At 38.3% G+C, this 72,089-nt stretch overlaps 1 protein-coding gene across 2 annotated transcripts; it reads left to right on the forward strand.

Moving 5' to 3' along the window:
• The first annotated feature begins 8,235 nt into the window (after positions 1-8,235).
• DSC3 (desmocollin 3) lies at positions 8,236-55,979 on the forward strand. Of its 2 annotated transcripts, XM_008261171.4 has the most exons (17): positions 8,236-8,579; positions 19,111-19,195; positions 19,575-19,774; positions 20,933-21,052; positions 25,940-26,095; positions 27,836-27,980; positions 29,562-29,728; positions 32,168-32,302; positions 32,703-32,888; positions 40,060-40,319; positions 40,430-40,572; positions 41,760-41,984; positions 44,055-44,279; positions 46,558-46,679; positions 51,900-52,154; positions 54,192-54,234; positions 54,313-54,450. In XM_008261171.4, exons 1-16 carry the CDS (start codon positions 8,511-8,513, stop codon positions 54,216-54,218), a joined length of 2,520 nt encoding a protein of 839 aa, XP_008259393.2. In that variant the 5' UTR covers positions 8,236-8,510; the 3' UTR covers positions 54,219-54,234; positions 54,313-54,450. The 2 variants fall into 2 exon arrangements, with proteins under 2 accessions (XP_008259393.2, XP_008259392.2); XM_008261170.4 differs by lacking the exon at positions 54,192-54,234 and having other exon boundaries at positions 54,313-55,979.
• Positions 55,980-72,089: the final 16,110 nt, after the last annotated feature.

Below are 72,089 nucleotides of genomic sequence, written 5' to 3' on the forward strand. Positions count from 1 at the left end.
CACAAAGGTATCTATACCATGTGATAGTTTGCCTTTAAGATGGTGTCCAGTGATCTCTGCCTTCAAGTATTCACACCCGTATGTAATCCTACTTCTTGGTCTCTTGCTTCTAGCCAATAGAATTCAGCAGGGTGATGGGGACTCACCTGCTGATACTGAGTTACAAAAACATGGTGGCTTCTGTTTTGGAGTCTATCTTACTTGCTTGTTCTGAGGGCATGTCAGCAATCCCTGTTGTTTTCTGCCCAAGAGAAGTCCCTGTGATTAGAAACTCATGTCTCCAGCCAACAGTCACCAAGGCCATCAGGCCTGCCAACAGCACATGAGTGAGCTTAAAAATAAATTCTCCGAGAGCTGAGCTTTGAGACAATGATATCACCTGGTAAATATTTTGACTGCAGCCTTTATAAGAGCCTTCGATGCAGAAACAGTTAGCTAAGCCATGCTTGGAAACCACAGTTACTGCAAGACAAGAAGTCTTTAAGTAATTAAATTTTGGAGTAATGCAAAAATGATGTGCAATAGGTAAAAAGTGATACAGCAATAGATAATGAATTCAGTGTGTGATTCCATTTATGTGAAATTCTAGGGAAGCCAAAACTACTGTTTAGTATCAGGAAGCAGCAAACAATGGCTCCCCAGGGTAGGGGTAGATACTAACTGAATTGAAAGAAATTTTCCACATCTTGCTTTGAATGATTTAGCTCAGCCATTTATATTTGTCAAAAGTCATCAAACTATACACTTATAGAGTATGAACTTTACTGTATATAAATTATGATTCAAAGAGAAAATATAAAGGCCAAGAGTACCATTTTTTGACCAACTGACTGAAGTAAATTTGGACCTATTCAGGTGTATAGATCATGCGATTGGATCAAATAGAGAAGAAAACTATTTTCCAAAATTGTCTGCTTTTATGATATGAAAAGATATTTGAAAAATACCTGGACCTAGCCCGAGGCAATCATGTTGAACAAGTTAAAATCTTAAAACTTCATTAAAGTCTCCAAGCAGATGAGGTTAGAGTACCCAAATCTGGCAGACTTGGATCCTTATCATTTTTGGAGCAAGTCTCTTCATTTTACTAATATTATGTGCTTGCCAAAATGAGCCACTTTTACTTTGCCTCAACAATAGTCAAATACAAAGACTCTATTGAGTTAAAGAAACTTGCCCCTGAATTGTTCAAAATTAAGAGCCAAGGAAGGAATAAACCAGAGGCCCTTTAACGATCTTGGTGAAAAATCTATCATATTCTGGGTCAATGGCCATAATACAATGCTTCTTTATTCTGCAAATAGATGGATTGGGAAAAGTGTCCCTGAGAGAGCCTAGAAGATCAAGATTCAGATCTCCTTATTTTCCAGGAATAATTTAGGGGCTGGCAGTTGGCCTAGCAGCTATGGTACTGCGTGGGATGCCCAATTACCATATTGGAATGTCTGGATTCAAGTCCCAGCTCCACTCCTGACTCTAGCTTCCTTACAATTTACATCCTGGGAGGCAACAAGTGATGGCTAACACACTTGGCTCCTTTCCATCCAAATGGGAGACCCAAATAGAGTTCCCGACTCTTAACTTTGGTTTGGCTCAGTCTTGGCTCTCTGGGGACATTTGGATAGTGAACCAAAAGATGGCAATTCTCTGTCTCTCTCTGTCTTTCAAATAAATAAACTAAATCTTAAACATTAAAAAAGAGTAACTCATACATTATAATAATGAAATATGCAAAAATAAGATTTTCTTCATTTCATATCATACTTGTATCAGTTTGCTTGTTCACATGACTTTCCAATATCTGTTGGTTAGAGAAAGCTTGACTTTCCATGTACCAAATGAGGAAGAAGAAGCTGAGACTGATTAACACTGATGTCAATTATCTTGGGGATATTTTGAAAAGGCAGGGCACAATAAAGGAGAAATGGTTTCATAATCATATCCACGGTGATTGTCCATTCATAATTTCTTTTAGTTCACCTGTCCTAGGAACCAGGGATCCCTAATTTTTGCTTGGTAATTTGCAGTAGTACAGCAGTTTAAATCAGATAAGTTAGAAGGTTGAGAAATTGTCTAGATTATATCTAATCACAATTTTATACCATTTTGAGTAAGAAACAAAGACGTTCTTCTGGTTGATGTCAGTCTTTGAGTTTGGAATCATTTATTTTCAGACTTGACTATTACTTTGGGGACTTGGGTACAGGATTTGGCCAGAGAGTCTTCTCATTTGAAAAGTGAAGTATTATAGCTAAGTCCAGGGCTTTTCCTTATTATCATCCACGGAACTTGGAAAGTGGGAGAAGCAGTACATTTTTATTAAACATGCTATAAAATAACCTTTCTGGTACCTTCCACATGCCTTAGAGGAGGATGAACACTCTTTTTTTTTTTTTTTTTTTTTTTTTTTTAATGTTCAGCTAGGACCTCTGTATTAACATTGTTTAGAGCAACGGGAATCTGATACATAAATGCTTACAAGTTAAGACTAGTGCTTATCTGTTAGGGTGGAGTACTGCTTATTAGAATAGTGAAAAATAAATGCAAATATAACACTTGAAAGCAATGCAGGAACAGAACCAATTGTGTGGCTTTGGGTGTGTTCAGTGAACAGTAAACAGTTAATTGGTGGAAGGCCACGCCTTATCTACTGACATAAGGGCTTGGGAAACGGAGCAGGCTGAATAGACAAATCAAGAGGAATACACAATCAACGTACAACTATTAATGAAGAAAACAAGAAATGAACAAATGTTGAGTTAAATAATTTGCTGTCAGTTGAAAGCTGACGGAAGAGCTGCTTCTCTACTCCAGAGCTAGTTGGCAGGCACTGGAACTGGATATGCTTACTTCCTCGGGCTGATATGGAGTGAAGGGCTTCCTAAACTGGGAAAAGAGAAGGCTGATGGAGCAGTGAATCAGGGAATGACGCTGAGATAAATGACACAAGAGATCTGGAAAGCAGCCCACTCACACCTGCAACCTTCATCGTGAACAATGCTCTCTCTGCACATTGAGTTCCTGGGGACATGGGAATGTCCAGGAGGAACTCCAGCCCCTCCCAGTGGAAAGAGATTTTCATTCTGAAGGAAACCTAAGTGGAGAATGAGGGACTGATTCCAAGATGAGCTGGGCTCAAAATTCACCCTGCATCAAGGCTCTGTTACACTGATTTTATTCAGTTACTATAAGAAGTTATCAGTCACACAATGGGGTTTTGTTTTCTGTGTGGAAATTACCATTCCCTCCTGGCCAGTGAGAAATCACAAGGAGACTGCCCCTCCCTGCTTACAAGGACTGTTTGCAGAAGAGGATATTTGTAAAGGAGTCTGACGATTTTAGTGGAAGAAGAGTAAAACCATTGTAATAGTTCATGACTCACTAACTAGTAAAGAGACACCTTTCTGAGCCATACATACCCTGTGTGCATTGGACTATTATCACGGTGTTGCTTAGACTGGATAAATCTATAGAAAGGTCAGACTTTTGTATGCTTGTTGCTGTACTTGTAGTGAAAGGCCACCTCTCTGTGGATAGGAATAAGTTTTCCCCAAAAAGTACTGGATAATCCCGCTGTCAATCATTGTGAGGAAAAATTAATCCTAGGATGAGAAGTAAGGTCTTACTTCAGAATAGCGGGAAGGGGAAACGTCTTTCTTTGGAGGCTTGGGGTCATCTGGTCTAGACGTGAGGTACTCTTTTTTTTTTTTTTTTTAATCTGGAGCATTTCTGTAAGCGTGGAATTAGAGCTTGGAGGTGAGTGCTCCCGATGGGAAATGGAAAGAGCACAGACAGGGCCTCTGGGTGGGCTCCCATACTGGACAGCAATGTGATATTTATAGATCATGCTTGATTGAAACTTTCTGTTATCTCCAAGCCTCCAACAGTCCTTGGCAGTGAATAATTAAGTAAAGGCTGTTCTCGGTGCTGCTCTGGGAAGTTAGTGGAGGGTCTCTAGTCACAGGGTTGCTATTTATCCTAAATAGTAATATTCCGAAAGTGCATCTGAGCTAACATTCCAAGGCAGAATTCATATTGAATCACATAAAGCACTCTTCAAATAAATCTCTCAGTTTTCTTTTCAAATTGCTCATGTTTTGCTTACAAGTCTGACACCACAGAGTTGCCTTGCAAAGTTTTATGGGCTTGAGGAGACCCACACTTGGCATGCCACTATCCCTATAATCCACTGAGATGAGTAGGTGTGTTAGGCCTGCACCTGTTGGAGCCCGGTTGTGTAAGGTGGCCTGGCTCAGTGAGCCAGGGGTCAGCTCCCAGTTCCTAGGATCAACTCCCCTTCCTGTGACCAGGATCCTTCCTGGGGGCAGAGAACTCTTCTTAATTATCTTGTTTGCCTTCTACTGCTAAAAATGTTATAATTCACGTGGCTTTCTTACGTTTTGTTCTTTCATGTAAAACCACTTCTCTTTTTGAACCTTTTTTATTCTTACTCTTATCCTTCAATCCAAGAATATAAATTAAGGGAAATATTAAATTGTTTTGCAATTTTTGTCTGGTTTTCTTTAAGCAGTGACTTCTAATCAAACTTGCAGTTTGAGGGATAGGTTATTAAAAAAGGACATTGATGTTTTGTGAGATCTCATGATAATTTCAAATTCATTTTATTATAGGAAGTATCTAGTTCATATTTTCAATAAATTTTTACCAAACTCCATTTAAATTATAATTTACATATAAAATAGTAGGTAATTTATCTCCAAGTCACATTTATGTAGTGATTACAACAATCTCTAAACATTCTTCTCTAGGGATGGATGTTTGGTCTAGCTGTTAAGTTGGGATCCTGGCTTTAGCTTGGCTTAGCCCTGGCTGTTATGCTATTGTGGATGTTTGGGGAATGAATTAGCAGATGGGTCCATCTCTCTCTCTCTCTCTCTCTCTCTCTCTCTCTCTCCTCCTTTTTAAATAAAACAAACAAAAAACTTAAAAATAATCTTCTCTAAATTTAAACATGCATTGCTTTTCATTAGGACTTGGACTAATGCATTGATGTTGGATAAGTACATGCTATAACAAAATAGGAAATTCCAAAGTAGTTACTAAACACTACATTAAGTGATTATTTAATGTTTACATTGCAGCTAGAATTTTGTGAATTGAAATATCTCCAGTATGCTTTCTTTATAGTCTTTATGAAATGGATTAAAAGAACATTTATTTTGTAGTAGCTATAAATGGAAGCTCAGAGCAATTGTCATACAGTCCATAGGCTTAACAATATCTTTTCCTATGCAGCACAGCCAAAACAACCAGAAGAGAGAGTTTGTAGTCTCAGTTACTTGGAGAATAATTTTAATAAGGTCATACTCTAGTTAATCTGAAGATAAATTTGAAATCATAGAATATTTAGAATAAAGAAAAATAATTCAGATCCATTCATTCTCTAAATATCAAGAAAAAGACATATCAAGGCATGAACAGGTTTCTTATGACTGCAAACTTACTCAAAGTGACACTTATGTGAAAGTAATTCTTTTTACAGACGGAATGAACGAGACTTCATTATTTCAAGATGAAAGTCTATTTCTCAGCATGGTTTTAAAATGCTTCCCATGCCACTTTGTCACTTTTGAAAAATCTGGGTCTGGTCCCTGAGAAAGCCAGGAACCAGGAGCTCCGTCCCAATCTCCCACATGGGTGGCAGGGGCCCAGTTACTTGGGCCATCTTATGCTGCCTTCCTAGGTCCACTATCAGGGAGCTGGATCAGAAGCTGAGTAGCTGGCACACAAATTGGCATTCCCATATGGGATGCCAGCATTGCAGCCAGGGGCTTAACCTGCTGCATCACAACACCTGTTGCATTCTCAAAAATCTCTCCAGAGCTGTTCATGGCCTTTTGTTGCTGCCTGTGCCTTGACCATTCCCCATTACTCTATTCTTAGGTCAAGCATCTTGGATTCTTCACAGGAGATAGATCCTCTCTTCTAGGATTTCTTTTATTATTTTTTTTAAAGACTTGTTTTATTTATTTGAAAGACAGAGTTACAGAGAGAGGTAAAGACAGAGAGAGGTCTTCCATCCACAGTTTCACTCCCCAGATGGCTGCAACTGCTGGAGCTGAACCAATCCGAAGCCAGGAGCCAGGAGCTTCTGGGTCTCCCATAGGGGCGCAGGGGCCCAAGGACCTGGACTTGGGTCATCCTCTGCTGCTTTCCCAGGAGCATTAGCAGGGAGTTGGATCTGAAGTGGAGCAACCAGGACTCCAACCGATGTCCATAAGAGGTGCTGGCACTACAGGCTGGGGCTTTAACCTGCTGCACCACAGTGCCTGCCCCTCCTCTAGGACTTCTTAACACTCAATTCTTTTTTTTTAATAAGATGGTCAAGATACCAAGAATCTTCTTTTTAAAAAATATTTGTATTATTTATTTGAAAGACAGAGTTACAGACAGAGGGAGAGACAGAGTGAAGTCTTCCATCTGCTGATTCACTCTCAAAATGGCCACAATAGCTGGAGCTGAGCCGATCCGAAGTCAGGAGCCAAGAGCTTCTTCCGGGTCTCCTACGCAGGTGCAGGGGCCCAGGGACTTGGGCCATCTTTTGCTGCTTTCCCAGGCACACTAGCAGGGAGCTGGATCAGAAGTGGAGCAACAGGGACTGGAACCAGTGCCCATATGAGATGCTGGCACTTTAGGCCAGGGCTTTAAACAACTGTGCCACAGTGCTGGCCCTAACACTCAGCTCTTAACTGTGATTCTTCAACCCTATGCTCAGAGAGATTGGGAGATAGGTGTTAGCTTCTCCAGTCCTCATCCATGATCCAGGAAAGCAGATTCCACTTTGTTTCTGAAGGCTGTCAAGGGCCGAGAGGATGCTCTGAGACCCCTTCCCTGAGATCATGTGCAAAGGTTTGGAGTCTGGAGAGTTTGGAGTCTGGAGAGTTTTCTCCTAGAACATAGGGCTCTTCCACACAGCCTTCCACAAAGGGGTACCTTGGGTATCTCAGAGGTAGGACTGGGAAGCTGAGAGTATCTGAACACTGATACTGAGGCCGAGCTTCAGGAAAGCCCCAAGTGTTAGACTTGACAGGCAGAGTGGACAGTGAGAGAGAGAGACAGAGAGAAAGGTCTTCCTTTGCCATTGGTTCACCCTCCAATGGCCGGCGCGGCCGGCGCACGGCGCTAATCCGAAGGCAGGAGCCAGGTACTTCTCCTAGTCTCCCATGGGGTGCAGGGCCCAAGGACTTGGGCCATCCTCCACTGCACTCCCTGGCCACAGCAGAGAGCTGGCCTGGAAGAGGGGTAACCGGGATAGAATCCGGCGCACCGACCGGGACTAGAACCCAGTGTGCCGGCGCCGCTAGGTGGAGGATTAGCCTATTGAGCCGCGGCGCCGGCCAGATTTTCCTTTGACTACAAATTGAGAAATATTGGGGCCAGCGCCGTGGCTCACTTGGTTAATCCTCCACCTGTGGCACCAAGTTCTAGTCCCGGTTGCTCCTCTTCCATTCCAGCTCTCTGCTTTGGCCCAGGAGGGCAGTGGAGGATGGCCCAAGTGCTTGGGCCCTGCATCCGCATTGGAGACCAGGAGGAAGCACCTGGCTCCTGACTTCTGACCGGCATAGCGCCGGCCGTAGCGGCCATTTGGGGGTGAACCAACAGAAGGAAGACCTTTCTCACTCTCTCTCTCACTGTCTATGACTCTACCTGTCAAATAAATTAAAAAAAAATTGAGAAATATTATCTTAGTACAATTACCATGTGAGTATTAAACCAATTAATTTATATTCAGGAACAAATTCTTGGAAGACTTATGTAATGCCACCAAATCAGCATTAAATACAGCTCTGGGGTTAATCACTCGATTAGGAGTGTATAAAAGGGTCAGATCGGAATTATTTTGCATGGCTTTAATTTGTAGCCCACCAAATGTCAGTTTATTCCTGCCGCGGGATACTTTTCCTTCTGTGGTCATATTAGTCAAAGCTGGAGAGAATGTATGTATTTTGTTTCAACCTAAATACATCGTCCAGAATTCGTTCAGGAGTGGAAGGGAGGTTCCTCTGATCCAATCACGAGGCTGTTCCTGGCACCCAGGAGGGCGCCTGTTGGGGCAGGGAACGCTGCGGGCGGGTTTGGGTTCTGCGGTGGGAATGCGCCGAGCAGCGTCAGCGATGGGGACGCCGCGGGAAGATCCGGCCGCGCCGCCTCTGGGCAGGCGAGGGGCGTGGGAGAGCGCGCGGGGAGGGTGGGCCCGGGACCGCTTTCCCCTGAGCAAGAGCCCGGGCAGCCGCCAGGGAGCGAGGGGCAGGCTCAGGCAGCTCCCCAGGCGCTGCAGCGGTGATAAAACTTGAGAAAGAACAAGGAGGGGCGGCTCGGCGGCTCCTGGGTCCAATCCAGTGTCAGGAGCGAGCAGGCTCGCGGGCAGGCAAGCCAGAGAGGTTCAGGCAACGTCAAGGCAAACAGCAGAGAGAGCAGCACCTGCCGCACCTCTCGCGGTCGGTCTCCTCTCCGAACGCCCGCGTTCTCCATCTCCTGCCCGCGCCCCGATGGCCGCCGCCGGGCCGCGGAGCCCCCTGCGCGGAGCCTTCTGCAGGCAGCTGCTGCTGCCCCTCTTGGTGAGCCAGGGAGCGCGACTGCGGGAGCTGGGGTGGGAAGGGCTGGGTGCGCCCTGGCCCCTGCCGGGAAGCGGTCAGGAGTGCAGCGAACCAAGGTGGCCTCGAGGGGTTCAGCTTCATCCTGCGGGGTGAGTGCGAGTCCCAGGTTTCGGGCCTGGAGGGGTGAAGAGGGAAATTTCAGATTTTTTGGGGGGACACCCGGATTGATTGAATTCTGGCTTCCGGGCGAGGGGGCGGGCGTCTCCGCGGTCGTCCCGCTCCTGTCAGGGGTCTCAAGGCTGGGCTGGAAGAGGGAATTGGGGACACTTTGCGTGAAGAGGGAGAAAGTTTGTTGGCCAGAAATTCAGGATCCCAGAGCGAGCATGTCTGGGACCTGGGGTGAGGGTCAAGGAGTTGCCCTCACCGTCTTCGGCCGGGGTCGCAGTGACCTCTGACGGGGGCGTTCCTGAGGGGAGTGAGGGGAGCCGTCGGAGCAGATCCCGGCATGAGGCTGCCTCTGCAAAACGAGTTTCCCAGCTTTGCTCCCCTAAGGTTAATCAGGAGCTCGCCTCAACCCTTCACCCCCGCCAGCCACCTGGCCGGGGGCGGAGGGTGCCTGGGGCGCTAAGTGTGGGAAGGCTCGGGTGCGGGCTGGGGTCGCTGGCATGGTGCGGGAATGAGGTTGCGGTGAAGTTGATCCATAGGGTTAGGGTGGGATAAAGGGGTGGGGTCCCATTGAGTGGGGCTGGGGGGCGAGCTGCGCGGGCATAGCGCCCAGCCTGAGGTCTCTTGCGCCCCGAAACCCTGCGCCTGAGAATGAGACCTTCTTGAAGTGGAAGTTAGGGAAGACTCTGTGAGAAGCCGGGAACTTTATAGAGAAAAACAGGAATTTTGACTGAAGTTTCAGATCTGGTCGGAGTTGCACTTGCTACAGACGGAAAGGAGACGCGGACCGCGACTTACCCGCAGCGGAGGATGGGCTTGGGGCGCGGCGCTGGGAGGGGTCCCCCCTGGCTTTGCGGGTTCTTATTGCTCCACTGGCCCCAAGCGCGGCGGGTGGGTCCAAGCTGCGCCCTCCCTCTAAATCAGCGACGGATGAATACGGATCCGTAGCGCTGATTTAAGGTAGACAAGTATTCAGGGACAGGGAACTGCACCAAGAATCGCGTGGACTGGCTGACTATCCAGGCAGACGTAAAGACTCTCACAGTGGGAGCGGCTTGCAAAATGATGTAGCCTCCTGTGCTAGGTTTGAGCGTTTTCTGTCTTTATGTTCAAACGGCATGAATATTGGTGTCTGTGTTTTTCCTAGGAAGGAATTAGGTGATGGGGAGAGTAAACTGTTCCAGATTTCTCTTGCTCACTCCAGGGGAGGGCGTGGAAGACAGGAGAAATGGGGTGCGGGGTGTGGCAAGGCGAGAAGGTGCCGTGAGTCTCAACAGAGAAGGCTTCAGCTCTGATCTTGGCATACACTCGGTGTTATTTCTGAAAATAATTTCAGCGAGTCTGGAATATGTGGCTCCTCTGCAAACTTGGATAGTGGAGCGTGTACACTGGGCGTTTGTTTATTTCACTTGCATTCCGCGGTTTACAAACACTGCATTTCCGTCCACTGCTGACTCTCTTGTTTCTACTTTCTTCTGATTCACAGGACTGTCAACTTTGCAATATAACACGAATGACAGCGTTTTAGAAACATTGCTCATTTTATAGAGACTTTCAAGGATCTCTCAAAAGCACGTGCTTGTTCTAAGGGGAAACCTTTTTCAAAGCAGATCTCAAACACAAATCTGAGGCTGAGCTTCTTGGCCTTCCCTGGAGCCCTCCCAAAAGTTTAGGAATGTTCCCAAAGTATGCAGTTTCCCCCTTTCATCTCTTTCTCAGCCCCCTTCCACAAGCACACTGTAAACTTTGATCAAATACACTTTGTAATACGCACACACAGAGCCCATAGAGAGGAGAGGAGAGGAGAGGAGAGGAGAGGAGAGGAGAGGAGAGGAGAGGAGAAGGGAGGAAACCAGAAGAGAAATACTTCACCTTTGTCAAGTTTTGGATCTTCCAAAATGTTCTCTTTTATTGTAACACAAGTTGTTAGGGATGGTGACTTTAGATCAGTTGTCTTCTGTTTGTCACAAATAATGAGATTCCTTTTTAGTGTGTGTTTAGCATTGTTCTCCATATCAAATCCACCTTGGGAATCCTGTTATTCCTTATAGATGATAAAAGGTACATACTGGGACACAATCTATCATTTTGCTAAAAGGTTTTTCTAACAAAGAACTAAAACACAATATTTAGAATAACCTTTCCCTCACAGATTCTGTACTTTTTCCTTTGGAGTATACCAGGGTACATCAAAAAGCCTGTGGAAAAGGTGTATTGTGAAAGAAAACTATCCATGGATTTCAAAAATGTGTTCGTATCAAAGAAAACATATCTTTTAATTCTTCTTTTCTCCTAAAAAACTTTTTGGAGTGACTTTGTGTGGAGTGTCTCTACAACTTATGTCAACAAACATGCCTTCTGTCTTTTCAGGTTTTGCAACATCAGAGTAATATGACTCCTTAACTGAAACATTTTTGTTGTTCTTGACAACATTTGACTTTTTTTTTTTTTTTTTTTTTGAGAAACAGAGAAGGAGCACTCCATCAGCTGGCTCACTTCCCCAATGCCTGCAACAGCTAGGGCTGGGCTAGGCGAAAGCCGAGAGCCAGGAACTCAATCCAGGTCTCCCACACGAATGGCCCAGGGACCCAACCACTGGTGCCATTGCTTAGTGCCTCCTAGAATCTGGGTTAGCAGGAAGATGGAACCAGAAGCTGGAACTCAGACTTGAACCCAGGCTCTCTGATATGAGGCAGAGTTTCTAATCTTTGTCTTAACTACTCTGCCAAACACAGACTCCAACATATTAATCTTTTTAAAATAAAAGGGAGATAAAAAATTTCTATCAACTTTTATATTAGTGAAAAAGAAAGGTTAAGGCAAATAAAGGAAGTGAGGAGTACTTTTTTATTTTTATTTTTTAAGATTTATTTATTTATTTGAAAGTCAGAGTTACACAGAGAGAGGAGAGGCAGAGGCAGAGAGAGAGAGAGGTCTTCCATTTCATTCCCTAATTGGCCACAATGGCCGGAGCCAGGAGCTAGGAGCTTCTTCTGGGTCTCCCACATGGATGCAGGGACCCAAGGACTTGGGCTATCTTCTACTGCTTTCCCAGGCCATAGCAGAGAGCTGGATTGGAAGTGGAGCAGCTGGGACTCGAACCGGCATGTGGGATGCCGGAGCTTCAGGCCAGGGTGTTAACCCGCTGTGCTACAGCGCTGGCCCTGAGTACTTTATTTTAAAGTTAGGATCTTAAGAAAGTCAAAATTTTAGTATATATTTAGATGAATGCATAGTCAGTTACCCTTCAAAAAGGAGACTGATGTCCCCATATGTTGAGATACAGATAGATAACAGCAGCACCTTCCTAGTAGCTATGAGAATGTAAACTTGGGCACAATTTTTGGTCCTATTGAAATCTCCATGGCTGTTGAGTTCCATAAATGGCATCTGTGGTAACCTGAGATTACTCATAGTTTTGACTTAATCAGAATTCTCATCTTACAATCAATTTGGTTAAAGGGAAATTTATGGGAATTGTCTGTAAATCTTGCACTTGTACATTTGAAGTGATAAGAATTTGAAAGGCAGTATTTCCATTTTTCAGAAGACCAGTGTCCCCAGAAGAAAATGAAGATTAAAATTTGGTAATTTGGTCAGTCAAGAAGATGCTTTAAATTTCAGACACTCCATAAATTTCCATTGTTTAGCTTCTTTTTCCTCTATTGAAAAAGGATATTATTTTGAAAGCTTGGTTTGTGTATTCAGTTCATGTAACTGGGGGCAGTGCTGTGGTGCAGGGGTTAAGCCACCATCTGCAGCGCCAGCTTCCCATATGGATGCAGGTTCATGTCCCTGCTGTACCACTTCTGATTCAGCTCCCTGCTAATGTGCCTGGGAAAGCAGTGGAGAATGGCCCAAATGCTTGGGCCCCTGCACCCATGTGGGAGACCTGGAGGAAGTTCCTGGCTTCTGGCCCAGCCCCGGCTCTTGTGGCCATTTGGGGGAGTGAACCGTTGGATGGAACACTTTCTCTCTGTCTCTCCCTCTCTCCAATTCTGACTTATAAATACATACAATAGATAAAAAATTCACACAACTGAAAAACACAAAAGTGCAAAAACTGCATTTTAAATTTTCACTCTTCCTTTCATATTCAGTTTTTCTATCAGAATTTAATACTTTTTTCTGATAGTATTTCAATCACACAATTAATAAAATTTATATATTACTATCAAGTGAAAGGAAAAATTTTGTCTCCTTTGCTACAGTATGCTATACTTTGTATTATATTTTAAAACTTAACTTGTTACATTTTAGTATAAAGTTGCTTTTAACCCTAGGTTTTATTAATCAGATATTTAATATTGCCCTGAAGTTCTCCATTAAAAGGGATTCTTCTATAACTTAGATTATCACTATAATTCTTTAGGTTTAAAAACATGTACACATAGAATAAAATTAAACAAAGGCAGGTAAATAAATGACAAACACAAAAATCCTTCACCAGTGGTTACTGGAGTTTGGGGCAGTGAAAGAGGGAAGCACATGCAACTGAGGAGATGGACTTGAATATACAGGGACTTTGAGATTGTTAGCAGTGTTCTATTTTTTAACCTTGAATGTGAATACCATAGGGTTAATTTTTTTAATAATTAAAATATATATATATATTATGTGAGATCTTTCATATTTATAATGTATTTTGCAAAGAACATTTAAAAAAGAAATAAGCAATTAAAAGAATCAACAAAACCAAAAGTTGTTTTTTGTAAATATGGACAAATCATGTTATGTTGGTCACACAAAAAGTAGGAAGGTATAGATAAAAGAACTTTTGCAATAAAAAGACACAGATGATAAAAATAAGATATTAATATATTATTCCAATGAATGTGAAAACTCAGACATAATGGGCAATTTCCAGAAAAACACAAATTGCCAACCTTGACTTGAGGAAGTATTCAGAATCTAAGTAGATCTGTGGCCATCAACAACATTGAATTAGAAGCAAAATATCTGCACATACACTCCTTCATAACCACAAGACCAAGATATGTAGTAGGTGAATTTTTCCAAGTTATATGGAACAGATAATCTCTGCCTTATATGAATTGTTTCAAGGAACAGAAAAAAACCTTAACTCATTTTGTAAGGATTACATGAAGTTGGAAAATAGTAACTTAATCTCACTTATAGAGATCATATATGAAAAACATGCATAAAAATCCTTAGCAAACTAGGAATATAGGGAATGAGCTTTCTTAATCTGATGAGGCATACACGACAAAACTGCATGAATGAATGTATGAATATAATAAAAAAGAAAAAATTTCATAAGAAATGGTGAAGTGGTGGGGCCGGTGCTGTGGCCAGCAGGTTAAAGCCCCTTCCTGTGGTGCCAGCATCCCATATGTGTGCCAGTTTGAGTCCTGGCTGCTCCAGTTCCCATCCAGCTCTCTGCTATGGCCTGGGAAGGCAGTGGAAGATGGCCCGAGTCCTTGGGCCCCTGCACCCATGTGGGAGACCGGGGGTGGGGGGTGGGGGGAGCTCCTGGCTCCTGACTTCAGATCCGAGCAGCTCCTGCCATTGTGGCCAACTGGGGAGTGAACCAGTAGATGGAGGATCTCTCCCTCTCCCTCTCCCTCTCCCTCTCCCTCTCCCTCTCCCTCTGCCTCTGCCTCTGCCTCTGCCTCTGCCTCTGCCTCTGCCTCTGCCTCTGCCTCTGCCTCTCCTCCAATTGCTGTGTAACTCTGACTTTCAAGTAAATAAATAAATCTTTAAAAAGAGAAAAAAAGAAAAAAGAAATGGTGAAGTGGTAAAGGCATTCTGTTTAAATTTCCAAACAAATTCACTATGGTCACTATAGCTTTTTATCTTCAATCCTTTATCAAAGGTCCTAAAAAGTACATAAAATAAAAATTAGGATAGCAGAAATCAATGAGTTATAGAATAAGAAATTAAATTGCCATTTTTCTGGCTATAAATTAGCTACATGTAAGTTCCAACACTACCTATTGACAAACTACTAGAACAACAACAACAAAAAAGTCAGCAAGCTACCTGTATATAAAATCAGTATTTTAAAATGATTTCTCTGGCCAGCGCCGCGGCTCACTAGGCTAATCCTCCGCCTGTGGTGCTGGCACTCCGGGTTCTAGTCCCGGTTGGGGTGCCTGTCCTGTCCCAGTTGCTCCTCTTCCAGTCCAGCTCTCTGCTGTGGCCTGGGAAGGCAGTGGAGGATGGCCCAAGTGCTTGGGCCCTGCACCCGCATGGGAGACTAGGAGGAAGCACCTGGCTCCTGGCTTTGGATCAGCGCAGCGTAGGCCATAGCGGCCATTTGGGTATGAATCAACAGAAGGAAGACCTTTCTCTCTGTCTCTCTCTCTCTAACTCTGCCTGTCAAAATAAAAAAAAAAAAAAAAACACAACAACAACAAAAAAATGATTTCTCTAAACTATCAACACTTAGAAAATTTCAGAGGAGTACCATTCATTATAATAATAAAACATTACTATATCTAAATTGAACACAAAGCAGGAAGGACCTTTATATAAAAAATTATAAAGCTTTATGAAAGCAAAATTAATCATAAGCAAATGGAGAATGAATCATGTTCATGAAAGGAAAATCTAGATAGTATAGAAATGAATAAACACATATACTGAGAAAATAGTACTGAGAGCCCAGGAACTGATTCTGTATTTATGGAGCCATGCATAATCTATTAACATAGGAAGAGTAATTACAATGATTCTGGATCAATTCACTATCTATATGACAAAGAGGAGATTAGGTATCTAAAATGAATTATACACAAAATGCACTCCAAGTGGATAAAAGTTGAATGTTAAATAATTTTGCAATTTAAAAAAAATATTGGATAATATATTTATGACAGGGTAGAGGAGGACTTCAGGTAGCAGATAACAATGCAAGTACAATGATTAATGAAATTGACTACCTTGAAAAAAATCACAGGAAATGAATAATAAAGTTGACTATTTAAAAATTCAAGCACTCTGTTTACTGAAAGACACCACAAGATGAGTGAAGATGCAAACCACATAAATCTACAAATAAAAATGAGATGAAATGAAGTGAAATAAATGAAAAATAAACAAACTTAATAGATGACTAAAGGACAAGAGTGGACATAAGATGAATGACAAAATACACACAAAATGATCAAACTAGAAATTCAGAAAATATCAATGAAAATAGCAGTTTTTAGAAAAACAACACTTTAAAAGTCATAAAATCAGTTGAAAGACTATGAGAAACAGGTTAAGTACTCTGGGGACATGAATAGGGATAGCACCTTGGAGAGCCACTTTGCAATAGCTGATGGGACTAAATGTAGGCCCTCAGAGAGCATGGCATTCTGTTGCAGGTGCACACCTTGCAGCTGCACACATGTGTACGCAATGGAACTAGGAACGTTGACAAAGGGAGGAAAAATCCAACGTCAGAAGGAACTCCTCTCCTAGAGAACATGGAAATGGAATAGAGTGTAGGACTCTAGTTATACTAGTAACTAGACTCTGACTTGTAACTTTATAGACTCTAGCAGATTTTGATGAAACAATGAAGCAGAAGACCTGAATGAATTCATGGGCATTATTACATCATGCTATATTTGATTTAAATATTTCATAATTTAGATAAGTTAACAAAGGTTGTGATTAGAATATGTTAGACACATTTTTCTTTTGAGATTCAAAAATAAAGCCTATTAGGACTGATGGGTGCATTGTTGAAGAAAATCATTCATTTGTCCCTCTAAGTTGATAACTTTTGCTTGGCGACAATATTAGTAGAGCACAAGTAATATAGCTGCTTTAAAATTGCCTGCTTATTTATTTATTTATTTATTTTTTAAGGCTTATTTTTACTCCTTTTCAAATTGGCAGATTTCTTGAATTGTTTACCCTCCCCCTTTTTGTAAAGATTTATTTATTTATCTGAAAGGCAGAGTTACAGAGAGGGAAAGGCAGAGAGAGAAAGGGAGAAAGAGCGAGAGTGAGAGCGAGAGCTCACTCCCCAAATAAGCACAATGGTCAGGGCTCTTCCAGACCAAAGCCAGGAGCTAGGAGCTTCATGCAACTCTCCCAGCAGTGATCCAGCAACTGTATACAATAAAATAAAAACAATAAAATTGTACACAATAAAATAAAAACAATAAAATTGCTTTTCAAGTGTCTGCCCCACATTTCTTCCAGTAATGCACTAGATGTTCCAGTTTTTCTACATTCTCATCTACACCTTGTTATTTCACCCCATGTATTTTAGCCATCCCAGAAGGCATGTCATTGTGCTTTAGGTTTGCCTGCAATGCCTAATGATAGCAGATATCCTTCTAATTGCTTATTGGCCATGTGTATATCTTTGGATCATATCTATTCAAATTTTTTTCTCACTTTTTGTTTATTTGTCTTTTTATTGTTGAGTTATAAGAGATTTTTATGCATTTTGGATACAAACCAGTTATTATTACATGATTTGAAAATATTATCTCTCATTCTTTGGGTTATATATTACTTTCTTTATAATATCCTTTTTAAACTTTTATTTAATAAATATAAATTCCCAAAGTACAACTTTTGGATTATAACTGCTTTTTCCCCCCAAAACCACCCTCCCACCCACAGCCATCCCATCTCCCACTCCGTCTCCCATCCCATTCACATCAAGATTCATTTTCAATTATCTTTATATACAGAAGATCAATTTAGTATACAGTAAGTAAAGATTTCAACAGTTTGCACCCACACAGAAACACAAAGTATAAAGTACTGTTTGAGTACTAGTTATACTGTAATTCACATAGTACAAAACGTTAAGGACAGAGATCCTACATGGGGAGTAAGTGCACAGTGACTCCTGTTGTTGATTTAACAATTGACACTCTTATTTATGACGTCAGTAATCACCCGAGGCTCTTGTCATGAGCTGCCAAGGCTATGGAAGCCTCTTGAGTTCGCCAACTCCGATCTTATTTAGACAAGGCCATAGTCAAAGTGGCAGTTCTTTCCTCTATAATATCCTTTGAAGAGTAAAAGTATAAAATATAGATTAGCTCCTGCTTATTAATTTTTCTTTATCACTTGCTTTTTTGGTATCATACTCAAGAAATCATTGCCTAATCAAAGATAATGAAAATTTACTCTTAGATTTTCCCTGAAATACTTTAAGTTTTTACATTTAGATTTGTGAACCACTTTGAGTTAATTTTTTAAGTATGGTGTTAATTAGGGGTCCATATTGACTTTTCTGTGTGATAATTTCTGATTGTCTCAATACAATTTGTCAAAAATTTATTTCTTTTCTTAAACTTTTGGCAGCCAACCATTAATTTAAAGACTTGTTTCTGGGATGTCAGTTCTGTTTCATTTATCATATGTATCCATATATGTATCCATATATATATATCTATATATGTATCCATATATGTATCTGTAGATGTATCTATATATCTATATAGGTATCTATTTATGTATCTGTATATAAACTATGTATGTATCTATAGATGTATCTACAGGTATATCTATCTATGTATCCTTATGCTACTGATACTGTTGATTATTGTGGCTCTGTAGTAAATTTTGAATTTGGGAAATTAGTTTTTTTTTGGTATATTTGGATATTTTAAATTTCTATTAGGACTGCTAATTTCCTCATAAAAGTTAGCTAGGATTGTATTGAAATTATAGATGAATATGTCTTCTGATTAATGGTGATGGATTCTCTCTCCATTTATTTGGGTCTTTTAAAATTTCTTTATGTTTTGTGGTTTTAGGGTATAAATCTTGTCTTTATGTTTTATGGTTCTACGGTATAATTGTATATGGTTTTAGGGTATAAATCTCATACTTCTTTCACTAAGTTTGTCCCCCAGTATTTTATTCTCAGTACCATTGTGAACGGAGTGGGCTTAATTTTGTTTTCAGATTTTTCTTTGCTAGTATACAGGGGCACTTAAATTTTATCTGTTGATCTTGTATCTTGTAGCTTTGCTGAGCTCATTTATTTGTCTTTGGTACTTTTCAAAGTGTATTCCTTATGCTTTTCTGTATTATTTGTGAATAGAGAAAATTTTACTTCTTCTTGAATGCCTTTTATTTTATCTTTTTGTATAGTTGCTTTGGATAGAAATTCTAGTGTGCTGTTGGATGGAAGTGGTGAAAGCACATATCATTGTTTTGTTCCCAATGTTAGAGAAAAATATTCAGTCTTTCTCTATTAAGTATGAAGTGAGTTGGAAGTTTTTCATAGATGTCTTTTATCAAGTTGATTAAGTTCCCTTCTGGTCCTAGATTTTTGAGAGTTTTTACAGCACAATGAGTGTGCTGTGAATCACCTGTTTTGCATCCATTGGGGTGATCATGTGGTCTTTGTTCTTTATTCTACATTGTATTAATATTATTAATATTATTATTATTCTAGGTCTTCAGTTTTTCTGGTGAGGCCTGCAAAAAGGTGGTATTTAATGTACCTTCTCAACTGGAGGCAGACAAAATAGTCGGCAGAGGTGAGAAGTTTTAAACAAATTTTTATTAAAAAAAAAAAACACCCAGAAATTTAGTTTACCAAGGCTGGAAATAGGATGGTATTTTATTTTTACTTTTGGAATTAACCAGAATCTACTTATTAATAACATAATTCAAGATAATTTTAAATTATGTTTCTACTTTTTATAATTCTGCAGTAAATTCTAGATTAAATGTTCTAATTATATCAATCATTACATATAAAAGCATTTTATTTATTCTATGATTTTAAGCTTTAGAAGAATATATACAAAGTGGTTTATTTCATGCCACTTCATGATTTTCAGAGGCTTATAGAAATTCTTGTAACATTTTGTGTGTGGGAGCATTTACCTTACAATATGGAAATTTTTCTTACAGTTAATTTCAAAGAGTGCCTCAGGTCTGCAGACCTTATCCAGTCAAGTGATCCTGATTTCAGAGTTCTGGATGATGGGTCGGTGTACACAGTCAGAGCTATGATGCTGTCTGATGAGAAAAGATCATTCACCATATGGCTTTCTGACATAAAGACGGGGATACAGAAAGAGATTACTGTGCTCCTAGAACATCAGAAGAAGGTATTCAAAGTACATCGTATATTTTCAGACATCTTCAGTTTTTATTAAAATACTCTATTTGAAAATTGCAGTGAGGAACAAAGAGTAATTAGGGAATGCCCTCCTCTCCCCTGCTGCTTTCCCTTTTCTCCTGTCTACCTATATCCCAATTTTCTTTTCTCCATGTCTTTTTTAATCTTAATATTGTCAAACACGGGCTTCACTTGTCCTTTGCTAAATCTATTGTTGTACCTATAAATTCTAATTAATGGCTTTTATGTACCAGTGTCAGTTTGCTTATTCTTCTATTATAGCATTCAGAATTTTGTACTACTGGAAATATTTTATTAGGAAGGCAAATGGTTATGAAAATAGTCACTGAATGATTAAGGATTTAGACTGGATCACACCTAATCTATGCTAACTATTAACAATAAAGCTAATTTAAAATGACTGATTAGCACCTTCCTAAAGTGTTAATAGAATTATTTATTATTTAGTTCTCATGAAATCTCCCTTACTACACCATGAAATGAGATAGTCTTCAATAAAGAGTTCAAAAGAACACTTTGCAATGATAAAAATGTTTTATAATTTTCACTGTTCAATATGGTAGCTCATTATTAATGGCTACCAAGGACTTGGCATATGGCTGATGCAACTAAGTATAGAACTTCTAACTCATTTAGTTGTCAGATTTATTAAATCTATTAAATTCATTAAATTTAAATTAAAGTAATCACAGAGCCAGTGCTGGCTGCCACCTAAAATATTAGACAAGGCACATAGATCAAGGGCAGTAAATGATTTGCATTTCTTCCCATTTCTTACCTTAGAACATGAATTTTTAGCACCAAGAATATGTAAGGGCTGTATATTTTCTGTCCTTAGTTTGGACAGGGCAAGAGGAACTACTATTAGAGAGATTAATTTTTCTAACTTCAATGTAAGGTCAGTACTAGAAAGGTATACAAAAGGAAATTCTCTAGTTTACAAAACCTTTAAAATCTAGGTACATTCTTTCCTGCACTTTTGATGAAAAAAGACTTTATTAACTGGCTTAGCTGCAGCATGGAAATTTCTAAGAAGGAAAGGTTAGTGTAATGGGCTGTCCACTATTTTATACCAAAGTAAAAAATGATACTTCTGTTGACTTACTGTTTCATTCTCTGAATTCAGGTCTTGAAGAAAAGACACACTAAAGAAACTGTCCTCCGACGAGCCAAGAGAAGATGGGCACCTATTCCTTGTTCAATGCAAGAGAATTCCTTGGGTCCTTTTCCTTTACTGCTTCAACAAGTAGGTTTACATTCCTTCTAATAAAGAGTGCTTTGTTCAGATCAAGTAACTTTTTCATTTTCCTTTTTAATTTTGCTTATGCAAAAGGCAGAAGAAGAGAGAGAGAAAGGGAGAGGGGTGACAGGCACTTAATCCACATCTTTCGTGTGGGTGGCAGGGACCTCAATACTTGAGACATCATCTTCTGCCTCCCAGAAGCACATTATCAGGAGCATAGCTGGGATTGAACCTAGGCACTCCAACATGAGATGTGGGCATCCCAAGTGGTGATGTGCCTGCTGCATCACATGCCTGCCCTTGATAACTTTTTGTACATTTCAAAATAATAGATATGATTTAAGATGTTTATGAAGTATAATGAAAGTGAGTAATATGCAAAAAAAGGAAATCATTGAAAAACTAATACTGTGAGACAGATTCTACAGTCATTCAATGATCTGTATGCATTTACTCATTCATTTAGCATTAGTTACTGGTGCCTACTATATTCTGTGGAAGGTACTCTTCTCATGCTCCTTGCTCTCATGTGGCTTGCAGACTAGTGAAGGAGATAGAAGTAGATAAATGATGGTAATAGTGGTTAGTAATGATCTGCTAGCATCTGAGATGGAAACCAAGCCCTGAGATAAAGTGGTAAAACAGAAGAAAAGGCTTAGTGGAGGGGCCATCTGAGTCGAGTCCTGAAGGAAGGAGCAGGCTTGTGCAGGCAATTCTTGTGGAAGATGAGGGAGGCACACAATGACAGCACGAATGACTGCTCAGAGGAGCTGTGGGGAGCTTAGGCTTCCTTGCTGATGGGATTGAACAGCAAGATGAAGCAGAAGAGTCAGGTAGGGGTCAGGCTCTTATGAACCAGGCCGTTCTGAAGCTTAAGTTAATTATTTAATTCTAAGCATTTTTAAGCAGAATAACGACATGATTAAGCTAAGCGTTTTTGTTCAAATTTAATGAAACATACACCATGAAAACAATGACTAACGTAGGGCTGTGGCCCTGTGCTTGCCCTTTTCTCCGTGAATTTCTGTTACTACGGTTAGTGCTGGTACTGTGACCTGTGTGCTACCTGTTTGCATTTTTAACTATCTTTCCAGAGTCTTTCACACTTACTTTTTACTCTCTCCAGGCTTAGATCCTTGTTTCTTCTTCATGAATATTGTACCCGAAACATCGATAAGTTATATCAATCCTATTTCTGGTTTTTTATCTGTGAAGCCGGCCACCAGCTCTCAGTCCTCATTGCTTTGACATATGTACATTCCACATCGTTGACCTTTACCTCCTTGAAATATTTTCTTCTCTTATGTTCCAGGACACCATTCAGCTAGTGTTCTGCTCACCTCATTGGCCTCATTACTGTGTGTTGTTGATTCTTCCTCATTAGTCTTTTACTTTGGAGAGCTATCAGGTTCATGAACCTTGCCTTTTGTTTACTTATATTCACTCTCAGTGACATCACCCATCTCATGGTTCTAAGTGCAATTTATACACAGGATACCTGAGATTTCATATTTCCAGGTCAAACTGCTAATTGGCATTTCCACTTAAAAGTTTAATAGAAAAATGTGATTTAACCTCTACAGATCAAATGCTTTGTCTTTCTCCTAAAAACATCCTCCTATCTCATTTGATGGCAGTTCCCACCTTCTAGTTATTTTGGCATTGCCGTCTGATTTGCAGAGTTTTATTTACAGAGTATAGTCCTTTCTAAGTATTTAAGAGATAGAGATTTATCACTGTGTAATAAAAGCTTACAGACTTGTTGGGAGGAGCTAAAGAAACAGAATTTGGGTAGATTTTTCAGGAACAAATGCATGAAGTATCTATATCACAGCCTGGCAACCAATAGGCATGTTTCTTTTCCTGTGCCGGAGAAGACACTGATTCTTGAATTACAGTGTTGCTGCTACATTCAAAAGTTCAGTCAGGAGGCTGCCCCTTCTCCTGCTGTGACCTACTCCATCAGTGTCAGTAAAAAGATCAACCTACATCCTATCTTAAAAGATACAATTTGGGAATAGCACCCAGAACTTCTGTTGCTGCAGAAAAAATGAAAAAGAAAGCAAAAGCACTGAATGGTAACATCAATAAAAGCAGCAGAAGCAGCAAAAATCATGCGCCTGCTATACTTTTGGCCTTAACATCTAAAATCTTGCACAAGCACACAGGATGGTCCATATTTGTTTTCTGAGGATTCTGGAAAATTTGGGGGCCTTTTTTTTTTTTGAATATTTCTAGCATTTACACTGTGAAGAGATATGGAAGGACAATGAGATGGACATTGTGTGCCAATTTCTGTATCCATTTATTTTTCTCACTGTTAAACCTTTTAGGAACAGATTTATTTATTTTATTTGAGAGGTAGAGTTACATACATTGAGAGGGAGACACAGAGAGAAAGGTCTTTTGCCTGCTGGTTCACTCCCCAAATGGCACAATGGCTGGAGCTGGGCTGACCTGAATCCAGCGGCCAGGAACTTTTTCTGAGCCTCCCACATCGGTGCAGGGGCCCAAGCACTTGGGCCATTTTCCACTTCTTTCCCGGGCCATAGCAGAGAGCTGGATAGGAAGAGGAGCAGCCAGAACATGAATCTGCCCCCATAGGAGATGCTGGTGTTGCAGGCGGAGGCTTAGCCCACTACGCCACAGCACCAGGCCCCACAGTTATTCTTTTAAATACCTATAGTATTACAGGATATTGATATCGGTGCATTTTACTGAGATACCAAACAACAGTGGCTTAAACAAGACACAAATTTATTCCTCTCATGTAAATGGATGGTCTAACACTACAGACCGAGGTGCTTTTGTTTTTTGGCTTGATCATCTCTGCAGGTTCAAGATGGTTCGTCACTGCATGCTAAAGGGAGAACACATTCCCTCACCTTTTATAACACTGCCTGGTTCTTGCTTATTTTTGATCACCTCCCATTGGCCTGATCTTTGTTTGTAGTTGTATCTAATTTCAAGAGTAACTGAAAAGGACCTTTCTTCTGAGCCTTGTGCTCTGCAGTGTATTCTAATAGCAAGAAAAACAGGAAAAATAGATAATAGGGGGTGCTAAGGACCCTTTAAGACAGTGTTATCCTTGACTTCTATCTTCACTTCGTATTTCTAGCCAACTTATGGGCTCTACCTTGACATTATATCCATAATCTATCCACTTCTTGCCACCTGTGCAACACTCTGTTGGTATAATAAGCTTTCCTTTCTCCCCTGAGCTTTTTTTTTTTTAAAGATCTATTTTATTCATTTGAGAGACAGTTAGAAAGAGAGGTATAGTCAGAGAGAGAGAGAGAGGTCTTCCATCTGTTGGTTCACTCCCCAAATGTCTGCAACAATCAGAGCTCAGCTGATCTGAAGCCAGGAGTCAAGAGCTTCTTCCAATTCTCACACATGGGTGCAAGGGCCCAAGGACTTGGGCCATCTTCTACTGCTTACCTGGGCCACAGCAGAGAGCTGGATTAGAAGTGGAGCAGTGGGAGCTCCAACCGGCACCCATATGGGATGCCAGCCTTGCAGGCCAGGGCTTTAACCTGCTGTGCCACAGCTCGTGCCCCTCCCCTGAACTTTCTAGATAATTGTCCTGCTTCTTCTCCTACTACTCTCTCAAGTATATTCTTGACAAAGCAGCAAGTATCATACTTTAAAAATATAGAAGAATCCTTTAATAAATAATATACAGAATAGGATAAATATTTTCACTCTATGTCTGATAAGGAAGGGGTTAATGCAGAAAATAAAAATAATAATTCAATGACAAAAGGACTATAAATAACCCAATTAAAATGAGCAAAAGATGTGGATAGACATTTCTAAAGAGAAGACAAAACAATTGTCCAACAAATACATGAAAAAAATGTTCAACATTGCTAATCATCAAGGAAATGGAAATCAAAGCCATAATGAGTTTATCACCTCACTCATGTTAGGATGGTTAACTTAAAAAAAAGACAAGAGGGGCTGGTGCCATGGCTCACTTGGTTAATCCTCTGTCTGCGGCACCAGCATCCCATATGGGCACCGGGTTCTAGTCCCGGTTGCTCCTCTTCCAGTCCAGCTCTCTGCTGTGGCCTGGGAGGGCAGTGGAGGATGACCCAAGTGCTTGGGCCCTGCACCCACATGGGAGACCAGGAGGAAGCACCTGGCTCCTGGCTTGGATCAGCGCAGCGCTGGCCGTAGTGGCCATTTTGGGGGTGAACCAATGGAAGGAAGACCTTTCTGTCTCTCTCTAACTCTACCTGTCAAATAATAAAAAAAAAGACAAGATATAGCAAGTATTGACAAAGATACAAAGAAAAGGAAACCCTTGAAACCATTGGTGGGGATGTAAATTGGCACAGCCATTATGGAAAACATTATGGAAGCTTCTCAATAACTTAGAAATACCATACAATCATACAATCCAGGATTCCTACTTTTGGGTGTCTGTTTGAGGGAACCAAAATCAATAGCTTGAAGAGATGTCTGTACTTTCATGTTCATTGGTGCATTATTCCCAAATAGTCAAAATATGGAAACTTATCTGTGTCTACCAATAATGAAAGTATAAAGAAATTATGGAACATTATTCAACCATAAAAGAAGGAAAACCTGTGGGCTGGTGTCATGGTCATCCCAAAAGACTAACCATTGCAACATAAAACCTTTCCCTATTTTGTATTAAAGAGAAAATTACAATAGAAATGATATAAAAGAACAATAATATTCATTGTTGTTAAAGGTATGGCAAGCAGGGGTTCAATGGATGGAAGATTCTCTCTCTCTCTTCCTCTCTCCCTTTCAAATAATAAATAAATAAACATCAAAAATAAACAATATATAAACACAGCAGCAAACTTTTAATGAATTTTAGTTGAAGTTTTTACATCTATGTTTTTTTCCTTTCAGGTTCAATCTGATGCAGCACAGAACTATACCGTCTTCTACTCAATAAGTGGTCGTGGAGTTGACCAAGAACCTTTAAATTTGTTTTACATAGAAAGAGACACTGGAAATCTGTACTGTACCCGACCTGTGGATCGTGAAGAATATGATGTTTTTGATGTAGGGGTTTTACTGATAAACGTGACTTTACATTATTAAACTGTGTTTCTTCTGATGCACACTCCATCTACTCTTTCCTGTCTCCTTATACTCTACTCTGAGAGGGTACCTTAAAGTCAAAGGAAAGTATAATGTGCAACATTTGGAATGCTTGATTGGCTCTTTATCTCAATTTTGTTAGGTAAGTCTGAAAGAAGGCAATGGAGTTTAATTGTATTTGAATCTAAATTCCAGTAAATTTCCTGGGTGTTGATTTTGATTATGAAACATTTTCTTTCATTGCTACTACATTTCCCTCTCTCTAAGACCTATCCAGAGTCAATTGGCAGGATCTTCTTTCTTTTTTTTTCTTTTTTTTACTGGTCTACCTTTTTTGCCTTCATGCCTATGTATGATTTTTTGATTTTTTAAAATAGTTTATTTATTTATTTGAGAGGTAGAGTTACGTTACATACAGTGAGGGGGAGAAACAGAGAGAAAGGTCTTCCTTCTGTTGGTTCACTCTCCAAATGACCGAAACAGTCAGAACTTAGCTGATCTGAAGCCAGGAGCCAGGAGCTTCTTCCGATTCTCCCACGTGGGTGCAGGGCCCAAGAACTTGAGCCATCTTTCACTGCTTTCCCAGACCATAGCAGAGAGCTAGATCAGAAGAGGGGTGGCCAGGACTAGAACCAGCACCCATAGGGGATGCCAGCGCTACAGGCAGAGGATTAGCCTACTGCACCATGGAGCCAGCCCCGCTTGTGTATGATTGTCTGATCATGTCTAAATCTAGATAAGGAAGCAAAAGTGGGAAACCAAATTCAAATAAGGGTTTATAAGCCAGCATTCTGATATGGATGAGTTTAGAGTTGATGGGAAATTACTCAGACAATTTTCAGTGTAATATGGTATATAGCATGGGTCCTGTGTCATCTGTGTGGTTTAGTGGGATTGATTTACCATTGGGAAGAGAGATTCTATTGTAGGATAAAAAACATTACTGGTGTCCCCCATAGGGAGCATATTCTTTATTTTTGGCTAGAAAATGTTCAACACAGTGTTGTAATTACATACTGAATAGAAATACATTTTTTGGACATCTCATTGCCTTTCATTAATTAATAATAAAAAACTTATCCTGTTAGAAAAACTTTTTAAAATATCTGTTCTATGAAGTAAAACAATAGAAGATCTTAGAAGTGACAAGGTTGGGACTTGTGGGTTATTTAGATGATGTAGCAGAGATTTTTCACATTGTGTAGGGTTTAACTGTTCTCCCTGATGTAACTTTCTGATTATGGAGAAAATAAGGATTATGTTGAGTTGCCATATGAGGGGTCTTCAAAAAGTCAATGGAAAATGCATATTCCAAAAAAACTTGAAGGGATTTTGATTTTTACACCATAGTAAGCTTATCTTGTAATTATTTTTCTAGGAACTTTTTAAAGAACCCTCATATTCACATTTACTCATTTTCACATTTAATTCCCCAGAATAGTGGACAGAGTCATCCCTGTCTTCACTGTACTCTGCCTTAAGTTTTATTTGAAAGGTATCTATTTCCACAAAATGCTAAATAATCTTTGCTGTAAGGTATTTCTCTATTTGATGCTTTGATAATTTAAGAACTATTGGGCAAAAATCTTTGAAGTGCTTTATTACTGGAAAGTTTTGCAAAGAAGGTAACAGATAGAACATCTTCTCATCTCTTTGATAGCATCTGATGGATTATTAAATTAGCTTTTTCCTGTCTTACAGTTGGTTGCCTATGCGTCCACCGCAGATGGATATTCTGCAGACTTTCCTCTTCCATTGCCTATCAAAGTGGAGGATGAAAACGACAACCACCCTGTTTTTACTGAAGCAGTTTATAATTTTAAAGTTCCAGAAAGTAGTAGACTTGGTAAGGCTGCTTTTATGTTAAATATGTTTGTGTGCATATTTTTGAGACATTGAGCTTGTTATACTCCAGGTTAGATCACATGAGATAACATTGGACTAGTATCTATGTACTGGAATATGTTTATTCCATCTATTCTAATCAAAATACACATTTTCCAAATATTCAGGAGCTTTTGTTATTGTCCATATGACACTAATTAGCTATCATGATATCTAATAGTTATTTAAACTTTTACCTCTTTTGGCTTATATATTTTATTTCATTTTCTCATATATGGGTTTAATTTTATTCTAATCTCCAAGAGACTATTTCAGATATTTTAATGAGGTTTTATTTAGGGAGATGTTACAGTCATAAAGGATGATGTTGTTAATTTATTAGTTTCTAGTAGTCACTTAGAAAGTCACTGAATTATTGTAACTCCTTTTTGCCATTATATTTTATTTTGATACTTTGATGTAATTGATGATAACCTCTTTATTACTCACATGTATAATTAAAAAATAAAATCACTGATCACTGATTTAGAGTTCGGGAACCTAGTTTTTGGTAAGAGTTCATTATGTCACTGTGGGAACTCATGGGAATTTTTTTCAGTTCTCTTACCTGTAAAAGGAGTTAATTATGTTAGATGACCTATAATGCTTTTAGCTTAATAAATCTGTGAATCTGTTACATTTTTCGTTTTTCCAAAATAGGTGATCGGTTTCAAATTCTTTCTTGAGAATTTCAGTTTCTTTCAAAGTAACACAAGCACTTTACTGCCTCATTTAATGCCAGGTACTTTAAATATTTCACATCAGTAGGTTCAGAGCAGTTGAAGGTGTGATTCTAAGGGGATGAGAGAGAATGAATAAAAAGAAGGACTAGTAAAAAAGGCCACAGAAAAGAGAGACTGGCTTACAAAAGGTCAACTTACATCTATCCAAATATACCTCTAATTGGTCTTGATTTTGCTACTGATCAAAGTTCAATTTAAAAAAATTCTGAATTACTAAGGGGCAATTCCTGTAAGGTTTGTTGTTATTGAAATATTTGGGGATATATATATGTATGTATATATATTTCTCTTTTTAAAATATTCATTTATTCATTTATATGAAGGTCAGAGTGAGAGAGAGAGAGAGAGAGAAAGGCTGAAACCAGGACCCAGGAGATTCATTTGGGTCTCCCACATGATTGGCAGGGGCTCAAATGCTTGAACCAGCTTCCCTGCTTTTGTGGAGCAGCTGGGACACAAACCAGTGACCATATGGGATGCTGGCATCCTGGGTGGTGACTTTATCCACCATGCCTCAATACTGGCTCCGAATTTTTCTTGATTGCATATAACCAACTTCTTTTAGTACTTTACCATCAAACATTTTAAACTGTGAGCAAAACACAAGTATATCTTGATTCTCACAATCAAAATGTTTTATGTTAGAAATCTGAAGTCATCTTCATCAATCGTAGCTAAAGACAAAATGCCTCTTGTTAAGTAATGTATTTTAAGTTAGGTATCCACTATTCCAAAAAGTGTAAATATTTTAAAAATATTTTACAATTGTGGAAATTAAAGATTATTTTTAAAACCTGCAGGTACTACTGTCGGGGTGGTTTGTGCCACGGACAGAGATGAACCTGACACAATGCACACGCGACTGAAATACAGCATTTTGGAGCAAACACCAAGATCTCCTGGGCTTTTTTCTGTGCATCCAAGCACAGGTGTCATCACCACTGTCTCTCATTACTTGGATAGAGAGGTAGATTGCACAGTCCGTGGAATATCAATTTACTAGGGATTGAGCCTGTTCCCCTCCATTTACTGTAACTTGCTAGCCTATGAGTTAAGAGTTTCCAATTTTATTTTAGGCACAAGAATCCTTGCCATTTTCCCTGTGTTTTACATTATTTTCATTTTCTTATGTAAGAGAGATCATTAAGAATAAAAATACAGAACAAGCAGTGTTTACAAAGGGTGATGAAATGCTATTTACTATGAAAATAGTTGCTATTGTAGAATATTTTATTTCTGGTGTGTGGTTGGTTGGTTCCCACTCAAGAAAGTCTTCAAATGTCATGTGAGAAGTAAGTTTTGCTTGTTCCATGATTATAGATTATATCCTGATCCCTATCTAGTTATTATATAGGTATAACCAGGAAATGTTTGAGATCAAATTGATGAGTTATTAAAAATCCATAATATGATTTGGATGATTATAGTAGTATAATGTTACGCATTTAGTACTTTGTGTTCAAATGTTTTACGTATAATTTTATTTCATCATTTTAATTTCCTTGTTTTATCAGAATAGGTACTATATACAGTTAATGGAGAAGAAATGTGACTGCCAGAGATTGATTGACTTGCTAAAGTCAAATTATTGCATAAAATCTTTTAATTTTTTGTTGTTTTTATTGCTCTGGTTTGTCAGCCTACATCTAACTCAGAGTTCAGCATTTTTGAGATGGGTGAATCACCTTTGCATGTGTGATGTAGCTTATCAGAACATTTTCATGATCTTTCTTATAACTGGAATAACACAAATAGAAGGGTTAATATTACTAAGAGAGATCTTAAAAAGAAAAAAACTTCAAGAAATTTTGTAGCATTGTGGAAACCTGTAAAAAGGAATCAAAAATAGAACAGAATTTTTTTTTTTTTTTGGTGGGCTGAAGCATTTTATGTGACAGACTTAATGATTCTAAAGGGGAAAATGTGAGGGGAACAATAGAAATGCTTTTGTATCTGTGGAGTATCTGAAAATGATATGGTAATCAAGTGAAAATGGACTCTCTTACCTCAAAACCCTGTTTTTTTTTTTTTTTTTTTTTTTTTTTTTTTTGATAGGCAGAGTGGACAATGAGAGAGAGAGAGAGAGAGACAAAGGTCTTCCTTTTTGCCATTGGTTCACTCTCCAATGACTGCTGCGGCTGGCACACCACGCTAATCCGAAGCCAGGAGCCAGGTGCTTCTCCTGGTCTCCCATGCAGGTGCAGGGCCCAAGCACTTGGGCCATCCTCCACTGCACTCCCTGGCCACAGCAGAGAGCTGGCCTAGAAGAGGGGCAACCGGGACAGAATCCAGCGCCCCGACTGGGACTAGAACCCGGTGTGCCAGCGCTGCAGGCAGAGGATTAGCCTAGTGAGCCGTGGCGCCGGCCTTGTTCATGTTCTAAGAGAAATGTCTCTCCTTCTGCATTGTCCATGTAAATTGGTGATATCTCTATCTGCCCATCTACCCAAGTAGCATATCAGCTCTGGACTCAGTCTTCTTTTTGTTTTTAACTTGTGTAAAGACTCTGTTATCAAGGCTTACCTTAGTAGAACAGGAAAGTGTGACAGTGAAGAGAAATCAAAATGAAATGAAGAACTCAATAGATCAAATGAAAAACATATTATTAGAGAGCCTTAAAAACAGAGTCAGTGAAGCAGAAGAGAGAATATCGGACAGAGCATAGGAAAGTATACAGTGAAACCAAAGAAAAGAAGAGGAAGTTAGAAATCTAAAATATTGTTGGAAACACCTAAGTAAGTCTTTTGTAATTCATTTTCATTGCTACTGACTCAGATTTGGATCCACTTGTCTTAGATTATCACAAGAGCTTTTTAACTGGTTGCTTTGACCCCTTCCTCAGCTCACCCCAAATTATGCTCAATCATCTTTTAAAAGAATACTGTGTAGAACACAGATATCTGGGGTGGGTGTTTAGCCTAATGATTAAGATGTTGATTAAGATGCTTACATCTCACGTGGGAGAACTTTGGATTTGAAAACTGACTCCAGGTCCTGGTTCCAGCTTCCTGATACTGCAGATCCTGGGAGGCAATGATGGCCCAAGTAATTGGGTTCCTGATACCCACTTGGGTGACCTGGATTGAATTCTTGGCTTCCTGCTGGTGTTTGGGTAGTGTCCCTCATATACCTATTATTGAAATTCAAATGTTCTTATTTTGTGTTCTCCCCATGACTCTCATGAAACTTCTCTATTATCTGCTAATTATGCAATTATGGCTCCTGGTAATTTAAGCTCTACCTAGATTTTCAGCTTCAAACTTGTCTAAGAAATTATTAGAATGTATATGAATGAGGAAATCAATAAAAATACAGGTGAACACAAATGGAAGAATGTGCAACTGAGATTTCATTTATGAATCTAAACAAAAGTGTTTAAGGCATCAAATATTTGCATTGTTTTCAGGTTGTAGACAAGTACATATTGATAATGAAAGTACAAGACATGGATGGTCAATTTTTTGGATTGATTGGCACATCAACATGTATCATTACGGTAGAAGATTCAAATGACAATGCACCCACTTTCAGACAAAATGCTGTAAGCATATACTATTGAAATTTGTCACTGCTTTGTTTTTTTATCAGTTGCTATTGAATATGAATAAAATATTTATCATACTTTGAAGTATATATGTTTACTTTGTGAATATAATTAAAATATAAATAAATGATGAATACATTTATTTTGTTTATTTATGTTAGTATTTATATTATCTCCTTTTTGTAAAAGGCCAGTAACATTAGAGTCTTCATTTGTAATGAAGTTCTTTCATTTAAAAGATTACACTTAAAGAAATAATAGTATTTGTGATTTATGATTTTAAAATGATCTACATAAAAACTCAGTAAGCATTTTTGGAATGGATGAAACATTTAACTGTCTTTATTAAAAATTCTCTTTATATCATAAGTTTTTAATGAGTTCCTTCTCTTTCCAGTATGAAACATCAGTCGAGGAAAACACATATAATGTGGAAATCTTACGAATACCTGTAGAAGATAAGGATTTAATTAATAGTTCCAATTGGAGGGCCAATTTTACCATTTTAAAGGGAAATGAAAATGGATGCTTCAAAATCAGCACAGACAAAACCACTAATGAAGGTGTTCTGTATGTTGTAAAGGTAAAGTAATGATGGACGATTGACAACTTGGTAATTAACAGGTTTTAATCAATTAAATAGTTACAGATTATAAACTCTATAAATTGGAAAGGAAAGGAATTTGTAATCTTTTTGGCTTGACTATTCCTAGCTAATATCTGCCTTTCTTCTATAATATCTTTGTCAGTTACTTGTCACCTAGCAAATATGTTCAAACACTCTCTAATATGAGACAGGAACGTTCCAAGGGGTAGCTTAATTGCTGTGCCAAATACCTATACAATATTTCCTAACTTTTAAAATTATTTTTTGCTCATTTTAGAGGCAGAGAAGAACAAAGAGTGATCTCCCATCTGCTTGTTCACTCCTCAAATGCTCACAATAGCTGGGCCTGGGCCAGATCTCAATATCTAGGGTTCCCGTGTGAGCAGCAGGAATCCAATAATTTGAGTCCTGCCTCTGCATTGGCAGAAGCTGGAGTCAAGAGATAAATATGGGAATTCAAACTAGGCAATGCAATGTGGAATGCAGGTGTCTTAAATGAATACCTACTCAATTTTTAACATTCAGAAAATTTTAGAATGATTTACCATTAATTGAGCGTACTTTATGTCACAGGAAATGATACTAGGACAATTTTATATAAGTTATATTTAATTGTCACATCTGCTTTATGATAAGATATTATTATCCCCAGTTTACAATTAATAAAAGAAAAACAACTTGAGACTGATGGAGGTACATAAATTCACGAAAGTCCAACATATGAATATAGTAATTATTCACCCTGGAATTCAAGCTAGGTTGTGTAGCTGCGGAGTCAGTGATCTTTATGTTCCTCCACGCTATAGCCCATTAAGACCATATGGCAGTTGGTACTCATTATGTCATGGTGGCCATTTGCAGCATCCTATCATACAATCCAATTATATTCTCATGTTGATACCTTGCTCCTAAACCAACCTTAACAAAATAGAGAACATTTATTACTTAGGAAATGCTGGACATTATGCCAAGTGCTTAACCTGTAGTATATCACTTGTTTTAAGTGTCAGTAGATAAAAAAGTCAATAGATTATTTACTATATTATAATATACTTTAAAATTTATTGATATATAAATTTAAATTTTGAAAAATCAATCTGGTTAAAAATTTAAGAGGAAAAGTGCAGAGTAAAATATCTCACTTTCACTCTGTTCCCCTAAAACTAAGTTTTTCCTGAAGGAATCCATAGTATTATTAATTTCTATGTACTATTGCAAAGATATTTTATGTATATACAAATATGTTTGTTAGTTTTACCATGTTTCTTTTTTTAAAACAAATGCATTTTTCTTCACTAAAGATATCTCTGAGATCATTACACTTTCATGGTACAGATATATAATACAAACCGATCAGTGCCATATCTAAGGAAATTTAGACCATATCAATTAATATTCTATGGCCCCTGACCTGCTCTTTTTTTATTCAACAACTTATCTATCATGCCATTAAACATTGGGTGCAAATAGTTTTTTGTATATTTTTTACTGTTTGAATATGGTAGATATTACAATATAATATCCATGGTATGGCTAGAACATAACCAATTCCATATAAAAGTAAATTTAGTTATATCAATGGAAATTATAATCTTTTATTTTATTTCAAAATATGTTACAATGAATAACTGTGTATATACATTATTTCACAATGTGTAATTTATATGTAATATAAATGCCTAGAAATGAAATTGTTTAAAGACATGGCTGTTTTAAGTAGAAGATTTATTTTTTTAATATTCTTTCCTGTTGGATTTTGTTTATAATTTGTGTGTAAGATTTATATCCAGAAGCACAAATGAGAGAGATTTGTCTGCATTTTTCTTCTTTTGTACAATTGCTTTTAAGTTTTATTATCAATTTTATAGTTGCTTCTTAAAAATACTTTGCTACTTTCCTTCTTTTTTCCATGCTCCCAAACAGTGTAATAAAACCCCAACGACATTGAATTAGGAGATTTATTTAACCCTCACAACAACCCCTGCTGTTTTGATTTCTAGATGTGAAGGCTGAGTGAAAGGAGAAGGAATGTGCTGCAGCCCATTTAGCTAGGATAGCTGACTTGTGCCCGGGCGCTGAGTTCAATGTCTTCACCAGTCCAGACAGATAACTCCATTCATGCAGCCAGGATGCAAACCCAGATGTGCCTGAGACAAAGCCTTACTCATAATCCTTGAGCTGCTCTCTTGCTAGCTTGATATTCTTGGTTCATGTTCCTTTATATTTCTTTTATACCTGGGATAGTTGACTTGATAAAATAGTGACTTGATTTGTTCAAGGAGGTCTTCTCTTTTTGGAACTTCCACTTAGTACTACTTTTCCAAATTGTCTTTTAAAATTATCTCCTATTGTCATCATCAGCTCCTTGATTAATCTTCTATTCTTTTTGAATTGTTCCTACTATCCTCTATCATTTTGATCAATAAAATTTACATTTACTCTGTTATATCTTCCTTTATTACATTTTCTTATCTTTGTGTTTGCAGCCTACCAGCTCCTTTCATCCAGTTCTTTATGCAATATCTAATACTTCATTCTGTACTTATCTCTACTTGCTGTGGAGTGCTAGAAATTACTACTTCTATCTGACTACATTTTGGCCTTCCCATATTTTATTCAAATGTCTAGAAACCTGAAGGAAATATAGAGTTCCTTTGATAGCTACAGTTGTCTATGAAGATATCTTACCCTTTTCCTTAGAAAAGAATTGTGATTGTGTAGTCAAGTTATATCTTTACGTGCTTTTTAATTGAGTCATTTTCTATTTTAAAGCCGGACACTGTATTATTAGGGTCTTTGAAATCTATCCTTGTGTCATGTAGGCTATGTGCCCAGTTATGACTAACCTTCTCCTTACTGGTTAAAAGAAAAAATGACATCATTGCACTAATTATTTTAAAGTATTCCTCTTGTTCTAATGCCCTCATCAGAATTTTACTCAGGATGGGGGTCTACTTCTCTTCTCCCTGTATTCTCTAAAGGATTAAATAATTAGCAGGTTAAACCAAGTACTGCACAGGTATATTTCTTCTAGCTGAATAAACCTTGCAAACATTGTCTTATTAGTTGACATTTCTTGTTAATACATTATGTTGGCTGTTGATAAAAAAAAAATACAACACTTATTCCTTTCTCTGCCTGTGTGACAACTAGAGAAAATACTAAGAACTGTAGTGTAAAGCACTTATTTTATACTACTATTTAAAAATGATTTATCTACTTATTTCTTTTTTTTTAAAGATCTATTTATTTTACTTGAAAGTCCGAGTTACACAGAGAGAGAAGGAGAGGGAGGGAGAGAGAGAGAGAGAGAGAGAGAAAGAGAGAGAGAGAGAGAGAAGTTTTCAATCCTCTGGTTCACTCCCCAAATGGCCAAAATGGCTGGAGCGTGCCAATCCAAAGCCAGGAGCCAGGAGCTTCTTCCAGGTCTCTAGCGCAGGTGTAGGGGCCCAAGCATATGGGCCATCTTCTACTGCTTTCCCAGGCCATAGCAGAGAGCTGGATTGGAAATAGAGCAGCTGGGTCTCAAACTGGTGCCCATATGGGATGCTGGCACTGCAGGTGGTGGCTTTACCCACCACTCCAAAGCGCCGGCCCCTTATATACTTATTTCTAAAAGTTGGACTTACAGAGAAAGGAGGAAGAGTAGAAGGAGGTTCTCCCCCCAAGTGGCTGCAGTGGCCAGTGCTGGACCAGGATAAAGCCAGGAGCTTCATCCAGGTCCCCTATTGAGCGACAGGGGCCCAATCACTTGGGACATCTTCTGTTGCTTTTCCCAGGTCATAAGCAGGGAACTGGATCAGAAATGGAGCAGGGGCCGGCGCTGTGGCGCAGCAGGTTAAAGCCCTGGCCTGAAGTGCCGGCATCCCATATGGGCTGCTCCTCTATCAATCCAGCTCTCTGCTATGACCTGGGAAAGCAGTTGAAGATGGCCCAAGACCTTGGGCCCTTGCACCCATGTGGGAGACCCAGAAGAAGCTCTTGGCTCCTGTCTTTTGAAGGGTGCAGTTCCAGCCCTTGTGGCCATCTGGGGAGTGAACCAGTAGGTGAAAGACCTCTCTCTCTGTCTTTACCTCTCTCTGTAACTCTGACTTTCAAAATATAAAAATAAATCTTTTTTTTTTTTTAAAAGAAGTGGAGCAGCCAGGAGTTGATCCCATATGGAATGCCAGTGCTGCAGGGGGTAGCTTTACCCTCTATGCTCAGTGCCAGCCCCATGCTTTCAGTTTTGAACATTATTCATACAACAGTTGTGTAGAAGAAGAAACTTGCTGTTAGAGATTAAGAGACTTTCCCAAATCATACTACTAGGATGTAACAGAAACAGGATTTGAACCTAAGTCTCTGATTCTAAGCATACACTCTTAAGCACTATGCTCAATTGCTTCTCATGGCGGTATAATTTTGGAAAGTTGTCTTCTGTATTTCTCTGCCTCCCTAATAACTATGAAAATGTAATAGTGAGAGTAAAATCACTTGTTAAACTGTAGGATATTAGTGTTTTGTATTAAATAGTCTTACCATGTTTTGGGACTAGTGTTGTAATTTTTCACAATAGGTGACTTTCCTGTAACCATGTAGAGCACGCGCTGATACGGTCATGGACGATTTTTCCACTTCAGTGTTTTCCCTTTCATCAGCAGCGTGGTGTGTCTGGGTTCGTGTGACGATGCTGTTGTTCTTGATCGTGCTCAGCATGGAGAGACCTCAGTTTTGTCTCCATGACAACACATTTTCTAGGCTGTTGTGAATACTTCAGTGTAGATATAGGATATCTTTGAAATAATTTTTAGTGATGAAACTAAAAAAGAATTCACATTCTTTTATTTATTATTGGGATTTCGTCCTACCAGATTTCTAGCATTGCAGTTTTAAGTCACTAAAGCAGTATCTAGTTTAAGCTTAGAAAAACTGCATTGTTACTATAAATGCAGCATCTGTACCCCAAGTTTCCTCCATTTCTTGCATGCAGTTGCCCTTTTTCTGCAAATAGTACCTACAAGTGTAATTTGTGAATTTGTGAGACAGTGTTCATTCCATCAGATGAACAGATATTAGTGCTCTGTCCCTCTTGACTTTGTAGTTCCTGGAATATTCATTACAAATTAAAAAATTATGTACATTTTGTAGCCTGTAAAATTCAGAAATTTTCTCAACTTTTTAGTGGACTCATAATAATCAGTATGTCAGTCTATTAATATCAAAAATTTTCTCTATGCTCAGTTTTAAATATCAATCTTAATGCATAGGTGTAAAAAAAGTTTAAAATAGTTTTATTCATAGTCTGTAATTTTTTTTTCAATGCCTACCTACTTGTTGACTGTGTAAAAACAAAGAGAATCAAATAGAAAGTGTTTCTAAAGTATAGTGCAAATTAATGTTTTTGTATTTTGCTAAATTTTTTTTGCTAAAATTTAATTATTCTAAAAATATTGGGGGGCCGGTGCTATGGAGTAGTGGGTTAATGTCCTGCCCTTAAGCGCTGGCATCCCATATGGGTGCCGGGTTGAATCCTAGCTGCTCCACTTCTCATCCAGCTCTCTGCTATGGCCTGGGAAATCAGTAGAAGATGGCCCAAGTCTTTTGGTCCCTGCACCCATGTGGGAGACTCAGAAGAAGCTCCTGGCTCCTGGCTTCGGATCAGCACAGCTCTGGCCATTGCCGTTGGGGAGTGACAGTGGATGGAAGACCTCTCTCTCTCTCTCTCTCTGCCTCTCCTTTCTCTGTGTAACTCTGACTTTCAAATAAATAAATAAATCTTTTAAAAAATATTGATTTAAGGTCTGGTGCTGTGGCTTAGTTGGCTAAGTCTCAGCCTATTATGCCAGCATCCCATATGGGTGCTAGTTCCTGTCCCAATTCAGCTCTCTGCTTATGGCCTGGGAAAGCAGTGGAAGATAGCCCAAATGCTTGGGCTCCTGCACCTGCTTGGAGGACCCAGAAGAAATCCCTGGCTCCTGTCTTCAGATGGGCCCAGTTCTGGCCTCTGCTGCCATTTGGGGAGTGAACCAGTGGCTGTAAAACCTTTTTCTCTGTCTCTCCCTCTGTCTATAATTCTACCTCTCAAATAAATAAATAGAATCTTTAAAAAATATTGATTTAACAGTTTTCAGAGGTCAGTGACCCAGTTAAGCAGCATAGTATAGTGGAAGGGTTATAGATTGATGGTTAAAGAAATGGACTGAAACCAGATAACATGGTCAAACTCCAGCCCAGAAGAGTCTTTTGCCTTAGGAAATTCCATTTCTCTCTCTCTTTTCTAGTTTCCTACTTTGTAAAATGGTGATGATGATAACACCCACTTCATAAAGGTGTGAGGATTCAGTAAGTTAATCCTCACTGTTTAGAGCAGTGCTATAATGTATATTTAATGAAGATTACCCCTAAGTACATCACATTTCTCTTACTTTTATGTGTTTCCATTGTCCGAGTTTCACTGGATAAATTATAGACCATTTCAAAGTATAATTCTAAAAATGTCACAAGTAGAATTTTCATACAAATATGTATTGAGTATGTGTAAAAGTTTAACTTAAGTCATTCAGAAAGGAGCTACCAAAAAGTAAAATAGATTCCTAAGAGATAATCAGATTCTGGGTGGACTTTGATAAAAGGAAAACCTGAAATGAAATGACCCAATTGGATGCCTTGTAGGGCAATTAAAACAAATTCTCTTTTGTGTTAGATAGAAAATAAAATCATTACACATTTTCAGTTTTGTTTAAGACAGTATCTAACTTTTCAGGGCTTGTGGAACACCTGGGACCTTGTCATTAGTAGATAGTGAGTCAACCAAAGTTGCCTTCCCTTAGAGACTAAGATGACCTTTAGACCTGCTGATTAGGCACTGTCATCTTTTTGCATCACTTGGAAGTTCAGGATAACTTTCCTTGATAAGATAACTGTAATGATGTTCCAAGAATTCCTTTTTCATTACTCTATAAAAACAGCTGCATGGACTTTTGGACCAATTTTGCTAAAGGAATAGCACAGAATCACCTCTTAAGCAAAGGGTAAAAGTCAATATTGACAAAATGTGAACACAGAATGTTTTCAGCATTGTTCATAATGACAAAATTTCATTTGCTCTATGAAATAGCAAATGTAGTTTACACTGATGCCAATATGCATTTTCTTCATTTTAAAGCCATTGAATTATGAAGAAAACCATCAAGTGGTCCTTGAACTTGGAGTAAGCAATGAAGATCCATTTGCCAGAGATTTTGCATCCAGAGTGCCAACCATGAACAGAGCATTGGTTACAATTCATGTGAGAGATCAGGATGAAGGACCTGAATGCAATCCTCCAGCCCAGTATGTTCGGATTAAAGAAAACTCAGCAGTGGGCTCAAAGATCAATGGCTATAAGGCATATGACCCTGAAACTAGAAATAGCAATGGCTTAAGGTACAAAGAAATCTGTAACCACATATTAATAATGTATTTGGAATAGTTTAGATGGTTACTTATTTAAAAGACTTCGGCTACTAAATGTACTTCTCTTTTTTTATTATAAGGTACAAAAAACTGAATGATCCAAAAGGGTGGATCACCATTGATGAAATTTCAGGGTCAATCATAACTTCCAAATCCCTGGATAGAGAGGCCATGGCCTTCAGAAACGACTTATATAACATCACAGTCCTGGCAATAGACCAAGGTATAAAGAAAGGGGAGGGGTTAATTTGTAAATGAATTAGAAAATCAACTGCAGACATTTTTGTGCAGAATTATTTTGTGATAATTATATGGGATACTTAAAAAAAACTACTCCTATTTCTTTTAATCATCTAACGAGGTAAAACTGCTTGGTGACGAGATGACATGTCTTATTTCTCTTTATAGTCCCAGTATAGGAGACTCTTAAATGCTTAAATAACTATTTTTTTAAATGTCATGCATAAAATACTCAAATCTAGGAGCAGATGAAAGGATCTCATCAGATTGATCCAGAGTTTTGTTTCACTTGATCAAGGTTTTATATGGTTCAGCTGATTATTAACTCAAAATGCTCTTTCCTTGAATTCTGTTTCTTAAAGTCACCCACAGATGCTCAGCCCTGGCTTCATGCTAAAATTAAATATCAATGTATTGATACTATTTTAGATTAACTGACTCAGAATCCCTGTGTGGAGCCTTGCCATTATATATTTTAAAAGTCTCGCTGGGTGGTTTGACTCTGCATGGGATTACAATAACTGTCCTGTAGCCACTTACTGCTCAACATCTATACCAGGAACCTAAAGAAAGATCATGGGGCTGTCACTGTGGTTAAGCAGATTAAGCCACCATCTGTGATGTTGTCAGTCCATATCAGAGCAGAAGTTCTAGGTCTTGTTGCTCCATTTCCAATCCAGCTCCCTGCTGATGCACCTGGGAAAGCAGAGGAAGATGGTCCAAGTACTTGGGCCCCTGCACCCACAGGGAAGACCTGGATGGAATTCCTTGCCCCTGGCCTTGGCCTGGCCCTGTCCTGGTTGCTGCAACTGATGAAAGATTTCTCTTTCTCTCTCTGTCTCTCTCTCCTCTTTCTGTCACTCAACATTTCAAGTAAATAAAATAAATATTTAAAAAAGGGTTTGAAATTCAGATATTTATTTTTATTGTTTGATAACCATTTTGGTAAAATATTTATGTATTTGATAGAGTAGCAGTAATTAGTTTAAATTAACTACATATTAAATTTATCACTCCGATCTTATTTACATTTCTATTATGATCAGAGTTTGCAAAAACCAAAAGCACCAAAATACCATATATGGATATATGGATTCTAAATGATCTTTTTCCTTAAGAAACTATAAAAGAATTTAAAAGCAACACTAAATCCTATTCCTTTCTTTGTAGATGGTAGATCGTGTACTGGAACACTTGCTGTGAACATTGAAGATGTGAATGATAATGCACCTGAAATACTTCAAGATTATGTAACAATCTGCAAATCCACAATGGGCTACACTGACATTTCAGCTGCTGATCCTGATGAGCCCGCCCATGGAGCTCCATTTTATTTCAGCTTGGGAAATACTTCTCCAGAAATTAATAGAATCTGGACCCTTCACAGAGTTAATGGTATTTAATAATGAGTGGCATTTAATAATGAATAATGATATATCCTGAAACCAACTGAGAATAACTAGGGAATAGATTTGTTGCTTACATAATACATAAAATAAGATTGATTCTCATTAATATATTTTGGAGGGATAAGCTAGTTTTTCACAAATATTAAAATAAATTATAATTTTTATGAAGGCAAAGTTTATACTATAACAAGGGCAAAGATCCTTCATTAAAATATTGGATAGTTTATAATTAAGTTTATCATTTTGAAAATATATTTAATATTGAAATCTTCACAAAAACTTAATCTGTTTGATTAAGATTGTGTATTCTCTAGTTATATACCATACATTAGCATTTGTGGATATGAATTTCACAGGAAAGTGAATGTATTTTTTATTTTATTAAAAATGATATACTACACCAACAAGAAAAATGTATAATCTCAAAGTGAGATTACATTTTTAAAACAAGATAATTTTTAATTTTAATTTTTTCATTTATAATATTTATGGAGTACACTGTCTATCAGACACTGTTCCAAATCCTGATGATATTTATACAGATAAACAAGATGGACAAAACTTCAGCTTAATGCTCAACCTTGGTGAAGTCTTTCTTGAAGTGGCAGTGACACTGTGGCTTTCGCTAGCTGTTTGGTAGCACCTCTCCTATTGAATTTCCATGCATTTATTGCTCTCCTCCAGTACATGGATTTCTCAGAACATTTGTAATTCATCTTTTTTTTTCCCAGCACCTAACCAGAACTACTAGATGCTAGCTACTTACTAATATTTGTTTATTCTATAATAGATGAATAAATATACATAAAAGAAGAAATATACCAGGGGAATAAGGAAATCAGAGTTGCTTGTGTGTAGAAGGTTGTTATAGGAATGTCAAGTGGGTGGCAGGAATGGTAGAATCTGGTGGTGAAGGGCCTTATGTGCCAGTCCTAAGAGACTGACCATTGTAGAGTAGGAAACAAAACAGCAAGCATGCATTGAAGTGTGGAAATATGGCAATGCAGCTCTCGTTTGTCCAGGTTTATGTCTTACAAAGGTGACAATTTAAAGAGGGCAAAACTGAGTAGTAAGGAAAATCTGAGGCTACTGCACTACTGTGAATAAATTATATGACCGTGGTTCAGCTTATGATTGTGATGGGGGAGGTCTTATTTTACACATAAAGTAGTACTGAAGGATCCAAAATGAAGCCAAGTTTAATGAACGTTTCTTTGAGGAGCTCTTAGATATGCAGTGCAGCCAAATAACTTGAAAGTTCTTAACAGCCAAAATGATTTATTTATCAAGGTTTAGAAATACATCATGAATTCCAGGATATACCTTATGCTAAACTTACTCCACCATTTCACTTGGTCTGTTACAGAAATTTGAGCAGGCTGTATCTGTCATTGAAAATCTATGGAACTTTGGGTTGGGTGATAATAAGGTCACTAAAATGGGATATTAAGAGTGTTGGAAAAATTTGGCTATCACACTTGATAAAAACAAATTGTTATGATATAGACCTACCTGGTTTTGTATAAGCTTTATAAGCAGCCTGAGTAATATTAATTTGCTTTCTGGCATTGAGGTTACTACCAGATATAAGGTGTTAATTGGTAAAGTTCTGTTGTGCTTTGAAAAATTACCTTATTCATAAATGTAACAGATCGATACCAAAAGATAAATGTATAAGAGAATTTGAATTTAGGACATCGTTTGTGTTGACCTGAAGGTGTTAATTCTTTATGAGTATCTACACTCATTCTAAAGGAAAATGCTTGAATCATAATAGCCAATCTGGTATTATTAGTTTGCATAACTAAAGAAATATTAAATATTGCTAGAATGCCACTGGGTCACTCCAATGCCAAATTGTTTCTTTAGGGAAGTCTTACAAAGTGTTACAAGGGGCTCAAAAATGTTGATAATATGTTGATGACAGCCCTCCATTTTTATTTATTTATTTTCTCTTCCTTAAGAATAATAGTTTTTAAAATGAATTTTGTGAAATGGATTCTAAGGGTTGGATACATGGTCATTACAAAAACCCAATTCTTTTATTTTCTTTCAGATACAGCTGCCCGTCTTTCATATCAGAAAAATGCTGAACTTCAAGAATATTTCATTCCTATTACTGTAAAAGATAGAGCAGGTCAATCTGCAACAAAAACCTTGAGAGTCAATCTGTGTGATTGTACTCACTCAAATCAGTGTTTCTCAGCCCCGAGGAGTGCACGAGTAGAACTTGGAAAATGGGCGATCCTTGCAATATTACTGGGAATAGCTCTACTGTTTTGTAAGTGCTTTCATTTACTTAAAGTTAAAATATATAATAAAAGATTTAAGTTCAGGAAAGGGTCTTTAAAAAATAAACTTGTCCAAGTATCCGTTAGGCATACATCTGTTTTCTAAATTTCTTCTGTGTTATTATCTGAGTTCTGTTAAAATATTTTGTGTTATAGGGTACATTATGATTCTTGAGGTAAAAGATTTCAAACTTGGACTTGAAAGTTCCTTGTATTGCACTAGATCTGCCAAAATATGGCTTTTCTTTCCTGATCCTAGTGCTACCTCTTTTAGAGCTAAAGAGAGCAATGTGAAAGTTCTGCCATATGAAATTCCACTAAAGCCCACTTTAATTTCATGTTTTCTCACCACTCAGCCACAGAATTATGGGAGATGTTCAGATTGCAACAATGCCTCTTCTTGAGTATATCTTGCCAATGTTGCACTCTAACTCCCTTCTTGCAAGTTGTGCAGTTCCTAATGGCACCTTATTTTCCCCTGTTTTTACTTCCATCCAGTCTTCCAGCCTGGAGGAGCTTTGTTCTGTGATAGGAGTCATTAGTAAGAGCAAGTCTATAGAACCAGGCTGCCATGGTTTGTACACCAGCTTTGTCACTTGCATGCCATATGACTTGGATCAGATTACTTCAATCATCTTATCTATACAAGGAAACAATTTTAGTGTTCTACCTTGTGGGACAGCATCTGTGAAGTGCTTAGAGACATGTATAGCAAATTTCTAATAAAAGCTTATTATTTTTCATCAATTCAGCAAAATGAATATATATGGAATAAGTACTGTATACTAGAAACTGTTCTGGATGTTTGGATTAGTGAACAAAACAGACAAAAAACAAATGAACCACAAACAATTTGCATTATGGCAGAAAATGCATGAATAAGTTAAATGCTGTGAAGGAAAAAAATGGAGCAAAATAATTAGGAAACAAAGTGCAACAGAATTTGTGTGTGAGGATTTTGGTGTTAGTGATTGAGATATTTAGTAGATAGTCCAACCAGGCATAACTGAGAAGGTTGTTGCTGATGATTTTTGGAAGAAGTGAAAGTTATCCATGTAGAATACCTGTGGGAGGGGAGGGATTTCAGTTTGATGGAAAGTCAGTGCTGAGGTCCCAAATTGAATATATGTCTAGAGAAGTCAATGCATAGCTGGAAGATCAGTGTAGCTAGAAAGTAGTGGAAAAAGACAGGATTAGGAAATGGAACCTTAAAGGAAACACAGGGCCACATAGAGTAAGCAAGATGTGTCACACTTTTCCTGTAAAGAATCAGATTATATATATGAAGGTCTTCAAGTGAAACCATATTTCAAAATTTTTGTATCAAAATTAAATTTCTTTTTTTGTTCCATTTTTCATGAATTTTTTGAAGTACCCACTAAGTGTATATTTTAACCAATCATATCTACCCTATAACAATAAAGCATACATAGAAAATTTGTAAATGAAGGCATAATTATGGTCTAGTAGAACTTTTATATGGGTATTAGGAGTTTCATTTCATGCTGTTTTCACATATCATGATCTGCTATTTTTATTTTTTTATCAACCTTTTAAAAACATAGTCTTAGCTCGTGGCCTGTACAAAAACATGTGGTTGGCTGGATTTGGGACCCTGTTGTGCCAGTTTGTCACATACAATTGGTAGAACATTGTAAAGATTTGTTACTGCTATTTCTATTGGTTGTATTTATTTCAAATCTCTCACAATTATGAGTAGAATAAAAATGGTGAATAGACAAGACATAAAGTATGTTGAATTAAGATAGTTGGAAATAAGTCTATTTTGGGAAAAATGTCTGGCTAGTGTTTTTGTATTGGCCAAAAGTACTTTTGGGAAAAATCAGTAAGCCTTTTCAATGTCTTTGTCTTAAATAAGTGTCAATGATTTCTTAATATACAATTTAACTCATGATTCAAAATATTTTAACATAATGGGCAGAATTAAATCCCTTAATCATATAGAAAAATTATCAAAATGCATATGATCTCTGCAGATTGTAAATTCCAAGCTAAATTCTGGCCTGTTAATTTAGAAAGGCAAGATAATTTAGGGGAAACCACACTTATTGGCTTTATTTTCCCTCTGTGCTTCAAATAACAAAAATAAAGGATTATTATTTTATACTATGTTTAATTAATATACTATGAATATTATTTTATATTCTGCACATATAGATTATTTTATATTGTGCATATACTATGCATAATAAATTAAATTACATCAAATGTGTATTAAATTAAGGTTTTTAATTTTTTTAAACTCAGCTGTATTGCTAACTTTAGTATGTGGAATTGTTGGTGCCAGAAAAGGAAAACATTTTCCTGAAGATTTAGCACAGCAAAACTTAATTATATCAAACACAGAAGCACCTGGAGATGACAGAGTGGTAAGTAATTCAGTGGATATTTATCTTTATTTCTCATAATTTCTATAACTCATCCTTATGAGGTTATTTCACGATTTAGGAATGAATTAATATTTTTAATTTGACCAGAATTAGTAGGTATAAATATTTTGTCTGTAAACATTCAAATGTTTGTATAGTGGCATTTATTAAACTGGTCACACTGTTTTTGTTCTTTTCCAATCTCTGGTGTTCTGATTTAAACTTGTTCTTTGATGTTGTAAATTTATTATAACAATGAGCTTGTTGGTCACTCTCTACAATGTTTAGTCTCAGATATTATTTGTTTATCTAACTGATCATTTATAAGAAAAAAAAGAAGTTTGCTGAAACTTCTGAAGATAACCTGGAAAACATCAAAGACATTTATGCAAAAGGAGTTGGGTTGGAAGATTTCTTCCATTCTCTTTGTTTATAGATTTTTGGGACCTCTGATGTGCTTGTTATTCTGTGGGAAGTATACTAGGGACTTCCAAAAGTTTGTGGAGAATGAAATTTAAAAATTTTAATTGCTGCAAAATTTTAAAAAATATTTATTTATTTATTTGAAAGGCAGAGTTTTAGAGAGGCAGAAGCAGAGAGAGAGAGACAGAGTGAGAGAGAGGTCTTCCATCTGCTGGTTTACTCCCTAGATGGCTGCAATGGCTGGAGCTGAGCCAATCTGAAGCCAGAATCCAGGAACTTCTTCTGGATCTCCCATGTGGGTACAGGGGCCCAAGGACTTGGACCATCTTCTGCTGCTTTCGCAGGCACATTAGCTGGGACCTGGATTGTAAGTGGAGCAGCTAGGACTCAAACCGGTGCCCATATGAGATGCCAGCACTGCAGGATTCTATGTCACAGCGCCAGCCCCTGTAGCAAAAATTTTTGAAGTTCATGCATACAAAGTGAATTTGCAAAGTTGATAAGAAATACGTATTATTAAAAATGATGCATGGATTCCAAAACTTTTTTTCACCAAAAATAAACTTCTCTCTCTCTTTTTTAAAACTTTTATTTACTAAATGTAAATTTCCAAAGTACAGCTTTTGGATTACAGTGGCTTTTTCCCCCTCATAACTTCCCTCCCACCCACAACCATCACATCTCCCACTCCCTCTCCCATCCCATTCACATCAAGATTCATTTTCACTTATTTTTATATACAGAAGATCAATTTAGTATATACTAAGTAAAGATTTCAACAGTTTGTACCCACACAGAAACACAAAGTGTAAAGTACTATTTGAGTACTAGTTATACCATTAATTCACATAGTATAACACATTAAGGACAGAGATCCTACATGGGGAGTAAGTGAACAGTGACTCCTGTTGTTGAGTTAACAACTGACACTCTTGTTTATAGCGTCAGTAATTAACCTAGGCTCTTGTCATGAGTTGCCAAGGCCATGGAAGCCTTTTGAGTTTGCCAACTCCGATCCTATTTAGACCAGGTCACAGTCAAAGTAGAAGTTCTCTCCTCCCTTCAGAGAAAGGTACCTCCTTCTTTGATGGCCCATTCTTTCTGCTGGGATCTCACTCACAGAGATCTTTCATTTAGGTAATTTTTTTTCCAGAGTGTTTTGGCTTTCCATGCCTAAAATACTCTCATGGGCTTTTTAGCCAGATCTGAATGCCTTAAGGGCTGATTCTGAGGCCAGAATGCTGTTTAGGACATCTGCCATTCTGTGAGTCTGCTGTGTATCCCACTTCCCATGTTGGAGTATTCTTTCCTTTTTAATTCTATCAGAGAAGAGGAAAAAGCCTTAGGAATAAAAAAGGCAATGGCAAAGTTCAGGGACTGTTAAACAAGTAATAAGTAAGCTGATCTGGAAATAAAGAAATCATGTGTTGTAATAGAGACTTAAAACTTAAATGAAGTTGAGGGTATGGAGAAAGAGGTAGAAGAGAGAAGTGGGGGCTATCCCATGGGAACGATTTTGGATTTATTCTCTTGATAAGGAATAGCTTTGGTGCAAAAGGCTTTTCTGCAAGGCTTTTCTGCGGGAGTTTGGCCAAATGTAAGCCTTTGATGTTGAGTCAGAAAGGAGATTAATGAAAATAGGAAGACATTAAAGATGAGATAGATGAAGGCTTAGGAGATTTTGAAGTTTAAACATGAGATTACTGGAATGATGGTAATGGAAATATTAAAATAAGGATGCAGAGAATATTTTTAAAAGTCATAAATAAGTTACTGACTGATTGGATTTAAGGCACAAAGTAAAAAATAGAGATGAAGAGGCAAAGTTATAGCCAGAGACACTAACCACATGCCAGTTCTCTGTATTTTGGGGTAAAGGTGTTATTTCTCGCTTTTGACTTCTTCCCACCATTCACAATCAGAGTCCTTCCATGTTTGACATGTCTAAAATCAGAAAATAGGTCAGAAAAGTGGATTTAGTTTTTTTTTTATTTCTTTACTCATAGTAAGTTCTTATTTTATATCTTGTAATGAATAACCTTTCCTTAATATTTATTCTTTGCCATTTGGGGCTACAGTTGATGGAATTGATTGGCACTTCACAATTTTTACCCACTCTCTCTTAGGAACACTTCTAAAAGAGGTTTGGAATTATTTATTCATGTAGGAAAGTTATACAAATGACAATAAATTTCATAATGAGTATACAAGAACATGTTAGTACAATGAGAAAAGGTGGTGATTTTTGTTTTGGTTCAGAGTTTCAATTGAAGGCATTCCGATGAGGTTAGGATTTGGGTGAAAAATCAGGAAAAGTAAATCTAGAACTTTATTGCTATGGATAAAGAGTTGTTGCGCCCAGTGAGAATAACTTTGGGGAATGCAGATGGAGATGGACAGGATGGAACAGAAAATTAGCGAGGGTATAAATGCCCAACTGGAGGCTCAACTTTGATTTTAGTTTCTTTTCACTTCTTCTTTTCTTAGCTTAGAAATATGATCTTTGAATTTGTATTTATTATGACAAAGTGATACCATAAAGAAAATTTAATAGCCAGGACTTTTTAAATAGAATTATATTAAGGCAGTAACTCAAGTAAAAAATATAGTATAGCATTGCCACCAAATGGCTATTTTTAATTCTCTTTTCTGTTTCTCCTAAAGTAAAGAAATAGTAGTATGACATTTATAGAATTATTTAAGGTTTGGTAAATCATCTGAGCTGAAAATTTTCCAGGTTACTAAGAAATTTTGTGCATTAAACAGAAAAATCCTGGGGCTGGTATTGTGGCACAGTGAGTTAAACCATTGCCTGTGATGGTGGCATCCTATTTCAGAGTTCCAGTCAGAGTTTCAGCAACTCAGCTTTTGCTCCATCTTCCTGTTAATGCACCAGGAAAGGCAGTGGAAGATGGCCCAAGAATTGGTCCTGTGCTACCCACTTAGAAGACCAGGATGGAATGGAGTTCCTGGCTGTTGGCAGCCATTTGGGAAGAGAACCAGTGGATAGAAAATCAGTTTCTCAATCTCTCTCCTCTCTCTCTCTCTCTCTCTCTCTCTGCCTTCCAAATGAATACACAAATCTTTTATAAAATAGAAAAATCTTATGTTTATCAGAAGATCTCACATTGGAGAGCCTAATTATGAGATCTTTCTTTTTAAAAATTTAATTAATTTATTTATTTGAAAGAGTTACAAAAGGGTGAAGAGGAGAGAATTTCCCTAATCTACACTGTCTTTTTTTTCATAGATTTATTTATTTATTTGAAAAGTAGAGATACAAAGAGAGAAAGGGAGGGATAGAGAGGAAGAAAGAGAAGAGAGAGAGAGAGGGAAAGAGAGAGATATCTTCCATGTACTGGTTCACTCTCCAAATGGCCAGGACCACTGGGGATGGACCAGGCAGAAGCCAGGAATCAGAAGCTTCTTGTAAGTCTCCCATGTGGGTGCAAGGGCCCAAATACTGCTTTCTCAGGCTCAATTGCAGGGAGCTGGATTCGAAGTGGAGCAGCCAGGACTTGAACCTGTTCCCATATGGGATGCCTACATTGTAGGTGGAGGATTAACCTTCTATGCTGCAGTGCCGGCCCCCCTAATTTACACTTTAACACTTGATTTTTCTAGTGGTTCTATCATTAATCCCCCCAACCCTCCCCTACTCTCACCTTGCTTTGATGTACAATTTTCTCTGGATATCTTTTCCTGTGGCTTCAACTACCACATCTTTGATAGTGAATTCCAGAATTTTATCTCCAGGTTAGATTGCTCAGCTGAGCTCAAAATCCACATATCCATAGGTTCATCTTGGATGTTCCTTGTGTTTCTCCTGTTTATGCTTTCAGAATTAAATTTCTCACTCTCCTCTTGCCTTGTCTCCTCTTGCCCTGTCTTAGTGTGTTACACCCTCTGTCTTGATGCCCAAGTGAAGCACAAAGGGACAGTTTCTGACTCTTCGCTTTGCTGCCTCATCCCTCTATACCACTAGTAGACTCTGATGGAGTTCAGCCACTTCTTCAATTATAACTGCTTTGATTTTGTCTTATGTCCTTATCATTTTTCAATAATACAGTGACCCTGTCACCTCAGTGACACTAAACTTATCTTCATATTTGTCTCCCACATTAGTGCCCAGAATGATAATTTTAAGTGTGTTCCACCCCCTAATAGGTGAAATTACTTCATTGGGTATCCATAATCTTCATGATGATGTCTATTTTTTTTGCATGGTTTATAGATCTTTATATCCTCTGACCTTTTATACCTTGCCAGAGTGGGTTCTGTCATTCTCTCTTTCTCTCTCCCTCTCTCTTTCTTACTTTCTCCCTCTCTCAGTCCTCTATGTGATAGCCATTCTCCGCTGACTGAAGCACCCCACTGCCTTTGTGTCCAGACTCTCCTGAAGGTATTGCATCCTTCCTCCCACTCTTCCTGGTCTTTAGTCCCCCAGCTCCAAGTTTTCCCAGACTACTCCACCTGGTCTCTCTGGGTTTGAATTTTGATGTTGTGCTTTTGTGCTCTTATGGCAGTCTGTGCTCACCTACATAGTAGAATAATCACATTCTTAAAGTAATTTTTTGATTTTTCCCTCCATGGGAATAAGAGCTTCTTGAAACCTATTGAGGGACTATGTCCATCATTGCATAGGCCTTGGGATTTTTGAGTATAATTAGAAACTAATATCTGTTGAATGGATCAATGAATGAAAGATTGAATAAGTGCTTTCTCTCTCTTATCTTCTTGTTGATTGACTTGGATATTTCCTCCCAACGTGAATGGCTTTATTTGTTTTGATTTCAGTGCTCTGCCAATGGATTTATGACACAGACCGGCAACAACTCTAGCCAAGGCTTTTGTGGCACCATGGGATCAGGAGTCAGAAATGGAGGGCCAGAGACCATTGAAATGCTGAAGGGACAGCAGACCTTAGACTCCTGCCGGGGGGCCGGGCATCACCACACCCTGGATTCCTGCAGGGGAGGACACGTGGAGATGGACAACTGCAGATACACCTACTCGGAGTGGCACAGCTTCACTCAGCCCCGACTCGGTGAAGTGAGTTTTCCCATGTGTTTTTGACTGTAAAATTTAAATACCCAAGTGGAAAGAATGAGAAATTGAAATTAAAAGATATTTTCATAATCTGCTTTTCTATATTCTTCCATTTCCCTTCTATTGCTTGCTCTGGTCATTTTTAAATGCTTTTTGATTCTTTTACATTATCTAATGTAAAAGGTCTGTTTTATTCTGTTCTATTTCACTTAATTTCTAAAATCTCATAAAAAGTAGAGATTTCTCACATCACTCACTAAAGTTTCATTATTAGATATTGCTTTATCTCATGAAATGTTTTTGATATAGAAGAAGGAAAACAAACATTTCTACACAGTTGTGGGATAAAGAATAAATAACAAAATTTATGTGAAAGATTTATTTTTTGATTTTTGATTTTATGAAAATTTGATAAATTATAATAATGATTTTATATGGTTGAAAATGTTATAGTATACTTATATGTAGAATGTGGAGTGATTAAGTCAAACTTGTTAATGTATTGTCTCAAATACTTATTTTTTATAGTGACAGCATTTAATATTTACTGCCCTACAATTTTGAAATATATAATCCACTATAATCACCATTATATGAAATATTTTTAGTATGTTAGGTACCAAGCAAATACAAACTGTTTTTATTTAGAGGAAATTAAGAATATAAAAGGAAGGATTAATTAAATGAGAGATTCTCAATCCACATCAAAATGCAATGGGAGGCTTTTTTTTTCTTTTTTTTGGTGGGAAGATGCTTTTAACTAATATGAATGCCTGTGCTCTACCCTGAAAGATTCTTATTTAACTGGTTTGGCATCAATTTTTTTCAGGTGATTTATGTGTATTTAGGGTTTAGAATCTCTGGATTAAATTCTCTTTAGTTTATTGTATTTGTTTATTTGAAAGTTAGAGAGAAAAACAGAGACAGACACACAGAAATCTTCCATTTGCTGGTGTCATCCCCAAATGTCGGTGATGGCCAAGGCTGGGTGAGGCTGAAACCAGAGCCTGGAACTTAATCTAGGTCAGTCATCACCTGCTGCTTCCCAAGGGTATGGATTAGCAGGAAGCTGGATTTGGGAACAGTGCTGGGATGTGAACCTAGGCACCCTGATATGGGATACCGGCTTCCCAGATAGCATTGTATCCTCTGTGCCAAAGTCCCTAGAAGTTCTTCCTGGTGCAATGTTTTCACCTCTTTCATCAGAAGATACCAGTGCTATTCCCACAGAAACATCTGATCAGAAATCCTTAATCCTTGATTTGTCTACAAATGGGCGATATTCTGTGATATGTCCATAGCAGGTTTTTTGTTGTTGTTGTTGTTGTTAATTTTTTTTTTTTTTTGTAAAATTGGTAAGTTAAGCCAGTCAAATGTGCTCTGATTTAGAGGCAGAGTGAGCCTACAGATGAGGAAAGGGTAGAGGCCTAGGAATTTTACAAGTCTACAAACAGACTGGCGGCATACCTGATGGCAGTAGACAGGGCTGAATGCCTGGAATCTCTTCATTACAAATGCCCTATTTTTGCAATATGGATTAGGTTGACATTTTAAATTCAATGATTTTTTTTTTGTGCAACTCTGTGTTTTGCCATATTTTGATTATCTTGGAAAACTGGTTCTAAGGCCCATGTAGTAAATCTACATTATTGTTTCACCATTAATTTCCAAAATAATCCTACCAGATGGTCACTGTATTCTCATTTTGGATATGAAGAGAGTGAGACCTAAAGATGTCTAGCAATTTGCTCAAAAATCACATAACTAGTTGGTAAAGCCAGAGCATCGGCTAAAAATCAGTATTGTTAAACATTCAAGGTCAAATTCTTCAACATGATGCATATTTTCTCAACCTTGTGGACTAGCCTGACTTCTAGATATATAAAATTCATGAATTAGCATTTAATCATAACTCAAATGTACTTGAATATAACACTGTAGACATAATTTTGATGTGTATGGATTACTAGAAATGTAGACTATACTGACTTTATAGTACAATTGTGATATAGACCAACCATGTGCGTTTTCTGTGTGTAGGAATCCATTAGAGGACACACTGGTTAAAAATTAAACATAAAAGGTAAATAACAATAAATTTTATGTTCATATGTTTAACTTGTTTTAAACAATAATAAATCCATTTTTAAAAATTTTGCAGAAATTACATCTGTGTAATCAGGATGAAGAGCACATGCCATCTCAAGATTATGTTCTTACATATAACTATGAAGGAAGAGGCTCTCCAGCTGGCTCTGTAGGCTGCTGCAGTGAAAAGCAGGAAGAAGATGGACTTGACTTCTTAAATAACTTGGAACCTAAATTCATTACGTTAGCAGAAGCATGTACAAAGAGATAATGTCTCAATGCTACAATTGGAGATGTCTTTGCTATATGTTTTGGAGGTTTCCAAAAGTGATACTGCAAATTTCAGTTACAATTTACATAGAGATGGCTCCTGACTTATGATGGTGCTACATATTATATTTCAGTTTTATCATGGTGTGAAAACTATGTGCATTCAATAGAAACTATGCTTCAAAGTTTGAATTTTGTCCTTTTCTCAGGCTAGCAATTGTGGTTAATATGCCCTCTCAAGATACTGGGCAGTAATAACCTCAGTTTCCAGAGAACCACAAACTCACAGGGGTGAAAATCTACAGGGTACTGTGTTTCTAAGCTCTGATGTTCAGTAGGTCAGTTGTAGTATATTAATTTTTTTTAATTTAGTAAATATAAATTTCCAAAGTACAGTTTATGGAATACAATGGCTTCACCCCCCCCATAATTTCCCTCCCACTTGCACCCCTCCCATCTCCTGCTCCCTCTCCCATTCCATTCACATCAAGATTAATTTTCAATTATCTTTATATACAGAAGATAGATTTAGTATATATTAAGTAAAGATTTCATCAATTTGCACCCACACAGAAACACAAAGTGTAAAATACTGTTTCAGTACTAGTTATAGCATTACTTCACATTGGACAACACATTAAGGACGGATCCCACATGAGAAGTAAGTACACAGTGACTCCTGTTGTTGACTTAACAATTCGACACTCTTGTTTATGGTGTCAGTAATCTCCCTAGGCTCTAGTCATGAGTTGCCAAGGCTATGGAAGCCTTTTGAGTTCGCCGACTTCGATCTTATTCCGACAGGGTCATAGTCAAAGTGGAAGTTCTCTCCTCCCTTCAGAGAAAGGTACCTCCTTCTTTGATGGCCCTGTTTTTTCCACTGGGATCTCACTCGCAGAGATCTTTCATTTAGGTCTTCTTTTTTTTTTTTTTTTTTTTTTTTCCAGAGTGTCTATCTCGTGGGCTCTTCAGCCAGATCCGCATGCCTTAAGGGCTGATTCTGAGGCCAGAGTGCTATTTAGGACATCTGCCATTCTATGAGTCTGCTGTGTATCTTGCTTCCCATGTTGGATCGTTCTCTCCATTTTTGATTCTATCAGTTGGTATTTATTAGCAGACACTAGTCTTGTTTGTGTGATCCCTTTGACTCTTAGACCTATCAGTGTGATCAGTACATTAATTTTTGACTAAGAATATTTTCATCTATAAAAATGTAATTCCATTGTAAGTTAAAAAAATCTGAATATAAAATGAATTTTAAAAATTTTATATAGCAGTATCTACCAATTTGCTTTTTAGAGCAATGTGTTGCTTATTTTTACCAAGAAGTGCAAAATATTAAAATGCACAACAACCAAATCTCATGCTGTAGCATTAGAATTGAGGGCTAAAAGGGTCTCTTCTCTACAAATATATTCTTAGTAATTATGTTTGGTAAATATTAATCTAATAAAAGCTAAGCTATACTGATACTGTGTTATATACTCACTTTTTATGATAGTTTAAAAATAGAAAAAATATTAAGTACCACTATTTTAATAAAGTTTAAGGAAACAATATTAAATTTAAAAATTGTGCAACTTTTAAGAATTGATTCAACTCCCTCCACCACCACCCTGCCAATTTCTCTCTTTGAGGGCAAATTTGTTGAGCTGATCTATGGAGTGACTCTTTTCCATAGGAACATAACTGGAAACAAGTGTGTACATAAATTTTTTAAAAAGTACAACATTTAAAATGAAAAGAAGACAAAGAGAAAAATCTTAATATAAACTGAGGCTGTGATGTGGTTTTCCTGCAATAGGAAAAGTGAGCGAGTTTCTTATGCCTGGCTCTTATGAGCTATATGATAGCACCAGAGCATCACAGGAAGAGTTCATGGCCATTTGTGTAATTTCTTTTGGCATTGTAAACAAGTAAAACTTATCTGATTTCAGTAAGAAGGACAGAGGAAACAGGTGGTGCAATACATTTGCTTTGCAGTCTGTTTAAATACTGTTGCATTCACGGGTTACTAGAAGATTGAGGCATATCTTATAGCTAGAGTTCCCTGCTTTCTGGTGGCAAGTTTCCAGAGAAGAAGTGATGTTCTTGAAAGCTAATACTAAAAACATTTAAAAACTTGTTTCGCTGAAATTAGGTACTCTATCACTATTTTCTTTCTCTCTATTATCTATCAACATCCCTTTTATTGAGAATCAAATAACCAAGTCCTCTTCATTAGAATTTGCAGGCTAAAGTTAGCTGGGGGCAGATCTTACTGGAAGCGTCAATTGGAGAGTGACTGTCCTTCGACCCAAGCCCACAACCCTGTCATTGCTTGTACTGTGTTCTAGTCATATTCTGAGGACAACAAAAAAATTTCTTTTCCCCACCAGCTGCCTGGTTTCAGAGTGGAACTGGTGTGCTTCAAGGCATACCAATACTTCTTGGCACCCTTCTTTCATCTCTATGCCAATATTGTTCATGAAATCTGCAGCAGAGACTTACTTAGATAGCCAAGAATGCTGATTTTCAATCACCTTTAGGTATGTTTCATTGTACCTAAATCATTTGTATCAGTTTGCTTCCTTATGAGACGTTTTAAAAATAATGCAAGAAATAAAGACAAAGATGGAGTTGTCCATTTGGGACACAAAGGATTTCAGAAGAATGCACGTCCATTTAGAGAGCCAGAGCAACCTGAAGACCTAGGCTCTCTTGGGCAAAAGGCGAGAGGCCAACCAAGGACCTGAGTGGTTGTAAAGGCAATATTGTTGGCTTCATTTCCCCCCCTAGGCTTGGCTCCACCTTTTCTGTCTTTTCCCAGGCCAGTGCAATTGTCATCTGATTTTGGCAATGTAGCAGCCAACTTCTCCACGACTCACCTTATTTGGAGTGTGGAATCATGGAGAAGGGAGCTGAGTACATGATGAGTCTGAAGGCATTTACAGAATGGGTCTGGACTGGTTGTACAGAACAAACAAAGCATTCATGAGAAATGCTTTATTCCTTCTATAGCCCTCTGCATACTAAGAAGTTTTTCAATTAAATATGTCTCTGAAATTCTGATTGGGTTCTATATTTTTATTAGTACCTGAAATTAAGTTTTGTAGACTTAGCTTTTAAAAGAATAATTTCCCTCTTAAAGTCTTCTTATTTTGATGCAATCATTTAAAACATATAATATTTTTCTTTCCTTGTAACTGTAAGGTGAAAATTAGCTCTTTCAGTATTCAGGAAAATATCTTTTTTTTTCAGTGAAGATCTTGAATTTTTGTCAATGTACAGATGAGATTTTGTTACATTATGAGGGAGTGCTTAATTGTCTAAAATGCCAAGGAGTTTGTTCTCTCTTTTTTTTTTTTTTTTTTTTTTGCAGCACTTTAAACAGCTTTAATTTTGTTACTAAACAAAGTTACTATTCAAGGTATGTGTTGTGATGCTGTGGGTTAGGCCACGATGTGGCAAACCTGAATGGAGTTCCTGGCTCCAGGCTTTGGCCTGGCCCAGCCGAGGTTATTTATAGGCATTGGAGAGTGAACCAGTGCATGGAAAATATCTCTTCCTTTTTTTCCCTCTCATCCATCTCTCTCTCTCTCTCTCTCTCTTTCTCTGACTGCCTTTCAAGTAGCTGAAAAATAAACACTTTTAAAAAAGAAGTTACTTTGTTTTTAAATGTACTTGTCAGATTCAAATAAGGGAAAAGTTGATGTGTGAAAATATCTACATCTATATGATATAATAAAGTAGTGGTAACTTGGTTTCTTGTCTTTGTTCTATGTAAAAATTAAATAATTTTAAGGAGATCATGTTTCAAGATTGTTTTTAAGGATGACACGGAAATAGAAGTCCTTAATGACATTTTGGTTGTATTTTTTGGGAGTTTTTAAAAGGAATTTATTAATACATTAGATTCTCAGGATCACAGCAAAGGAGTGGTGAGTACCACAACACAATTCTCATCAATTCTCATAAAGAGAACAGAGTCCATGCAGCTTATACATACAATTCTAAAAATATGATACTTCCCTCCCTATCTTTTTCTTCTTTCTCTCTTAGTCTTTCTTTTTTTTTTAATTTTTGAGGTAAAATTTTTAATTTACATTATAGTCAAAGGCTTAATTTTCCATGACAAAAAGAGTGCAACAATTAAAAAGTCAAAAGACCATTGTTCAGTGGGAGTATAGGCAAGGGCTATAAACAATAATCAAATGAAAGATGTCTATGTCACTCATATACAGTAAATTTTAAAATAATCACAGTGGGAGATATTTTAGAGAAAAAGTAATTGATCATTAAATTGTGAACATCATTAATATATGTTATATTATTGGAAAGAGACCTCTGCCTTGGTGCACAACTTTGCAAATAAGTCTCTCTCTCTCTCTCTCTCTCTCTCTCTAAATGCATGCATACACACAGACACACACACTCACACATGTATACATGATTTTCATTGGAATTAAAAGTACTAGAAAGTATTTTTAATTGTAGAATGCTCCAGATAGTTCCAAACAGTAGACTGATTCAGGAGTTTTACCTTGAGGAACAGTGTAGCTAAAGGGAAAACACTGGGTTATTTTTCTTTAAAAGCAAGCAATAGTCTAACCTTGTTTATGTCAGTTCTAGAATGCATAATGTCTGACATTTAACCACAGGACAATCCAGCCAGGTAAGGAATTGTGGGTTTCACAGTGACTCTTTCTCCATGTGTGTGTGTTCTGCATGAATATAAGACTGACCACTTCAAAAATTTATTAATTGTCTCAAACCCCGTTCAATTCCAACATAATTTGAATTATTTTAATTCTAAGAAATTTTATTGTAGCCACTATTCTTTTTTTTTTTTTTTTTTTTGACAGGCAGAGTTAGAGAGAGAGAGACAGAGAGAAAGGTCTTCCTTCCGTTGGTTCACCCCCAAAATGGCCACCACGGCCAGTGCATTGCACTGATCCGAAGCCAGAAGCCAGGTGCTTCTCCTGGTCTCCCATGCAGGTGCAGGGCCCAAGCACTTGGGCCATCCTCCACTGCCTTCCCGGGTCACAGCAGAGAGCTGGACTGGAAGAGGAGCAACTGGGACAGAATCTGGTGTCCCAACCGGGACTAGAATCCGGGGTGCTGGTGCTGCAGGTGGAGGATTAGCCAAGTGAGCCAGGGCGCCAGCCCCACTATTCCTGTGTGTAAAAATTTGATTTCAAGAATGGTCATTGGAATTTTGTTTGGATAGTAAAACACTGTATGTATTCCAAGTACCCAGAAATACTGATTTGATTAAATATTGGTTCCTAGTGATTGAAAGTCATGGACCCTAGAATCAGCATGTTTCAACATGGATCTGACTCTGCCATCTAACCCTTAGAATGCCTCCTTATCACCTCTGTTAGCTTTCTCATCTGTAAAATTAGAATAATTACTCCAACTTCATAGGATTGTTGGGATGACTACATTAGTTAATAGAACTAGAACATTGAACATAGAACATTGCCTGTACACAGTAAAAAAAAATTGTGGTAAGTACATGGTAAAATTATATAGTTGGATATACTACAAAGTTATATCTAATCCCTTTTTTTGTGTGGGGAAAGGAAGTTTGTAATTAGGGCCAATGTTGTGGCACAGTGGTTTAAGCTGTCACTTGCAATGCCCACATTCCACATTAGAGTAACAGTTCAAGTGCCCACCAACATGCTTCTGATCCAGCCTCCTGCCAATGTGCTTGAGAAGGCAGCAGAAGATGATTCAACAACTTGGGTCTCTACCACCCATGTAGGAGAACAGGATGGAGTTTCTGGGTCCTGAATTTGGTCTGGCTCATTCCCCAGCTATTGTGGTTATTTGGGGAGTGAACCACCAGATGGAAGGTCTCTGTCTCTCTGTCTCTCCCTCTCTCTCTCTCTCTGTTGTTCTGCCATTCAAATAAACAGATACATGAATCTTTAAAAAAATCTGAAAATATTCTTTGCAAATAATGGAATTATGGTTGATTCATGCTTTTTCTGTGTCCATTTTATTTCTTTTTCTTGGATTGCATTTTAAAAAAATAATTTAAGGTATACAAATTTCATGTATTTCCTATACACAGATTGAGGAACATAGTGATATTTCTGACTTTACCTCCTGCCCATGCTCTCACCCTTCTTCCACCTCTCTCCTATTCCCATTCTTAATTTTTAAAAATATGCATTTTCAGTTAACTTCATACTCATAAGATTAACCCTGAACTAAGTAAACAGCTCAATAAATTCCTAGGAGTGGGATGCCTGGGTCATATGGTAGATCTACATTCAGATTTCTGAGGTATCTCCATACTGTCTTCTGCAGTGGCTGGACCAGTTTACATTTCCATCAACAGTGAATTATGGTATCTTTTCTCCCACATCCTCACCAGCATTTATTTGTTGACTTATATATGACAGCCATTCTAACTGTGGCTGAGGTGAAACCTCATTGTGGTTTTGATTTGCATTTCCCTGATTGCTAGTGATCCTGAGCATTTTTTCATATGTCTGCTGACCATTTGGATTTCCTCTTTTGACAAATGCCTGTTCAAGTACTTTGCTCATTTCTTAACCAGATTGTTTTGTTGTTGAGTTTCTTGAGCTCTTTATTGATTCTGGATATTAAACCTTTATCAGTTGCATAGTTTGCAAATATCTTCTCCCATTCTGCTGGTGGTCTCTTCACTTTTCTGAGTATTTCTTTTGCAGTGCAGAATCTTCTCAGCTTGATATAACCCCATTTGTCAATTTTGGCATTGATTGCCTCTGCTTCTGGTTTTTTTTTTTTTTTCCAAGAAGTCTTTGCCTGTGTCAATGTTTTTCAGAGTTTCTCTAGTAATTTGCTGGGTTTGGGTCATAGATTTAGATCCTTCATCCTTTTTGAGTGGACTTTTGTACAAGGTGTAAGGTAGGGGTCTTTTTTCCTATTTATGCATGTGGAGATCCAATTTTCCTACCACCATTTGTTGAAAAGATCGTCTTTGCTCTAGGGATTGATTTTAGCTCCTTTGTCAAAGATAAATTGGTTGCAGATGCATGAATTGATTTCTGGATTTTCTATTCTGTTCCATTGGTCTATATGTATGTTTTGTGTCAGTACCAGGCTGTTTTGGTTATAACTTTCCCGTAGTATGTCTTGGAATCTGGTATTGTGATGCCTCCAGCTTTGATTTTGTTGTATAAGATTGCTTTAGCTATTCAGGGTCTCTTGGGTTTCCATATGGATTTTAGCATCTTCTTTTTCTAGATCAGAGAAGAATGTCATTGGTATTTTGATTGGGATCACATTGAATTTCTAAATTGGTTTTGGTGGTATGGAAATTTTAATAGAACTGTACATGAACATGAAAGATTTTTTCCAATTTTTCTGTCCTCTTCTATTTATTTCTTTAATGTTTTGTGATTTTAATTGTAAAGATCTTTAACAACATCTTTGTTTAAATTTATTCCAAGGTATTTAATTTTTTTGTAGCTATTGTGAATGGGATTGATCTTAGAAATTCTTTCTCAGCCATGGCATTGTCTTTGTATGCAAAGACTATCAATTTTTGTGTGTGAATTTTATGTCCTGCCACTTTACCAAACTCTTTCATGAGTCCCAATAATCTCTCAGTGGAGTCTTTTGGGTCCCCTAAATATAGAATCATGTCATTGGCAAATAGGGATTGTTTAACTCCCTCCTTCCTAATTTGTATCCCTTGATTTATTTTTCTTGCTTAATGACTCTAAATCTTTCAGTACTATGTTGAATAGCTATGATAAGGGGGGGCATATTTGTCCGATTCTGGATCTTCGTGGGAATGCTTCCAATTTTTCCCTTTTCAGTAGGATGCTGACTGTGGGTTTGGCATAAATTGCCTTGATTTTGTTGAGGAATGTTCCTTCTATACTCAATTTTATTAAGGTTTTCATCATGAAATGATATTGTGTTTTATAAAATGCTTTCTCTGCATCTATTGAACTAAACACGTGGTTTTTGTTCTTCAGTTTGTTAATGTGATGTATCACATTTATTGATTTGTGAATATTGAACCATTCCAGGGATAAATCCCACTTGATCCAGGTGAATGATCTTTCTGATGTGTTGTTGTATTTCATTGTGGTATTTCTTGGGGATTTAGTATTTCTTGGGCTTTTAGTATTTCTTTAGAATTTCTTGGGGATTCTAGTGTTTTCTTGGGAATTTTTGCATCTAAGTTCATCAGGGAAATTGGTCTGTACTTCTCCTTCTCTGTTGCATCTGAAAGGTTTAGGTATTAAGGTGATGTTAACTTCTTAGAAAGAATTTGGGAAGTTTCCCTCCCTTTTGATTATTTTGGAAGCCATTCCATCTTGGGCTTTTCTTTATTGGGAGGGTCTTATTTATTGATTCAATCTCCATCTTGGTTATTGATCTGTTTAGGTTTTCTATGTCTTCATAACTCAATTTTGGTAAATTATATGTGTCCAGCAATCTATCCATTTATTCTAGGTGTCCTGATTTGTTGGCTTACAGTTCTTTGTAGAAATTCCTGATGGTCCTTTTTATTTCTGTGGTATCTGTTGTTACATTTCCGTTTTCATATATGATTTTATTGATTTGGGTCTTCCACCTCTTTTTGTTGTTGTTGTTGCTGTTGTTAGTTGGGCCAATAGTGTATCAATTTTGTTCAGTTTTTTCAAACACTGGCCATTCATTTCACTGATCTTTTGTATTTTTTGTTGTAATTTTGTTTATTTTTTTTCTAATTTTAATTATTTCTTTCCTCCTACTAATTTTGGGTTTGCTTTGTTGTTTTTTTTTCTAGGTGCTTTGAATGCTGTTTATTTGTAATGGTGTTTATTTGGCACCTTTCCAATTTCTTTTCTTTTTTTTTTTCGTTTGACAGGAAGAATGGACAGTGAAAGAGAGAGAGACAGAGAGAAAGGTCTTCCTTTGCCGTTGGTTCACCCTCCAATGGCTGCCGCGGCCGGCGTGCTGCAGCCAGCGCACCGTGCTGATCTGATGGCAGGAGCCAGGTGCTTCTCCTGGTCTCCCATGCGGTGCAGGGCCCAAGCACTTGGGCCATCCTCCACTGCACTCCTGGCCACAGCAGAGAGCTGGCCTGGAAGAGGGGCAACCGGGACAGAATCCGGCACCCCGACCGGGACTAGAACCCGGTGTGCCGGCGCCGCAAGGCGGAGGATTAGCCTAGTGAGCCACGACGCCGGCACCTTTCCAATTTCTTGATGTAGGCACCACACCAATTCCTTATAAACTTCCCTCCTAATACTGATTTTGCCATGTCCCATAAATTTTGATAAGGTGTATTGTCATCTTCATACATTTTCAGACTTTTTAAAATTTCTCTTTTGATTTCTTCCATGACCCACTGCTCATTCAGAAGCATGTTGTTCAGTCTCCATGTGTTTGTATATGCTCTAGGGATTCTGGAGTTGTCAGTAACCAGCTTCATTCCATTGTAGTCTGAGAAGATGCATGGTATGATTTCAATTTTTTTTGAATTTGCTGAGACTGGCTTTATGGTCTAGAACATGGTCTATCCTAGAGAAAGTTCCATGCACTGATGAGAAGAATGTGTATTCTACAACTGTGTATGAAAAATTCCATAGATATTAATTAGGTCCATAGCACTGATTATCTCTGATGTTTCTATGTTGGTTTTCTGTCTAATTGATCTGTCCATTGTTGAAAGTGGGATGCTGAAGTACCCCATTATTATTGTATTGGAGTCTATGTCTCATTTGTTTATGTAGCCAGGCACTCTGGGATTGGATGTATATACATTTATTATAGTCACATCTTCCTGTTGAATTGATCCCTTAATCATTCCATAGTGCCCTTCTTTGTTTCTTTTCACAGTGCAGTCCTCAGTGTGAGCACAGATTCCATGGCAAAGACCCACCCCAATCAGTCAGGGAGCCCTGATTATGTGGAGCTGCACAGTGATTGCCCAGAGACCCAGCTATACCCTCTGCATTCTCATGCTGTCACAGATTTCCCACAGTCTCAGCAGACAGAGATCCCATGGTCATAGAGTATAGAGGATATATTCTGTCCTGCTAGCCTGTCCTGTCCACAGAGAGGTTGACTTGTTTCCAGAGCCAGCTGCCCATGGGTGTTCTGCCTAGGTGGTTTGGGACTGGGAACCTATCATATGTTGGAAGCTGGGGGCATCTCACAGTCATATATGGGTGCCCAATTCCCTGTCAATCTCACAGCCAGACTCAAAGTCAGTGGGGAATGTGGAATTTTCCCTCTGGTAACATCCCTGGATCACATAAGTGCATAATAGCTGCGGGGCTCAGCCCTACTCATTCAGCAATCGTGCCTTCTGCCCCACTGGTTGTTGGGTGCATATAAGAGTCTTTGCAGCCTCTATGAATGTCAGAATGATTCCTTCTCCCCCCCTGTTGCCAGATGCATGCACCTGAGCTGCTTCAGGTGCCTCTATTGACAAGATGGTATCTTTCCTCACTAGTTGCTGGGTGAGTGCACAGAGCTGCAGTCATTACTACCTACTTATGTCCAAAATTGCTTCTGCCCTCTTTCAGCCAGTTGCCGGGTGTTGTTGTTGGGGGGATGGGAAGAGAGAACTGTGCCCCTTTTATTCACTGAATGAGTGGGCACCCTGTTGCCCTCAGGGTTCTGGACCACACTCAGACAGTGTAGTCTGCTAGTCTCTCCCTTTGGCTATAACACCAGTGGCATGGACCGCTGCAGTCTGATCTCACATTGCTCTCCAAAGGTGGTGATTTCTCTGGTTCTGGATTGTTGGGGTCCTGTGTTTTGTCTGTTATTACTGCTTGTCTGCACCTTCCACACAGATCCATGGCATCTTCCTCCTTTCACAGAATCTCTACTGCAGTTTTCCCTCCAACTCACCCTGAGAATTCACTTTCTCATCTTAAAAACTATTTTCCCCTAGCCTAGAGCAGTCTGCCCTTTCTCTATTCTGCCATCTTGGAATCCTCTTGAATCCCTGTGTTCATTTTCTAAAAGGAACATCAGTAACATTTAATTTTTTTTTAAATAAGTGAAAACCGATTGGAACAGCTTCTTTTCAGCTCTGGTACTATTTAGAATTGGGGTTGGTTGCATGGCATAAAATTTAACAATGGCACCCAGAGTAAGTTTAAGGGTCTCTATATTCTGATCATTTATTTATTTGGTCTTTAAGTACTTGGTTGTATAACTGAAAAAACTGTATAACTGAAAAATAAAAAGGAATACATTCCTGGAAAATATGAGAGGTGAAGTGAGATTCTTTCCTACTGCGTGAACAAATAAATCATTGGAAATTAATTAAAGAGGGATTAGAAGCATATTTCCCTTCAAGATAAATTGGTTCATCTTGGTTTTGTTTGTTAGCTTGCTTGTTGCTAGGTTAGATACATGTGAGTCCTCAAAGTAGGAGATGTTCAGGGTTCTGCCTTTGCCTCTGGCTCCCCATGTCCATGGCTCCTTTTCAAGTATCTACAAGAGTGAGAAACACGCCTTTCAGTGACTCAATGCTTGAGAGAATAGGAACAGACACCCAGGACTGAAAACACATTGACAGTGCTAGAAAGCGTGTTGCTATTACACATAACTTCAAAGGTCGAAGATGTTCAGAAACCAATATGAAAAAAAGAAAAATCTATAGCCTATCATTACCATAATCTTTCTTTGCCTGTTGTACACAGTGCAACAACAATGCGGGGAGCAGATGGAGGGGCATGCACTGTGAATCCGAAGAGCCAGAATTTTGACTGGCCCAAACTAATAGATGCAGTCTGTCTCCAGAAGGACCTGAATATTTTGTTATGTAATTGTTACATAATTTATATTGATTTTATTGTTTTCTTTTCAAAATATATACATTTATTTATTATAAGATAGATTTCAATTTTAACTTTAGTAGATTCACTTATACATGTGTAAGTTCATGTAGTTAAACTTCATAACATGTAGCTATGATGTTCTGTGACATTGAAATGATGGCTCATAGACTAAGTAAGTTTCTCTGACAAGATGTGACTAGTTCTAAGCTAAAGGGCAATTTCACAGAAATTGTCATTGCATTAAAATTTCTCAGGACTTTCCTAATATGAATCATCACAGACATGTTAAAGCAGACATATGAGTATATAAGGTTGCTTGGGGGAGTGCCAAAAATGGCTTATATATATTAAGAATAGAAAGAAAAACAAAATAGAGTGGATTTTATTAGACTTAGGTTGGTTTAGTTCCATTTTCCTGATTCTAATTTGGTGAAGCAGGATTTATTTGACCCACAGCAAGAACAATGTATTAGAGCTTAAATAAGAATATATTTCCCAGCCCACATCTTAAAAAAAAACCATTATGTTATGTATTTGGAAGGCACACAGACACACACACAGTGAGAAAAAGAAGGGGAGGGGGGAAAAGAGAGAGAGAGAGAGAGAGAGAGAAAGAGATATTTCCCATTCTTTAGTTCACTCTCCAAATGCTTGCAACAGTTGGGGCTGCTCCAGGTGGAAGCTAGGAGCGCAGACCTCAATCTGTGTATCCCATGTGGGAAGCAGGGACTCAACTATCTGAGCCATCATCTGCTGCCTCCCATGGTGTCCAAACCAAGAATTTGGCATTGAGAGAGGAGCTGGGACTCAAACCCAGGAATTCTGATATGGGATGTGGGCATCACAACCAGTATCTTGACCTCTGTGCAAAATGCCTGCCCCCCCAGTCCACATCCTGAAATGCTGTATTCTTCAAAGCTCCATCATCTACCTTACCTTCTTGATCCAAAAATATATATAATTTGGGAGGAACAGATTTTTATACTTGAGGGGTCTTCAAAAAGTTTGTGGAAAGTGTGCATTTTGATATGCATTGAAAAATTATACTAAAATGAACATTTTTATTCAATTTTCCAGCAATTCTTTAGTGTTTTCTTAAATGGGTTATCTTAGACTACTAATTTGGATGTATGTAATATACTTTTTATATAATTTGATGTGTTTTTATATTAAAACTAAGTGAATTTTTCCCTGCTGTTCCTGAAGCCAACAGGGGAAAAGTGATTACTAGGTGATGGCTGACAAAATTGAAATCAAAATTTAATTTTCTTCTTCAGGTTAAATGAGGGCTGTTTATCGCTATTTATTAATAATTCCTTTATTAATAATTCATTTACTAATAATTATTTATTAATAATTCTTAAATCTCAAGGAATTCATGCAAGAGTATAGTGCTTAGTAATAATTTAAAAATACTAATACTTACTAATACTTTAAAAATAGTGGGTAAAGGCTGCGGCCTGAAATGCCAGCAGCTCATGTGAGTACCCGTTTGTGTCCCAGGTTCTTCACTTCTACTCCAGCTTCCTGCTGATGGTCTGGGAAAAGTAGCTGAGGATGGCCCCTGCCACCTACCTGGGAGACTCAGAAGAAACTCTTGACTTGGTTTCAGCCTGGCCCAGCCCTAGCCATTGTGGCCATCAGGGGAGTGAACCAGCAAATGACCAGTCTCTCTCTCTCTCTCAATAGCATAAAATTATGTTGTTGACAGATGGGGATAAGACAACATAAGAACAATGACTTAAAGAGATGATATGAGACAGATAAAAGCACACACAGAGGTAGAAGATCACATAGTTGTTCAGATAACACTTGGGATGCCCACATCCCATAGCAGAGTGTCTGAATTCACATCCTGGCTCTATTACCAATTCCAATTTCTTGCTAATTGTAGCCTTAGGTGGCAGCAGATGATGGCCCAAGTTTTTGGGTTTCTGCCACCCACAGGGAGACCCAAACTGAGTTCCTAGTTATGGTATTGATACACAGCATGGACCTATTGTGAGCATTTGAGGAGTGGACTAGCAGACAGGTGCTGTCTCTCTGTTTCTTAATCTGTCTCTCTGCTTCTATCAAACCTTCCCTACAATGGACCTGGAAACTAGCTGAGAGGGCAGGTGTCATTTTGGACATAAGTAGAAGCTGTGGCAGCTTTTGTGTGCATGCCCATCAACTGGCCAATGCAAGACATTATCTTGTCAGCAGAAGCAGTGGCAGCAGCTTGGCTGCAGCTCACGTGCTAGCACACAGCAACCGGGGCAGGGATAAGGCACCTTTGTGAATTGAGTAGGGCCATGCATGGCTGGTGGCTCTTGTGCACAATGGCAGTCCATGGATTTTTTTTTTTTTTTTTTTTTTGACAGGCAGAGTGGACAGTGAGAGAGAGAGAGACAGAGAGAAAGGTCTTCCTTTGCCGTTGGTTCACCCTCCAATGGCCGCCGTGGCCAGCGCGCTGCGGCCGGCGCACCGCGCTGATCCGATGGCAGGAGCCAGGAGCCAGGTGCTTCTCCTGGTCTCCCATGGGGTGCAGGGCCCAAGCACCTGGCAGTCCATGGATTTTACCAGAGAAGAAAATTTGCATTCTCTACTGAATTTGAGTCTGCCTGGGAGGACTGACAAGGGGTTGGTCACCACATACTACTGGTTGAGGTGCCCCAGTCTCTCAACATATCACAGGCTCTATGGTTCAAACTGCTTAGGTGGAATATCTAAAGGAAGTTGGCTCTGGAAACGTCTCTGCCTCTCTCTGGACAGGGCAGGCTGGATCCTCTGCACCCTGTGAATGTAGGAGCCTTGTGTACTGAGACTGGGGGGAACTCTGACTGCATGAAAGGACACAGGGTGTAAATGGGTCTTTGGAAAATCATTGTGTGCAGCTCCACACACTTGGAGTTCCCTGATTGTCTGGGGTGGGTCATTGTCATGGGACTGGTGTCCACACAAAAGACTGCATAATCCTTTGTGCGGTTTATATGACAGTGTGGATGAGTTTTGCACCCACTGTGGGCTAACACTCAAACACTGATCACCTTGGAAGATATATGCAGAATGAAAGCGGAAGGATAGAAAAAGATATTCCATGCTAACGGAAACATAGAGCTGATGTAGCCATCCTAATATCAGACAAAATAGACTTTAATACAAAAACCATTAAAAAAGACAAAGAAGGGCACTAGGTAATGATTAAGGGATCAATTCAACAGGAAGATGTGACTATTATAAACATATATGCACCTGATTACAGGGCACCTGGCTATTTATAACAAATGTTAATGGATCTAAAGGGAGACATAGACTCCAATACAATAGTAATGGGAGACTTCAATACCCCACTTTCAGCAGTGGATAGATCAACTATACAAAAGAAACAACAGAGCTAATTGATGCTGTGGGTCAAATGGAGCTACAGACCTTTTATTGCCACAGTTGTAGAATACACATTCTTCCCATCAATGCATGAAACTTTGTCTAGGACAGACCATGTTTTAGGCCATAAAACAAGTCTCAACAAATTAAAACAAATTAAAATCATGATGTGCATCATCTCTGACCACAATGAAATGAAGCTGGAAATCAGCAACTCAAGATTCTCTAGAACATATGCAAACACATGGAGACTGAACAACATGGTCCTCAAGAACAGTGGGTCATAGAAAAAATCAAAAGAGAAATAAAAAAATTTGGAAATGAATGGAGACAATACAATTGATGCCTGCATCAAGAAATTGAAAAAAAAAACAAACCACCAAATAAATGAGTTTCGTAGTACCAGGTCTTATACTTAGAATTTTGATCCAATTTGTGTTGATTGTTATATGGGCTTAGAAGTCTGTATGTGTGTTTGTGGAGAATCTTGTTTCAATCTTCTGCATATGAATTTTCCATTTTCTTTATTCGAGAAGCTGTCCTTTATCCAGGGTGTATTTCTAGCTCATTTTCAAAGATAAATTGGCTGTTGATGTATGAATTCATTTCTGGGGTTTCTATTCTATTTCACTGGTCTGTAAGTCTGTTTTGAATGATAGAGCCATGTTGTTTTGGTTACAATAACACTACAGTATGTCTTGAGATTTGGTATTGTGACGCCTTTGCCTTTTGTTTTGTTTTGTTTTGATTTGTTTTGTTTTGTTTTGTTTTCAAGATTACTTTGACTATTCAGGGTCTTTTATGTTTCTGGATAAATTCTAGGATGGTGCTTTTTAGTTCTCTGAAGATGTCATTGATATTTTGCTAGGAATTGCATTGCATTTTTAAATTGCTTTGGGTAGTATGCATTTTTTAAAATATTTATTATTTACTTGAGAGGTAGAGTTACAGAGATAGAGTTACAGATGGAGAGAGGGAGAGACAGAAAGAAGGTCTTCCATCTACTTCCCAAATGGCTGCAATGGCTGTAGCTTTGCCGATCTGAAACCAGGAGCTAGGAGCTTCTTCTGGGTTTTCCATGCAGGTACAGGAGCCCAAGCACTTGGGTCAACTTCTACCGCCTTCCCAGGCCATAGCAGAGAACTGGATTGGAAAAAGAGCATCCAGGACTGGAACTGGCACCCATACGGGATGCCAGTGCTGTAGGTGGAGGCTTAGCCCAGTACACCAAAGCGCTGGTCCCAGTATGTATATTTTAATCATATTAATTGGTGCCAGCATTGTGGCACAGTGGGTAAGCTGCCATCTATGATATCAACATACCATATGCGCGCTGGTTTGAGTCCCAGCCGTTCCATTTCCTTTCCAAATTTCTCCTTGCTATAGTACCTGGAAAAGCAGCAGAATATGGGTGGAGTATTTGTGTCCCTACCACCCACATGGGAGACCCAGATGGAGTTCCAGGCTCTTGGCTGCAGCCTGTCCCAGCCTTGGCTCTTGTGGTTATCTGGGGAGTGAATACTCTCTCTCTCTCTCTCTCTGTAACTCTGCCTTTCAAATAAATAAGTAGATCTTAAAAATATATTAATTCTTCTTTTATATATATTTTTAAAGATTAATTTATTTATTTGAAACTCAGAGTTACATAGAGAGAAAAAAAGAGTCAGAGAGAGAGAGAGAGTCTTCCATCCACTAGTTCACTTCCCAGTTGGCCACAATGGCCAGAGCCATGCCAATCCGAAGCCAGGAGCCAGGAGCTTCTTCTGGGTCTCCCACGTGGGTGCAAGGGCCAAGAACTTGGGCTATCTTCTACTGCTTTCCCAGGCCATAGCAGAGAGCTGGATGGGAAGCGGAGCAGCCGGGACTCGAATCAGCGCCCATATGGGATGTTGGCACTACAGGTGGCAGCTTTACCCGCTGTGCCATAGCGCCAGCCCCAAAATATTAATTCTTCTAATCCATGAGTGTGAGGCTAGATGAGATCAAATCCAGATCTGGGAAATCAATCAAGGTTTCTTTTCTTTCTTTCTTTCTTTCTTTCTTTCTTTCTTTCTTTCTTTCTTTCTTTCTTTTTTTTTTTTTTTTTTTTTTGACAGGCAGAGTGGACAGTGAGAGAGAAAGGTCCTCCTTTGCCGTTGGTTCACCCTCAAATGGCCGCTGCGGCCAGCGTGCTGCGACCGGTGCACCGTGGCTGATCCGAAGGCAGGAGCCAGGTGCTTCTCCTGGTCTCCCATGGGGTGCAGTGCCCAAGTACTTGGGCCATCCTCCAATGTACTCCTTGGCCACAGCAGAGAGCTGGCCTGGAAGAGGGGCAACCGGGACAGAATCTGGTGCCCGGACCGGGACTAGAACCTGGTATGCCAGCGCCGCTAGGCAGAGGATTAGCCTGTTGAGCCGCGGCACTGGCCAAGGTTTCTTATATTATACTGAT

The sequence above is a fragment of the Oryctolagus cuniculus genome, chromosome 10 (genome assembly GCF_964237555.1).
Source record: "Oryctolagus cuniculus chromosome 10, mOryCun1.1, whole genome shotgun sequence".
Taxonomy (NCBI): Eukaryota; Metazoa; Chordata; class Mammalia; order Lagomorpha; family Leporidae; genus Oryctolagus; species Oryctolagus cuniculus.

Excerpts from the sequence above, each read along its gene's own strand:
- DSC3 (XM_008261170.4), top strand. The coding sequence starts at position 8,511 with ATGGCCGCCGCCGGGCCGCGGAGCCCCCTGCGCGGAGCCTTCTGCAGG. Across the intron at positions 19,775-20,932 it reads TCCTAGAACATCAGAAGAAG|GTCTTGAAGAAAAGACACAC; the intron begins GTATTCAAAGTA and ends CTCTGAATTCAG. Across the intron at positions 52,155-54,312 it reads CTCAGCCCCGACTCGGTGAA|AAATTACATCTGTGTAATCA; the intron begins GTGAGTTTTCCC and ends AAAATTTTGCAG.